Below are 72,089 nucleotides of genomic sequence, written 5' to 3'. Positions count from 1 at the left end.
CAGCGGTCGCATACAAACACACAGACAGACACACAGAGATTACTGGAATTATAGATAGATGATACTGTGTGTGCCTCGTTGTCATGTACACTGCAGGAAGGAATACACGGTTAAACTGAGAGCAGTCTGTTTATTACTGCAATCATGGGAATACCTGGACATTACACGGTCTTCAAGCCTTCCTCAAAGGTTAGAGCGGCCGGAGGCCTCGACCCCTGGAGCCCCAGAGAGATGCTACACCTGGACCGTGTTGGGGGCCTAGGCGGCTCCCAGATCCCTGGGCTTTTGGGAATGGGTCTCACTCTAAACTATAATAGAGGTTGAGAGGTCTGTATGTGAAGACTCTCACATGGGGTTTTACAAATGGCCTAGCCACGTGTGCTACCGGAGCTTGTGAAACCCATGCAGCAGGGGAGGAGGTGGGGCAGAGACATTTCCTATAAAAGGCCAGGACGATCATGTCTCAGAGCCACTCAGCAGGGACCATCGAGCAAACAGCTCTCACAATTGGTACCCCAGGAAGCCTCTAATGTGGATCTTCTTCTTTCAGCACATATAGCAGCAGGTACCATCTAATTTGGTGGGAGTGCGGCTGTGCCACTGATGGAATACCCCCTGTATATTGACGCAGGAATTTGTTCAGGGTGCCAGCAACAGCTCACCTCCTCTTCGCGAAGGGGTCTCCAAGGTCCACCAACGAGTACTGGAGACGGTGCAGCATTCAATACAACATCCATCTGATGGATGGAGCACACGTTGATGCATCGTCCTGCATGAGAAACACCGGGATGACAGGTTATAGCCGGATAGGGATTCAAACCCAGGCTGGACAGCCCAAAGGTGAGTGCTCATACCTTGAGGTCATATACCTATCCTGCCAACCTTCTCCAATATACTGTACATTATCAAGTACAACTTAATCAACAAAGTCAAGTAAAATTCGTATATATACAGTACAGTTCTCAGTTTAATAACAGGCCTGATCGACACCCTGGGGACATGTCCTTGTACTGCATCATCCTAGTCCCATAATACAAGGGAGAACTGCAAACATGAATGAGGGAATGTAGAAAGCACGAAGAATGAGTGAGCTGTAATTGAATGTCAGGTGGTGTAACCTCAGGGGCTGCGCAGACCTGGCTGGGTCTTGTGAGTGATAAATAGGTTGAAAGGTCGACAAGCCAGAATAAGTGCAACGTTTACAGCAAATTGAGAATTGTTGGAATGCAGGCGAGGGGTAAAGTTGCATCAAAATGGAAGCCAGAACAAGTGTTTTCTTAGTAAAGAACATATCCTCGAAGTAAAGCATGGACTTACTGTAGAATACCAACCCTCACCCTAACCCTAACAACCATAACCCTAACCCTAACCCTAACCCTAACCCTAACCCTACTCTAACAACTAACCCTAACCCTAACAACCATAACCCTAACCCTAACCCTACTCTAACAACTAACCCTAACCCTAACCGTTATCTGCACTGTAAATGGCTTAACACATCTTACAGCCATTGGTATATGGGCAACATTTAAATCTCATTGGACAAAAGATGATTACTTCTTTCTGACAGTAAGACAGAGGGGCCCAGAAAAGGGAAAACCTGTCTTTGGGCTCTGGGTTTAGGATCGGTCATATATGTGGTCAAAAGCATGTGCGAAAACCTGAATTTACACTTTCAATCCTAATACGTAAAGCAACAATATTTTCCATTCCATAACAGAAAATGAGCCAACAACCCACCTTGAGTTTACTTCCTGGGGATTTGTAATCATAAAGTAAGACAGAATGATGAAGCTATGATAGGGCAGAGAGGTAAGTTTTTTTTTTTAATAGCCCACCGGCCTGAAGGCAACATTGTTGAATGAGTGTGAGCGAGAATCGACATGGGATTTGGTTCATCTGTTTCACCTTGACTTTCATTGTACAGAGATCCCTGGAGGCTGAAAAATGTCCTATCAACGCCGTAGATCCAAAATATTATGATCTGAGCGATCACCTTCATTACATCAACTCTTTTGTACTCCTTGGGTCTCTCTCTGTGGAATCCTGACTTCCATGAGTGTATCCCTACTATACTCTTTCTCCATTCCTTGAAAACCGGAGCCAAAAGTTTATATATTGTTGCGAATATGGAATTTGGCCTCCATATCCGCTTGTAAATATTCCCCTATTTCCCCAATACTCCCCAACTATCCCCAATCCCCCATTCCCTAGTCCCATTGTCTGTAAACAACACTCTGTAGAACCGACCTTCCCCTTTTTCCCCCATTAAATGTCGTGCCCAGGTCCACCGCATCTCACGTAGACAACTTTCGGACATCTTGCTAGTTATTCTTAGTCTATGTCAGTTAAGGACTCCTTTCCATTAATTCTGACTCTTCGTTGCACCAGAATGTGATTATATGGCACCAGTAGTGAGTTTAGGACCTTCCCATACCTCCTTCCATCTTCTTCCCCAAACAACAACAACAACAACAACTACAGCTACAACAACAACTACAATCACGGCGCGCGGGGGGAGTGTGCGTCCTCCCACCAGCTCGGTTAGCCGCCATGACCATGCGCTCCACGGGGTTACCACGAAGGGGCTCCCTGTCAGCCCCTCGTCAAGGGCGGAGCCGGTAACCCCCCCGCATGCACCCAATGAGAAGCAACGAGCCGATTCCATCTGGGGCGGAGCTAACGAGCCGAGGGCGTGTCACTCCCCGCCGGATATACGCAGCGACTTACCGGATGTGAGGAGAGATGCGCCCCGAGCTTGAGAAGACAAGAGAGCCACCTCCGAGCGCTGAGAGACCTCCTGCATCTTTTGGGCCGCGCTATCCTGTCCCTGAGCACAAGGTGCACCTTGTGCTGGCCATCGAATACCCGCTTTCCTTGCCATCAATCCCCGTGTGAGTCAGTTTTGTCCTGTTTCTCTGTGGTCTGTCGGGTTAATATAAGATTGTGTCTAAGTGCCTATCTTCCTTTGCTGTCCCTCTTGTAGTTGTAATCTAACCTTCCGAACGAATATAATCTCCTCCGGAGGTCTTGAGAACCGTATCCCTGGTGTCGTGTCATTTTAATCCCAGCCGTGTGTCCTTTTCCTTCATTGATCTGGCGTAGCGCGATTAGTCAACGTTCGGGTATAATCGGGTAACTTGTGCAGACGTGGTCATACCAAACCGCTCGGTAAATAACATCTACGCCGCGTCTGTAACAATTGGTGTCGAGGAGTGGAATTCGGACCCGGGACTAAATTTATTAGGCCCAAATTTGTAGTAGAATCGACGATTCGGAGCGCGTTTCCCGCGCGAAATTATAACGGCGAAATTTGAATTTGTTATACGAAAATAAAAACCCGAATTTTGAAAGTCGCGCTATGGCAGACCAAGACAGCTGGGGTCCGGTAGGGGAGAGTGAGGCAGGGTCGGTCCAGGACCAAATTGAGGGACGCGAGGAGAGCGAAGCAGTGAGGGCGGCAGGGTCGCAAAATAGCGTTGTCACGCACGAGGTGGCCACGGCGTCCACGCCCGCGACCGTGGCAGCGCCCCTGGTGGATCCGAACCTTTTTATGTTGCAAATGAGGGCCCTTATGGAACAAATGGGTGAGCGATTGGAGGGCCAAATGGGGGTAATGGGAAACCAAATGGGGGTAATGAGGGACGAAGCGAGGAGTACCGGTGAGGGGTTAGACAATAATTTTAAGGGTTTAGACAAGAAATTTGGGAAGTTAGACGACAAATTTGAGGGGTTAGACAACGGGATAAAAGAGGTGAAAAAGGGGTTAATGGGGGTAGAAAATAGAATGGCTGCCCAGGAGAATCAGATAGAGGGAGTGAAAAATGGGTTAGAGGGGTTAGAAAACAGTATGGAAGGCAAATTGAGGGACATGAGGGACCAAGCGGAAAGGGAAGTTAACCAAATGGGGCAGCAGATAGAGGGGGTCAGAATGGGGGTAGAAGCCAAACTGGATGCTCACAGGGAGGAAATGGAGCAGATGAGGGTGGCATCTGGGCAGGAGATGCAAGTGATGGGAGAGGAGATCAGAAGAGGTGTGAGTGAGGAGGTCGGAGGAGTGCGCGAGGAGGTGAGGCACTGTAAGGAGCACATGGAGAAGGAGGTGAGAAAGGGGACTGTAAAGTTACAAGGGGGCATAGAGGACCTGACGCAAGAGGTGGAGCAGCTGACGGTGGGACAGACGGAGTTAGTGGAGCAGGTTCAAAGGAACACTGCGGTATTAGGAGGTTTAAAAGCGACACAGAAAGAATTAAAAGATGACTTGGTAGCGACGAAGAGGGAATGTCAGATGGTACGTGAGGGACTGACAACGAGGCTGGACGAGGTGATAGAGGTAATGGAGACGACGGACCGGCAGGTGAGGACGCACATGGAAACGGTCAAGGTAGCCTTGGAGGACGAGCTAGAGGAGACGTACCGGGGAATAAAAGAGGTGAAGCAGAAATTAGAAGAAGTGGAAGAAGGGATGAGCGAAATTAAGAAGCGACGGAGAGAGGATAAGGAAGAGATAAAAGAGGAAGTAAAAGAATTGGTCCAAAGTCTGTGTTTGGATCGTGATGATGTGCTCATTAACCGGATGAGGGATTCGCAGGTGATGGAGGAGAAGCGAAGAGGAAGAGGACCCGGTGTAAGTGGTGACCAATATGGTCGTGCGTATGATGCGCCAGGTGATTTGAGAAGCTTGGGGGTCGAGATGGACCCGGGTGTTCGTGAGAGGCCGTTGGTGAAGTGTGCGACAGGTCTGGTGTGCGAAAAAGGAGGTGTGCGAGAAAGTCCGACTCTGGGGTGTGTGAGGAAAAAGTGCGTGCCAAGGAGTGAGGGTGCTGGCGAGAGTGAGTCGGTCGTAGCGCGTGTGCGAGGGGGCACATGGAAGCGCGGTGTGGTAAGTGTTACAGAGGGTGTGACGGGAGAGTGTGCGCGAGAAAGGTGTGTGACGGACAGGTGCATGGGGAAAGAGTGCGCTGTCAAAGGCAAGGAAGAATGCACACCTGTGGTGAGTGTTACAGAGGGTGTAACGGGAGAGTGTGCGCGAGAAAGGTGTGTAACGGACAGGTGCATGGGGAAAGAGGGCGCTGTCAAGAGTAAGGGTGAGTGCGTTGTCAAGAGTGGTGGTGAGAGTAGTGAGAGTGACAAGGAGCGTGAGTTGGGTGTGACAGGTGAGCGAGGATGTACACCTGGAATGGAAGGATGCACACCTGGAATGGTAGAGCGTGAGTGGGAATGCACGCTGGAGTTGGTGGTGAGGCACGTGGTTGGGTGTGCGAATGAGGGCACACCTGTGATTGTCACAGAGGAGGTGACAGAGGAGGGGGCGCGAAGAGGTGTGTTGGTGAGGTGTGCGACCAACGAATGTGTGCCAAAGTGTTCGGTGGTCAGGTGTGTGACCAAGGCTGTGAGTGGAATGAGGGTACCTGGGTGTGTAAGGAAAGGTATGAGCAAGCAAGGGGTAGCATATGCATGTAAGAATCCAGGTGAAGCATCGACGGTAACCAGGTTAGAGGTTAGGTCGACTTTTAGCCGAAGCGGGCCCTCGGTGCGTGCCGGGCCTCGCTTTGAACGGCCGCGTCCAGGCTCCACTAGGTGGAGCGGGCAGCTGGATAGGAAGGGTCGTCATGGCGACCACGTTTTGTGGAGACGTGCCGGCAGGTCGAGATCGGGACATTGGATGGCTCCACGCCGAGGTGGTGCGTGGGATCTCGGCCCGGGTAAGCCCCCGTCCCTGCCCCGAATGCCGGACGCATCCAGCCGCCGGCACAAAACAACCAGCATTCATTGCTCGGCTTTACGAAGCCGGGCTTTGGACAGGAATTGGCGCACCGAGAGGCATTAGTGAGGAGACTGGGTGATGAGGTTAGTGTTTTGGCCCCAAAATTAGAGAAAAACAAAATTTGATGATTGGCAAAGGATTGGCAGTAGTGATTGGCAGATGATGGGCAGTGATTGGCAAATTTTTGATTTGTTGAAATTTGATGTGCAAAATTGGTAGTGAGCGATGGGCCCGGTGGGTAAGGCTGGCATCCCTGCCACCCTTCCCAAAGGGGGGCAAAGGAGCAATAGCTTATGGGGTGTATGGCAGTGAAAACTAGCCCGGGTGGGTTAGGTTATATTGTAGGGATCTAGCGAAGATGACATTAGGTAACGTTAAGTTTAGTTAGTGACTGATACCTGTAGTGGGGACGCAGGTAGATTAGTATGGATGATAATGACGAGGGAGCGCAATAGTTTAAAGGGACGACTGGGAAGCGCAAGTTTCAGAAGGGAGTAGTTAGCTGAGATGATGCCGTGTGTGTGAGGATTGAACAGGTGTGATTGCACAGGTGTGCAACTGGACAGGTGTGTGGAGCAATGTGTGAGTAGTGAGTGTGTGGATCAGCGCAAATGCGCTTGGGGAGAGAAGGGTGCAGGTGGCACCAGGTGTGAGAGCACAGGTGTGCAAGTACAGGTGTGTGGAGAGAGTTGGAGTAAGTGGTACGGAGTGGTGTGCATGGTGCGAAGGTGTGAATGGGGGAAGAGTGGACCCCCATCACGGATACCCGGGGCGGGTAGTGTAAGTGTTAGGTAGAGGGTACAGGTAAATTGTGGTTGGATATTGGCATTTGTGGTGCGGTTGCAGAATGGTGTTGTGGATGGGTGCATTAGTGTCGTGGAAATGGCTGGGCGTGTAGCCTGTTAGTGTGTGTAGTTGGTTGGGCACTCCACCACTGTGAGGATGTCGGCCAGGTGAGGCCGCAGGTGGGCTCTGGGAGCCGGTAGTTGTGAGTGGGTGCCTGAGGATCCCGGGTGTGGATCGGGTAGCCCAGTGCCAGAGAGGGCACCGAGTGGGGAGAGCGCCAGAGGGCCTTCCCCAGGTAGTTAGGTTAGGGTGAGGAGCAGGTAAGCTCGGAGGCAACTGCAGTGGTGGAGGTGTGCAGGTGGGTAGACCCACTGGGAGAGGTACACGCCACAGCCCAGAAATTGTGCGAGGGCACCGGGAGATGAATCGGGGGAGTGAGACCCCAAATTGAAAAGCACCACAGTTTGGCCAATGGGAATTGGTTTTTAGAACCCATAGTGTAAGAGGGCCAATGGTTTGGCCGGAGAAAGACCCCGGGTAGTGTAAAGTTGTTAAAGTCATTTAGGAAATAGTTAGGATTGATGAACCTGTCGCACCATACGCAGCCACTTACCTGTGGTGATGATGATGACTCCACACCTGTGTTTTCTTTGTTTTGGTGCAGGAAATGAGAATTGCTGTTGGATTTGTGAGACGCATCACGACGTGGATGAGACATTGGGGTGATTCCATCTCTCCCTCCCTAGGAGGGACTGATGATGAATTGGTAATGGCAAATTATGATGTTGAGTTGGTGATGGCAAATTATGATGTTGAGTTGGAGATGGCAAATTTTGATGAGAGTTGAAAATGGCAAATTTGATTGGTTAGGAGGGAGAGAAGACGAATTTGGTTTATGGGAGGAACGGGGAAGACAGTAGGGACGTTTGTTGATTTGTAAAGTAGATGTTTATGGGTAGTGTTGTGTTTTGTGGGTACAGTAAGGGGTAAGGGAGGGGCCATGTAGGTTACCTGGTGGGGGGGGGGGCGTACGATAGGAACGTACCTGTCTCACCTGGTTCCCATGTGCCCCCAGTGTGCATCATCTTATATTGCGTGCACTTTTGCGCCCTTACCACCTTACTCACTTGTCTTCTTCTTTTGTCTCCCACCTCCGAGGATCTGGCTTTGGGGTAGAGAGAGAGGAGAGAGAGGTGCTGGCGCCGCAGTTGTGGGCCTGCACTTTCGCTGCTTGCTGCTGGGATCGATACACCATATGGACCGCAATGTTTGTGGCCACCCACAATGGACCGCAGTTCTTTTGCGGCCAAGCACCACCCATTGATGGACCTCTGGGTCAACGTGGCACCTATGCCATACAAGGTGAACCACTTATAGTTGGCCCCCTGACGGCCACAATACAGAAATGGACGCGGTTGGCGCCTTTCTTGATTTTTTAAAGAAGTAAGAAGGCCAAGTGCACCACATGAAGGCAAGACCAGCGGCAGAACATCGGCCAGCTGCGACACCACCGGTGATTTATAGACACTTTATTGGTGCACCGGATGGTGCTGACTGTACATGATGGGGTGGTGCTTTTCGTGCTGGGAAAGGGTGCTCTGCACGTTATTAAAGGCCGTAGGCCACAGAGCACTCGTGGGTTGGTGTATCGATGCTGGCATGCGTGCGCTCTCTATGCATAACATCTGCATGTGTTCCTCCAAAAACAGGTCCTGGATCGTAGTGTAAATAGCAGCGTAGTCTTGTAAATAATGCTCCCTACCGGCTGTATGTTTAGTTTGAGGATTCTTTCCGCAATTCGGTTATCCTGTGGGTGTGTTTCTGAGAGGAGAAGGGTGCAACGTCGCAGGGGGACATATTTACTCATTTGTGAATATCTGTAAAACTGTCGCACTCAGGGTAGAGTTAATAGTAGAGGGAACTACATCTGAGTGCCACACTAAACTAGGTAAAAATTTATCGGGTCGGGATGCCCCGAGGGTAGAGAAGGGTGCAATGTTGCGAATATGGAATTTGGCCTCCATATCCGCTTGTAAATATTCCCCTATTTCCCCAATACTCCCCAACTATCCCCAATCCCCCATTCCCTAGTCCCATTGTCTGTAAACAACACTCTGTAGAACCGACCTTCCCCTTTTTCCCCCATTAAATGTCGTGCCCAGGTCCACCGCATCTCACGTAGACAACTTTCGGACATCTTGCTAGTTATTCTTAGTCTATGTCAGTTAAGGACTCCTTTCCATTAATTCTGACTCTTCGTTGCACCAGAATGTGATTATATGGCACCAGTAGTGAGTTTAGGACCTTCCCATACCTCCTTCCATCTTCTTCCCCAAACAACAACAACAACAACAACTACAGCTACAACAACAACTACAACCACGGCGCGCGGGGGGAGTGTGCGTCCTCCCACCAGCTCGGTTAGCCGCCATGACCATGCGCTCCACGGGGTTACCACGAAGGGGCTCCCTGTCAGCCCCTCGTCAAGGGCGGAGCCGGTAACCCCCCCGCATGCACCCAATGAGAAGCAACGAGCCGATTCCATCTGGGGCGGAGCTAACGAGCCGAGGGCGTGTCACTCCCCGCCGGATATACGCAGCGACTTACCGGATGTGAGGAGAGATGCGCCCCGAGCTTGAGAAGACAAGAGAGCCAACTCCGAGCGCTGAGAGACCTCCTGCATCTTTTGGGCCGCGCTATCCTGTCCCTGAGCACAAGGTGCACCTTGTGCTGGCCATCGAATACCCGCTTTCCTTGCCATCAATCCCCGTGTGAGTCAGTTTTGTCCTGTTTCTCTGTGGTCTGTCGGGTTAATATAAGATTGTGTCTAAGTGCCTATCTTCCTTTGCTGTCCCTCTTGTAGTTGTAATCTAACCTTCCGAACGAATATAATCTCCTCCGGAGGTCTTGAGAACCGTATCCCTGGTGTCGTGTCATTTTAATCCCAGCCGTGTGTCCTTTTCCTTCATTGATCTGGCGTAGCGCGATTAGTCAACGTTCGGGTATAATCGGGTAACTTGTGCAGACGTGGTCATACCAAACCGCTCGGTAAATAACATCTACGCCGCGTCTGTAACAATATATATTGTTATGGTTTTTAGAACCTTCACTTTGTAAATTTAGTATTAAATTTCCTGTGTACATTTCCCCTTTTAATTGGCTGTTAATTGAAATGAGTGCACCGTAGCTAGTCCATGTACAAGCACGTAGGCCACCATAGAACCTCTCTATAGTTATTTCTTTATTCTATGTCAGTATAAGGCTCTGTTGCCCATTAGTTGACACTGCATTGCACCGAATCGAATAAGATAGGATCCCTCCGACACCCCCATGGCCTCCTAAAAAGCGCCAGTACGGCGGCGTTCGCCACTACTGCTTTGGCTTATTGTCAGCTCCTCAGACTCCATTGAACACGAGGTCATCTCGGAGCGGAAGGTTGGAGGAGTCAGCCAAGCGCCAGGAACAAGGCGTGGCTTTGCCAACGCCTCATCAAGGGGCGGGATCGGTGAGCCCTCGCGACCAATCAAGGCCGAGGCGAGCTCACCGAGGGGCGTTTCCAAAAGGCCGGCGGCGTGATCGCCACGCGCCTCATAAAAGGAAGTTGGGAGGGACTGCTTGAGGAGATGAGTAAGGAGTCCACCGCAGCTGAATCCACCACAGCTGAATCCACTGCAGCCGAGTCCACCGCAGCTGAATCCACCGCAGCTGAGTCCACCGCAGTTGAGTTGAGCTTTGACGGCAGTTTCGACCCGCTGCTACAAAGAAACGCCGCCGTGCGAACAAGATTGAGAAGGGTCGGCAGCCGCTCACCTCGAGCCTTGTCGTTTACATGAACCGGACCCGCATCCTTCCAGCTCTGTGGACCACCTGAACCTTCCTCCCCTTCCAGCCATTCATTCCTGCCTTCATTCCCCATTCGTGTAAGTCTGATTGTCGTCTGTTTGTCTGTGTTGTCCTGGGGTTTAAGTAAGACTGTATAGATAAGTAGAATTGCACTGTGTCTTCCTCTTCTGTAAATTACTTTCGTTTTCTTTCCTTCTCCTTGGTTTCTTTGGTTTTGTACAATAGTAATTAATAATAAATCCTGTTATTTCCTACCTTCGTCTTCTTCTTCATGCTCGTCCGGTCGTCTTTGTGATTTCCCCATTGAGTACCTGTGGCACGATTTGGCCAACGTTTAGAATCGGGTTTAGTACTGCTAATGGTTCGAGCCGCGGGCTGCTAATCCGCTCGGCAAAATAACATCTTGCCCGTGGTCTCGAACAAAGTTGCCCAGCTGCCTCGTGGAGGGAGCGGGGTGGCTTCAGGATCGGAGATGGCTAGTGCAAATAGAAGGGGGATTAACCCCCCCCCCCCCCCCCCCCCCGCTAAGTGGAGTGCCGTGCTCCGTTTCCGCAACAATATATATATTGTTGAGGTTTTGAGAAGTGTAAATATAACATCTGCCCCCCATAGTTAGTCCACAAGCAACACGTAGGCCCATTAGAATTAGTTATGTCATAGTATGTGTAAGAGTAGGCCATTTCAGTCGGCCATTTCACTAGTAACATCTGCGTTGTGCAAAGAAATAATAAGCTTAGGTCCTTTCATTTTGCAGCCGCCCTTCAATTCCACCAATGCTATCTATGGGCAAACTCGATCCCGCGCCCCATTCGGCTAATCCACCTCGTTTGTTAAGCTTTGGCCACAAGCAGCGTTAGCTGCCTTTTGCTCGCTCAAACTAGTCGGGTGGCCACGAGGTAGGCCTGAAAAGTGGGAGGAGGGCGAGGTCGGTGTGTGGCCACGTCAAGCAGCACGTCAAAGGCAGTGACGGTAAGGGCACCAGCCAACCAGAACTCGGTGGGCATGGCTTGAGAGGCGTGGTAAGGGCGCATCTAGCAAGTGCTGGAAGGTTCGCTGAGCAAGGCTATATAAGCCAGTGCGAGGACTGGCCAGGAGAATTTCGTTGTAAGAGGACTTGATGAGGACGGGAGCCAAGCGCGAACCAAGGGAGAAACGCATTGAGAAGCACATTGCTTGCGTTTATTGAACCTGTACGAACTGTCCGTTTATTACGTACGCGGCTGAGCCGCGAGTGTAACTGCAAGGCCAGCCTACCATTGCCCTGCAATAATCCCATGCGTGCCAAACGATACGCGGAGAGCTCCTGCCGTCTGGTTCATCTACTTCGCGGTACGAGTTGGGGACCGGAGGAGGAGCTGCCTGGACGCATCCCTGGACCATCGACCTGGTCAACTACAAACCCCGTGTGAGTGTGTGAGTATGGTGGGCCCGTTTGTCCAGGGATAAGTTAAGACTGTATAAGGCTGCACTGTGTGTTCTTCTTCTTCTCATTGTACAAAGTGTAAATAAATCATGTTATTCCTTTTTCCCAAATTCGACCTTTTCAGTCATTTCCTTCATTGGGTAGGCGTGGCACGATTACGAACCGCACGGATCGGGATCTAGTCCTTGATAACGGCTCGGGTCACGGGTCACTACCGCTCCGCATTTCCACTAACACCCGTGATTCGGGCGGGGCTTATTTCGTCGTTTCCGGTCAGCGTTAGTACTTAGGTAATAGCGAATTCATAGTCCTAACACCCTATCTAACGCTGTCCGGGAAGGACGTCATAGGTCCCGGGTCCCGTCGGCTAGTAAAAGACAAGGGGACTAATCCCCCCTTGGTAAGGGGAAAGGCCGGCGCTGAGATCCGCAACAATTGGTGTCAGGGGAGTGGGATTTGACCCGAAGTGCGCTTAACGCACTCAAAATTACGAGCGGCCGAAATTTAGTATAACATCTAAATTAAATTCGTGCCATGGATAACCAAGACTGTCGGATGCAGGTGGGGGTAAATGAGGAGGTAGAGGAGGAGTTAGAATCGACCCAGGAACCCCGGGGAGAATTGGGAGAAATGGAGGATGCAATTGATGAGGGTGCAGCAGTAGGGGTAGCAGGGGAAGAAAATAGCGGCGCCTCGCACATGGCGGCGAGAGCCGAGCCCGCGGTGCCAACGGTTTTGGACCTGTACGCACTCATGACGCAAATGAAAGAAATGATGGGCACCCAACAGAATGAAGTAAATAAAATAAACGGTAAGATGGATGCCCAAAGTGACAAATCCACCCGAGAAATGAAAGAAATGAAAGACGGGTTAAAAGGGTTTGGAAACAACATAGGTGGCCAAATAAAAAAAATGGGGAAAGACATAAGGCGCAGGTCGGGTGGGAAAGTCGCATTGGTACGTGACGAGGTAACGCGATTTGAGAAACGCGGGGAAAGCGAGCCTGAGCAAAGCACAGTCAGAATGACTGGAGTAGAAATCGTGACACGGGGTGTGGAAAAGCCGACGGCCGCCGAATTAGAAAATTTTCTTTTATGTGCACCAGCGGTCGTCGAGCTTAATAAAGAAAAATTAATTATAATTGAAATTTGGGCTGAAGAGACGGCAGAATTAGAGATTGAGTCGAAGAAAGAAATGGAATATGTGCAAAGTCTGCATTCGCATTGTGATGTCGTGCTGCCTAACCAAAAGGGAAGTTTGCAGGTGCGGGAGGAGAAGAGAATCCCGAAGGTGAGTAGGGTTGTGTATGGCGCGAAAAGGTTTGGCGCGAAAGTGTTTGGCGCGAAAAGGTTTTTCGCGCGCTTGGGATTGCGACGTCACCCGGGCGCTCGTGGAACGTCCATGGTGCGCTGTGTGAAAGCGAATGGCGCGCGTGTGAGGATAAGGTGTGCGCCGAATCGCGAGTGTGTAACGGAAGAGTGTGAAACAGAGTGTGAAACGGAGTGTATGTGTGAGGAGTGCGATACAGAGTGTGCAATGGCCGAAGATGGTGTGCGAGAATGCACACCGGAGCGTGTTGTAGAGTGTGTGGGGATGCACACCAGAGCATGTGATTGGGTGTGCAACAGGAGATTGCACACCCGTGGGTAAGTGTGCACTGATTGGGTGTGTGCAGGAGTGCACACCCATGGGTGTTACAGAGGATGTAACAAGGGAGTGTACACGAGGGTGTGCGATGGCCAAGTGTGTAACAGAGTGTGCGAGTAGAATGAGTGTGCCAGGGTGTGTGCGAGGATGTATGATAATGGAGTGTGTGAGCGGCGTGAGTGCGCCTGAGTGGTGTGCACCGGTGTGTGCAAGAAAAGAGAATGCAAGAGGAAGTGCAGTAGTAGAATGCATGGGATGTACGAGAGGCGCTGGAGCGCCTTGGTGTGCGAGTATGGAAAGGGTCGCGTGGTGTGCTTTGTGTGCTGCGGGGGCCGGCTGTGATCGTTGCCGCGGCGGTCTCACAAGGAGCGCCATGCACGATTCGTGCCGGGCCTTGCCCTGTATGGTCGGTGCCGAGCCGTGGCGAAAGTGGCAAACGGCACGATTTGAGGGGAGGAAGGAGAGGTCGGACCTTCGCCCCCTGGCGGGCACGGTGCTCCGACCAGGGGAGGTTGGGCCATCGTGCCGGAGACCGAAAGGCTCCGCGCCGAGATGGTGCCTGGAACCTCGGCCCAAGCATGCCTCCTCCCCAGAATCCAAAATGCCGGACGGACCCAACCCACAGGAGACCAACCACCCGCATGCATTGCTCGGCTTTTCGAAGCCGAACTGTGAAAATGTATTCCAGCACCGAGAGGCTCGAGTATAGTGGACGAATGGCAGTAGTGATGGCGAATGGTAGCTTTACCAATTCACTATTGGGGCACATGAGCTTTAGATTATGGGGATGGCAGTGAAAACTAGCCGAGGGCGGGCTAGGATATTGTTAGGGATTTAGAAATGACAGTAGGGACAAGATTTAAGTAGTGACATTTGTACCGGTAGAGGGGACGTAGTCAGATTAGAAGGATGATAATGATGAGGGGGTGCTTAGTGTAAGGGAAGACTGGAAAGCGCGAGTTTTAGAGGGAAGTAGTTAGTTAGATGATGCTGTGTGTGTGTAGTAGTATGGAAAAATTGTGGGTGCGTCTTGGGCTTGAGCAAATGAGGAATTGGATGGGAACCACCGTGTGCTTGGGCTTGAGCAAATGAGGCATTGGTCGGGGATGACCAGAGATAGTGTATGAGTGGTGTATTGAAGACAAGTGTAAGGGTGTTGAGTGAATTGACTTGCATGGGGTGCAAGTGGGGAACAGTTGTGTGGAATAAATGGTGTGGAGCAAGTGGTGTGGAATGAGTGGTGTGGAGTGCATGGTGCGAAGGAGTGGATGTGGGAAGATGGACCCCTTCACGAATACCCGGGGAGGGTAGTTGAAAGTTAGGTAGAGGGTTTAGGTAAATTGTTGGATATTGACATCTGTGGTGCAGATAGTAGCAAGGTATTGCTTTGATCAGAACTCCGCTGCCCGTCTACTCACCCATTCCCGGACCCGTGACCACATCACCCCCGTCCTTTATAAGCTTCACTGGCTCCCCATCCCCCAGAGAATCCAGTACAAAATCCTCCTCTTGACCTACAAAGCCCTCCATAACCTGGCCCCATCCTACCTGACTGACCTCCTCTCCAGACACTCTCCCACCCGCAACCTCCGCTCTGCTGGTACCAACCTCCTGACCCCCCCCCCCCATCCGGACCAAATTCAGATCCTGGGGGGACAGGGCCTTCTCCAGCGCTGCTCCCACCCTCTGGAACTCACTACCTCACACCATCAGAGACTCCTCCTCACTCACCACATTCAAAACATCACTCAAGACCCACCTGTTCAACACTGCATTCAACATTTAACCCACAGCATTTAACCCCTGACTATCTCCTCTCCTTCTCCTTCCTTTTGCTTTGATTATTTACCTATTGATTTTTGTCTTTTTGCACTTGTTTTTTGTACTCTGTCAAAGCGCCTTTGGGCTTCTTGAAAAGCGCTATATAAAATAAATGTATTATTATTATTATTATTATGGGTGCATGAGTGAGTGGAAATGGCTGGGTGTGTGGGCTGTTAGTGCGTATGGTTGGTTGAGCACTCCGCCACTGGTAGGCTGTCGGCCAGGTGAGGCCGCAGGTAGGCTCTGGGAGCCAGGTTAGAGTTCAGTGGGGCCCGAGGATCCAAGTGAAGGATCCGGGTTGCCCGATGCCAAGGAGGGCATCAGAGATGTGAGAGAGCCAGGATGGGCCTTCCCCGAGTTAAGGTAGTCGCAAGGAGCATGGTAAGCTTGGGTGGCGACTTCAGTGGCAGAGGTGCACAGGTAGGTAGACCTGCTGGTAGAGCCACACGACCCAGCCCCAAAATTGTGCGAAGGCACAGTATTGAAGAAATGGGGAGTGACACCCAATTTGGAAGAGCACCACAGAGTGGGTCAAATGGAATTGGTTTTTAGAACCGCATAGTGTAAAGAGGCCAACTGGATTGGCAGGGCAAGACCCCGGGTAGTGTAACTGTGTTAATGTTATTAGAGTATAATTAGGATAGGAAGTCTCTTCGCACCATCCGCATCCACTCACCAAGGGAGACAGAACTCCACACCGGATTTTTCAAATGATTTGGATGGGAAGACGCATCATGACGTGAGTTTGACATTGTGTGATATTCCATCTCTTCCTTCTTGGGAGGGATTGGATGACGAATTAGGAGTAGAGGGGGGATAGAAAAGACAAGACATAGCGACTAATTTGTAAAGGAAGTGTAAATACAGGGAAGGGCAAGGGTAGTGTAGGCTGACATGGGGGGGTTACGTACGGCTAGGGACGAGCTTTCTCCGCTCGCTCTCCCATGCTCCTCATGTTGCATTGCCTTGTGTTGACGTGTACCCTTGCGCCCTTTCCTCCACTAAACTCTCTGCTTTGTCTTTCCTCCCCACCCATGGACCCATATTTGTTGAGGGGAGTGTGCAGGAACCCTGAGCGGTGCGGCTGCACTTTTGCGCTGCACTCTACTACCTCTGGCTGCACCAGTACACCTATGGACCACACGTTCTGTGGCCTGGCACCTTTGTTGGAGCAGACCTTTGCTGCAAACATTACCTTGCCCTGCGGACCACTGTTTCTAAGTGGCGTCAAAGTCACGCAGATGGACCATAAGATGGCCCTGCAAATAAAAAACGGACACGGGTTGTGCCTTTTTATTATTAAGGTGTGCCAGGAAAGAAGATCTCAAGTTTAATTATGGCACACCGAAGACGAAGCAGGAAGACGCAAGACGCCGCAGCCAGCAGCAGCCAAGCAGCAAAAGCTGACATTTTATTATGAAATGGTTTTTGTGCATTTTTGTGCATTTTTTGTGCATTCTGGTGTATTGGTGCAGTGCATTCTGTGTTTCTCTCCTCAAATTCATTCCCACAAAAATAACAGGTCCTGGGTTGTAGAACTGTAAATAATTAGTTAGTCTTGTAAATAACATGCTCCCCACCGGCTTTATGTATAGTTTGAGAATTCTTTCCGTAATTCGGTTAGCCGTGGGTGTGAATCTGTTAGTTAGTACACAACGCAGTAGGTGGGACATATTTAGTGTTGGAAAACTGTCGCACACAGGGTGTTAGATTAAATGTAGAGGGTAACCACACCTAAGTGTCACACGTAAGTTAAAAAGTAGTCCTGACCCTTGCTCAAAACCGGTCGTTCTCACTTGTGTGGGTTCGGCTCGGAGACGAGCCTGGCGAAGGAGGGGGGCAGTGTTGAGGTTTTGAGAAGTGTAAATATAACATCATTAAAGGTTAAAAGTTTGCCCCCCATAGTTAGTCCACAAGCAACACGTAGGCCCATTAGAATTAGTTATGTCATAGCATGTGTAAGAGTAGGCCATTTCACTCGTAACATCTGCGTTGTGTAAAGAAATAATAAGCTTAGGTCCTTTCATTTTGCAGCCGCCCTTCAATTCCACCAATGCTATCTGTGGGCAAACTCCATCCCCCGCCCCATTCGGCTAATCCACCTCGATTGTTACGCTTTGGCCGCCAGCAGCATTAGCTGCCTTTTGCTCGCTCGAACTAGTCGGGTGGCCACGAGGTAGGCCTGAAAAGGGGGAGGAGCGCGAGGTTGGGGTGTGGCCGCGTCAAGCAGCACGTCAAAGGCGGTGACGGTGAGGGAACCAGCCAACCAGAGCTCGGTGGGCATGGCTTGAGAGGCATGGTAAGGGCGCTTCTAGCAAGTGCTGGAAGGTTCGCTGAGCAAGGCTATATAAGCCAGCACGCAAAGCCCTTGACAGGACTCACGCAACAGCACTCGTATGAGGAGGACTGGCCAGGTGAACTTCGTTGTAAGAGGACTTGATGAGGACGGGAGCAAAGCGCGAACCAAGGGAGAAACGCATTGAGAAGCGCATTGCTCACGTTTATTGAACCTGTACGAACTGTCCGTTTATTACGTGCGCGGCTGAGCCGCGAGTGTAACCGCAAAGCCAGCCTACCATTGCCCTGCAATAATCCCGTGCATGCCAAATGACACGCGGAGAGCTCCTGCCGTCTGGTTCATCCACTTCGCGGTACGAGTTGGGGACCGGAGGAGGAGCTGCCTGGACGCATCCCTGGACCATCGACCTGGTCAACTACAAACCCCATGTGAGTGTGTCTGAGTGTGGCGGGCCCGTTTGTCCAGGGATAAGTTAAGACTGTATATGGCTGCACTGTGTGTTCTGCTTCTTCTCATTGTACAAAGTGTAAATAAATCGTGTTATTCCTTTCTTCCAGATTCGACCGTTTCAGTCATTTCCTTCATTGGGTAAGCGTGGCACGATTACGAACCACACGGATCGGGATCTAGTCCTTGATAACGACTCGGGTCACGGGTTCGCTACCGCTCGGCATTTCCACCAACACCCGTGATTCGGACGGGGCTTATTTCCTCGTTTCCGGTCAGCGCGAGTAATTAGGTAATAGTGATTAGTCCTACGACCCTACTTCGTGCTATCCGGGAAGGACGTCATCGTTCCCGGGTCCCGTCGGCTAGTCAAAGACAAGGGGACTAATCCCCCCTTGGTAAGGGGAAAAGGCCGGCGCTGAGATCCGCAACAATATATTTTTCATATATATAAACAGGAATCAAATTCCTGAGAGGAGCTAAGTGTGAAAAATGCTGACTCAATACGGGACTCGATGTATTGCATGTATATTTTATATATACATGCAATTATATGTATGTATATAGAAAATATATTCATGCATATAATAAAGCAACATAGCAATGATATACATAAGATATATAATGCAATGCAATATAGAAAGCATGCCTTGCAGTGGCATAGAAAATGAAGGACATTCTTGGGAAAAATGCCAGGGGAATAGAAAAGGCCCCTTTTTAAGGTATGTGCCATGTGGCAAAGTATAGAAAAGAAGGGACTGGCTTCCACGGCTTTTCCATTCCATGGCTTGTATAAAATGCCAAACTGTAGAAACAAAGGGACATTCCGTGGCTTGTATAAAATGCCAAACTGTAAAAACAAAGGGACATTCCGCGGCTTGTAGAAAATGCCAAACTGTAGAAACAAAGGGACATTCCGCGGCTTGTAGAAAATGTCAAACTGTAGAAACAAAGGGACATTCCATGGCTTGTAGAAAATGACAAACTGCAGAAACGAAGGGACATTCCGTGGCTTGTAGAAAATGCCAAACTGCAGAAACAAATGGACATTCCGTAGCTTGTAGAAAATGCCAAACTGCAGAAACAAAGGGACATTCCGTGGCTTGTAGAAAATGCCAAACTGCAGAAACAAAGGGACATTCCATGGCTTGGAGAAAATGCCAAACTGTAGGAACAAAGGGACATTCCATGGCTTGTATAAAATGCCAAACTGTCGAAACAAAGGGACATTCCATGGCTTGTAGAAAATGCCAAAAATCTAGGAACAAAGGGACATTCCGTGGCTTGTAGAAAATGCCAAGCTGCAGAAACAAAGGGACATTCCGTGGCTTGTAGAAAATGCCAAACTGCAGAAACAAAGGGACATTCCGTGGGTTGTAGAAAATGCCAAACTGCAGAAACAAAGGGACATTCCATGGCTTGTAGAAAATGCCAAGCTGCAGAAACAAAGGGACATTCCGTGGCTTGTAGAAAATGCCAAACTGCAGAAACAAAGGGACATTCCATGGCTTGTAGAAAATGCCAAGCTGCAGAAACAAAGGGACATTCCGTGGCTTGTAGAAAATGCCAAACTGCAGAAACAAAGGGACATTCCATGGCTTGTAGAAAATGCCAAACTGCAGAAACAACGGAACATTCCATGGCTTGTTGAAAATGCCAAACTGCAGAAACAAAGGGACATTCCATGGCTTGTAGAAAATGCCAAACTGCAGAAACAAAGGGACATTCCATGGCTTGTAGAAAATGCCAAACTGCAGAAACAACGGAACATTCCATGGCTTGTTGAAAATGCCAAACTGTAGAAACAAAGGGACATTCCGTGGCTTGTAGAAAATGCCAAAATGTAGAAACAAAGGGACATTCCGTGGCTTGTAGAAAATGCCAAAATGTAGAAACAAAGGGACATTCCGTGGCTTGTAGAAAATGCCAAACTGTAGAAACAAAGGGACATTCCGTGGATTGTAGAAAATGCCAAAATGTGGAAACAAAGGGACATTCCGTGGCTTGTAGAAAATGCGAAACTGTAAAAACAAAGGGACATTCCGTGGATTGTAGAAAATGCCAAACTCCAGAAACAAAGGGACATTCCATGGCTTGTAGAAAATGCGAAACTGTAAAAACAAAGGGACATTCCGTGGATTGTAGAAAATGCCAAAATGTAGAAACAAAGGGACATTCCGTGGCTTGTAGAAAATGCCAAACTGCAGAAACAAAGGGACATTCCGTGGCTTGTAGAAAATGCGAAACTGTAAAAACAAAGGGACATTCCGTGGATTGTAGAAAATGCCAAAATGTAGAAACAAAGGGACATTCCGTGGCTTGTAGAAAATGCCAAACTGCAGAAACAAAGGGACATTCCATGGCTTGTAGAAAATGCGAAACTGTAAAAACAAAGGGACATTCCGTGGATTGTAGAAAATGCCAAAATGTAGAAACAAAGGGACATTCCGTGGCTTGTAGAAAATGCGAAACTGTAAAAACAAAGGGACATTCCGTGGATTGTAGAAAATGCCAAAATGTAGAAACAAAGGGACATTCCGTGGCTTGTAGAAAATGCCAAATTGTAGAAACAAAGGGACATTCCATGGCTTGTAGAAAATGCCAAAATGTAGAAACAAAGGGACATTCCGTGGCTTGCAGAAAATGCCAAACTGCAGAAACAAAGGGACATTCCGTGGCTTGTAGAAAATGCCAAACTGCAGAAACAAAGGGACATTCCATGGCTTGTAGAAAATGCCAAACTGCAGAAACAAAGGGACATTCCATGGCTTGTAGAAAATGCCAAACTGCAGAAACAAAGGGACATTCCATGGCTTGTAGAAAATGCCAAACTGCAGAAACAAAGGGACATTCCATGGCTTGTAGAAAATGCCAAAAATCTAGGAACAAAGGGACATTCCGTGGCTTGTAGAAAATGCCAAGCTGCAGAAACAAAGGGACATTCCATGGCTTGTAGAAAATGCCAAAAATCTAGGAACAAAGGGACATTCCATGGCTTGTAGAAAATGCCAAACTGTAGAAACAAAGGGACATTCCGTGGCTTGTAGAAAATGCCAAACTGCAGAAACAAAGGGACATTCCATGGCTTGTAGAAAATGCCAAACTGCAGAAACAAAGGGACATTCCGTGGCTTGTAGAAAATGCCAAACTGCAGAAACAAAGGGACATTCCGTGGCTTGTAGAAAATGCCAAACTGTAAAAACAAAGGGACATTCCATGGCTTGTAGAAAATGCCAAACTGCAGAAACAAATGGACATTCCGTAGCTTGTAGAAAATGCCAAACTGCAGAAACAAAGGGACATTCCATGGCTTGGAGAAAATGCCAAACTGTAGGAACAAAGGGACATTCCATGGCTTGTAGAAAATGCCAAGCTGCAGAAACAAAGGGACATTCCATGGCTTGTAGAAAATGCCAAAAATCTAGGAACAAAGGGACATTCCATGGCTTGTAGAAAATGCCAAACTGTAGGAACAAAGGGACATTCCGTGGCTTGTAGAAAATGCCAAGCTGCAGAAACAAAGGGACATTCCATGGCTTGTAGAAAATGCCAAAAATCTAGGAACAAAGGGACATTCCATGGCTTGTAGAAAATGCCAAACTGTAGAAACAAAGGGACATTCCGTGGCTTGTAGAAAATGCCAAACTGCAGAAACAAAGGGACATTCCATGGCTTGTAGAAAATGCCAAACTGTAGGAACAAAGGGACATTCCATGGCTTGTAGAAAATGCCAAACTGCAGAAACAAAGGGACATTCCATGGCTTGTAGAAAATGCCAAACTGCAGAAACAAAGGGACATTCCATGGCTTGGAGAAAATGCCAAACTGTAGGAACAAAGGGACATTCCGTGGCTTGTAGAAAATGCCAAGCTGCAGAAACAAAGGGACATTCCATGGCTTGTAGAAAATGCCAAAAATCTAGGAACAAAGGGACATTCCATGGCTTGTAGAAAATGCCAAACTGTAGAAACAAAGGGACATTCCGTGGCTTGTAGAAAATGCCAAACTGCAGAAACAAATGGACATTCCGTAGCTTGTAGAAAATGCCAAACTGCAGAAACAAAGGGACATTCCATGGCTTGTAGAAAATGCCAAGCTGCAGAAACAAAGGGACATTCCGTGGCTTGTAGAAAATGCCAAAATGTAGAAACAAAGGGACATTCCGTGGCTTGTAGAAAATGCGAAACTGTAAAAACAAAGGGACATTCCGTGGATTGTAGAAAATGTCAAAATGTAGAAACAAAGGGACATTCCATGGCTTGTAGAAAATGCGAAACTGTAAAAACAAAGGGACATTCCGTGGCTTGTAGAAAATGCCAAAATGTAGAAACAAAGGGACATTCCATGGCTTGTAGAAAATGCGAAACTGTAAAAACAAAGGGACATTCCGTGGCGTGTAGAAAATGCCAAACTGCAGAAACAAAGGGACATTCCGTGGCGTGTAGAAAATGCCAAGCTGCAGAAACAAAGGGACATTCCATGGCTTGTAGAAAATGCCAAACTGCAGAAACAAAGGGACATTCCATGGCTTGTAGAAAATGCCAAGCTGCAGAAACAAAGGGACATTCCGTGGCTTGTAGAAAATGCGAAACTGTAAAAACAAAGGGACATTCCGTGGCTTGTAGAAAATGCCAAACTGCAGAAACAAAGGGACATTCCGTGGCGTGTAGAAAATGCCAAGCTGCAGAAACAAAGGGACATTCCATGGCTTGTAGAAAATGCCAAGCTGCAGAAACAAAGGGACATTCCATGGCTTGTAGAAAATGCCAAACTGCAGAAACAAAGGGACATTCCATGGCTTGTAGAAAATGCCAAACTGCAGAAACAAAGGGACATTCCGTGGCGTGTAGAAAATGCCAAACTGCAGAAACAAAGGGACATTCCATGGCTTGTAGAAAATGCCAAACTGCAGAAACAAAGGGACATTCCGTGGCTTGTAGAAAATGCCAAACTGCAGAAACAAAGGGACATTCCATGGCTTGTAGAAAATGCCAAACTGCAGAAACAAAGGGACATTCCGTGGCTTGTAGAAAATGCCAAAATGTAGAAACAAAGGGACATTCCGTGGATTGTAGAAAATGTCAAAATGTAGAAACAAAGGGACATTCCGTGGCTTGTAGAAAATGCGAAACTGTAAAAACAAAGGGACATTCCGTGGATTGTAGAAAATGTCAAAATGTAGAAACAAAGGGACATTCCATGGCTTGTAGAAAATGTCAAAATGTAGAAACAAAGGGACATTCCGTGGATTGTAGAAAATGCCAAACTGCAGAAACAAAGGGACATTCCGTGGCTTGTAGGAAATGCCAAGCTGCAGAAACAAAGGGACATTCCATGGCTTGTAGGAAATGCCAAGCTGCAGAAACAAAGGGACATTCCGTGGCTTGTAGGAAATGCCAAGCTGCAGAAACAAAGGGACATTCCGTGGCTTGTAGAAAATGCCAAAATGTAGAAACAAAGGGACATTCCGTGGCTTGTAGAAAATGCCAAAATGTAGAAACAAAGGGACATTCCATGGCTTGTAGGAAATGCCAAACTGCAGAAACAAAGGGACATTCCGTGGCTTGTAGGAAATGCCAAGCTGCAGAAACAAAGGGACATTCCGTGGCTTGTAGGAAATGCCAAGCTGCAGAAACAAAGGGACATTCCGTGGCTTGTAGAAAATGCCAAAATGTAGAAACAAAGGGACATTCCGTGGCTTGTAGAAAATGCCAAACTGTAGAAACAAAGGGACATTCCGTGGCTTGTAGAAAATGCGAAACTGTAAAAACAAAGGGACATTCCGTGGCTTGTAGAAAATGCCAAAATGTAGAAACAAAGGGACATTCCGTGGCTTGTAGAAAATGCGAAACTGTAAAAACAAAGGGACATTCCGTGGCGTGTAGAAAATGCCAAACTGCAGAAACAAAGGGACATTCCATGGCTTGTAGAAAATGTCAAACTGTAGAAACAAAGGGACATTCCGTGGCGTGTAGAAAATGCCAAACTGCAGAAACAAAGGGACATTCCATGGCTTGTAGAAAATGCCAAGCTGCAGAAACAAAGGGACATTCCGTGGCGTGTAGAAAATGCCAAAATGTAGAAACAAAGGGACATTCCATGGCTTGTAGAAAATGCCAAGCTGCAGAAACAAAGGGACATTCCGTGGCGTGTAGAAAATGCCAAAATGTAGAAACAAAGGGACATTCCATGGCTTGTAGAAAATGCCAAGCTGCAGAAACAAAGGGACATTCCGTGGCTTGTAGAAAATGCCAAGCTGCAGAAACAAAGGGACATTCCGTGGCTTGTAGAAAATGCCAAACTGCAGAAACAAAGGGACATTCCATGGCTTGTAGAAAATGCCAAGCTGCAGAAACAAAGGGACATTCCGTGGCTTGTAGAAAATGCCAAAATGTAGAAACAAAGGGACATTCCGTGGCTTGTAGAAAATGCGAAACTGTAAAAACAAAGGGACATTCCGTGGCTTGTAGAAAATGCCAAACTGCAGAAACAAAGGGACATTCCATGGCTTGTAGAAAATGCCAAGCTGCAGAAACAAAGGGACATTCCGTGGCTTGTAGAAAATGCCAAAATGTAGAAACAAAGGGACATTCCGTGGCTTGTAGAAAATGCGAAACTGTAAAAACAAAGGGACATTCCATGGCTTGTAGAAAATGCCAAACTGCAGAAACAAAGGGACATTCCGTGGCTTGTAGAAAATGCCAAACTGCAGAAACAAAGGGACATTCCATGGCTTGTAGAAAATGCCAAGCTGCAGAAACAAAGGGACATTCCGTGGCTTGTAGAAAATGCCAAACTGCAGAAACAAAGGGACATTCCGTGGCTTGTAGAAAATGCCAAACTGTAGAAACAAAGGGACATTCCATGGCTTGTAGAAAATGCCAAACTGTAGAAACAAAGGGACATTCCGTGGCTTGTAGAAAATGCCAAACTGCAGAAACAAAGGGACATTCCATGGCTTGTAGAAAATGCCAAACTGCAGAAACAAAGGGACATTCCGTGGCTTGTAGAAAATGCCAAACTGCAGAAACAAAGGGACATTCCATGGCTTGTAGAAAATGCCAAGCTGCAGAAACAAAGGGACATTCCGTGGCTTGTAGAAAATGCCAAAATGTAGAAACAAAGGGACATTCCGTGGCTTGTAGAAAATGCCAAGCTGCAGAAACAAAGGGACATTCCGTGGCTTGTAGAAAATGCCAAAATGTAGAAACAAAGGGACATTCCGTGGCTTGTAGAAAATGCGAAACTGTAAAAACAAAGGGACATTCCGTGGCTTGTAGAAAATGCGAAACTGTAAAAACAAAGGGACATTCCATGGCTTGTAGAAAATGCCAAACTGTAGAAACAAAGGGACATTCCGTGGCTTGTAGAAAATGCCAAGCTGCAGAAACAAAGGGACATTCCGTGGCTTGTAGAAAATGCCAAAATGTAGAAACAAAGGGACATTCCGTGGCTTGTAGAAAATGCGAAACTGTAAAAACAAAGGGACATTCCGTGGCTTGTAGAAAATGCGAAACTGTAAAAACAAAGGGACATTCCGTGGCTTGTAGAAAATGTCAAAATGTAGAAACAAAGGGACATTCCGTGGCTTGTAGAAAATGTCAAAATGTAGAAACAAAGGGACATTCCGTGGCTTGTAGAAAATGCGAAACTGTAAAAACAAAGGGACATTCCGTGGATTGTAGAAAATGTCAAAATGTAGAAACAAAGGGACATTCCGTGGCTTGTAGAAAATGCCAAACTGTAGAAACAAAGGGACATTCCGTGGCTTGTAGAAAATGTCAAAATGTAGAAACAAAGGGACATTCCGTGGCTTGGAGAAAATGCCAAACTGCAGAAACAAAGGGACATTCCGTGGCTTGTAGAAAATGCCAAAATGTAGAAACAAAGGGACATTCCATGGCTTGTAGAAAATGCGAAACTGTAAAAACAAAGGGACATTCCGTGGCTTGTAGAAAATGCCAAACTGCAGAAACAAAGGGACATTCCATGGCTTGTAGAAAATGTCAAAATGTAGAAACAAAGGGACATTCCGTGGCTTGTAGAAAATGCGAAACTGTAAAAACAAAGGGACATTCCGTGGATTGTAGAAAATGTCAAAATGTAGAAACAAAGGGACATTCCGTGGCTTGTAGAAAATGCCAAGCTGCAGAAACAAAGGGACATTCCGTGGCTTGTAGAAAATGCCAAACTGCAGAAACAAAGGGACATTCCGTGGATTGTAGAAAATGCCAAACTGCAGAAACAAAGGGACATTCCGTGGCTTGTAGAAAATGCCAAACTGCAGAAACAAAGGGACATTCCGTGGCTTGTAGAAAATGCCAAGCTGCAGAAACAAAGGGACATTCCGTGGCTTGTAGAAAATGCCAAGCTGCAGAAACAAAGGGACATTCCGTGGCTTGTAGAAAATGCCAAACTGCAGAAACAAAGGGACATTCCATGGCTTGTAGGAAATGCCAAGCTGCAGAAACAAAGGGACATTCCGTGGCTTGTAGAAAATGCCAAACTGCAGAAACAAAGGGACATTCCGTGGATTGTAGAAAATGCCAAACTGCAGAAACAAAGGGACATTCCGTGGCTTGTAGAAAATGCCAAACTGTAGAAACAAAGGGACATTCCGTGGATTGTAGAAAATGCCAAACTGCAGAAACAAAGGGACATTCCGTGGCTTGTAGAAAATGCGAAACTGTAAAAACAAAGGGACATTCCGTGGATTGTAGAAAATGCCAAACTGCAGAAACAAAGGGACATTCCGTGGCTTGTAGAAAATGCCAAACTGCAGAAACAAAGGGACATTCCGTGGATTGTAGAAAATGCCAAACTGCAGAAACAAAGGGACATTCCGTGGATTGTAGAAAATGCCAAACTGCAGAAACAAAGGGACATTCCGTGGCTTGTAGAAAATGCCAAACTGTAGAAACAAAGGGACATTCCGTGGCTTGTAGAAAATGCCAAACTGCAGAAACAAAGGGACATTCCATGGCTTGTAGAAAATGCCAAATTGTAGAAACAAAGGGACATTCCATGGCTTGTAGAAAATTCCAAAATGTAGAAACAAAGGGACATTCCGTGGCTTGCAGAAAATGCCAAACTGCAGAAACAAAGGGACATTCCGTGGCTTGTAGAAAATGCCAAGCTGCAGAAACAAAGAGACATTCCGTGGCTTGTAGAAAATGCCAAACTGCAGAAACAAAGGGACATTCCGTGGCTTGCAGAAAATGCCAAACTGTAAAAACAAAGGGACATTCCGTGGCTTGTAGAAAATGCCAAGCTGCAGAAACAAAGAGACATTCCGTGGCTTGTAGAAAATGCCAAACTGCAGAAACAAAGGGACATTCCGTGGCTTGTAGAAAATGCCAAACTGCAGAAACAAAGGGACATTCCGTGGGTTGTAGAAAATGCCAAACTGCAGAAACAAAGGGACATTCTGTGGGTTGAAGAAAATGCCAAACTGCAGAAACAAAGGGACATTCCGTGGGTTGTAGAAAATGCCAAACTGTAGAAACAAAGGGACATTCCGTGGGTTGAAGAAAATGCCAAACTGTAGAAACAAAGGGACATTCCGTGGGTTGAAGAAAATGCCAAACTGTAGAAACAAAGGGACATTCCGTGGCTTGTAGAAAATGCCAAACTGCAGAAACAAAGGGACATTCCATGGCTTGGAGAAAATGCCAAATTGTAGAAACAAAGGGACATTCCATGGCTTGTAGAAAATGCCAAAATGTAGAAACAAAGGGACATTCCGTGGCTTGCAGAAAATGCCAAACTGGAGAAACAAAGGGACATTCCGTGGCTTGTAGAAAATGCCAAACTGCAGAAACAAAGGGACATTCCATGGCTTGGAGAAAATGCCAAATTGTAGAAACAAAGGGACATTCCATGGCTTGTAGAAAATGCCAAAATGTAGAAACAAAGGGACATTCCATGGCTTGTAGAAAATGCCAAACTGCAGAAACAAAGGGACATTCCATGGCTTGTAGAAAATGCCAAATTGTAGAAACAAAGGGACATTCCGTGGCTTGTAGAAAATGCAAAACTGCAGAAACAAAGGGACATTCCGTGGCTTGTAGAAAATGCCAAACTGTAGAAACAAAGGGACATTCCGTGGCTTGTAGAAAATGCCAAACTGTAGAAACAAAGGGACATTCCGTGGCTTGTAGAAAATGCCAAACTGTAGAAACAAAGGGACATTCCATGGCTTGTAGAAAATGCCAAACTCTAGGAACAAAGGGACATTCCGTGGCTTGTTGAAAATGTCAAACTGTAGAAACAAAGGGACATTCCGTGGCTTGTAGAAAATGCCAAACTGTAGAAACAAAGGGACATTCCGTGGCTTGTAGAAAATGCCAAACTGTAGAAACAAAGGGACATTCCGTGGCTTGTAGAAAATGCCAAACTGCAGAAACAAAGGGACATTCAGTGGGTTGTAGAAAATGCCAAACTGCAGAAACAAAGGGACATTCAGTGGGTTGTAGAAAATGCCAAACTGTAGAAACAAAGGGACATTCCGTGGCTTGTAGAAAATGCCAAACTGCAGAAACAAAGGGACATTCAGTGGGTTGTAGAAAATGCCAAACTGTAGAAACAAAGGGACATTCCGTGGCTTGTAGAAAATGCCAAACTGCAGAAACAAAGGGACATTCAGTGGGTTGTAGAAAATGCCAAACTGTAGAAACAAAGGGACATTCCGTGGCTTGTAGAAAATGCCAAACTGCAGAAACAAAGGGACATTCCGTGGCTTGTAGAAAATGCCAAACTGCAGAAACAAAGGGACATTCCGTGGCTTGTAGAAAATGCCAAACTGCAGAAACAAAGGGACATTCCGTGGCTGGTAGAAAATGCCAAACTGTAGAAACAAAGGGACATTCCGTGGGTTGTAGAAAATGCCAAACTGCAGAAACAAAGGGACATTCCGTGGGTTGTAGAAAATGCCAAACTGTAGAAACAAAGGGACATTCCGTGGGTTGTAGAAAATGCCAAACTGTAGAAACAAAGGGACATTCCGTGGCTTGTAGAAAATGCCAAACTGTAGAAACAAAGGGACATTCCGTGGGTTGTAGAAAATGCCAAACTGCAGAAACAAAGGGACATTCCGTGGCTTGTAGAAAATGCCAAACTGCAGAAACAAAGGGACATTCCGTGGCTGGTAGAAAATGCCAAACTGTAGAAACAAAGGGACATTCCGTGGCTGGTCGAAAATGCCAAACTGTAGAAACAAAGGGACATTCCATGGCTTGTAGAAAATGCGAAACTGTAGAAACAAAGGGACATTCCGTGGCTTGTAGAAAATGCCAAACTGTAGAAACAAAGGGACATTCCGTGGCTGGTCGAAAATGCCAAACTGTAGAAACAAAGGGACATTCCATGGCTTGTAGAAAATGCGAAACTGTAGAAACAAAGGGACATTCCGTGGCTGGTCGAAAATGCCAAACTGTAGAAACAAAGGGACATTCAGTGGCTTGTAGAAAATGCCAAACTGTAGAAACAAAGGGACATTCCGTGGCTTGTAGAAAATGCCAAACTGTAGAAACAAAGGGACATTCCGTGGCTTGTAGAAAATGCCAAACTGTAGAAACAAAGGGACATTCAGTGGGTTGTAGAAAATGCCAAACTGTAGAAACAAAGGGACATTCCGTGGCTTGTAGAAAATGCCAAAATGTGGAAACAAAGGGACATTCCGTGGCTTGTAGAAAATGCCAAACTGTAGAAACAAAGGGACATTCAGTGGGTTGTAGAAAATGCCAAACTGCAGAAACAAAGGGACATTCCGTGGCTTGTAGAAAATGCCAAACTGTAGAAACAAAGGGACATTCCGTGGCTTGTAGAAAATGCCAAACTGTAGAAACAAAGGGACATTCAGTGGGTTGTAGAAAATGCCAAACTGCAGAAACAAAGGGACATTCCGTGGCTTGTAGAAAATGCCAAACTGTAGAAACAAAGGGACATTCCGTGGGTTGTAGAAAATGCCAAACTGTAGAAACAAAGGGACATTCCGTGGCTTGTAGAAAATGCCAAACTGTAGAAACAAAGGGACATTCCATGGCTTGTAGAAAATGCCAAACTCTAGGAACAAAGGGACATTCCGTGGCTTGTAGAAAATGCCAAACTGTAGAAACAAAGGGACATTCCGTGGCTTGTAGAAAATGCCAAGCTGTAGAAACAAAGGGACATTCCGTGGCTTGTAGAAAATGCCAAACTGTAGAAACAAAGGGACATTCCGTGGCTTGTAGAAAATGCCAAGCTGTAGAAACAAAGGGACATTCCGTGGCTTGGAGAAAATGCCAAATTGTAGAAACAAAGGGACATTCCATGGCTTGTAGAAAATGCCAAAATGTAGAAACAAAGGGACATTCCGTGGCTTGCAGAAAATGCCAAACTGGAGAAACAAAGGGACATTCCGTGGCTTGTAGAAAATGCCAAACTGTAGAAACGAAGGGACATTCCGTGGCTTGTAGAAAATGCCAAACTGCAGAAACGAAGGGACATTCCGTGGCTTGTAGAAAATGCCAAACTGTAGAAACGAAGGGACATTCCGTGGCTTGTAGAAAATGCCAAACTGCAGAAACAAAGGGACATTCCATGGCTTGTAGAAAATGCCAAAATGTAGAAACAAAGGGACATTCCGTGGCTTGCAGAAAATGCCAAACTGGAGAAACAAAGAGACATTCCGTGGCTTGTAGAAAATGCCAAACTGTAGAAACGAAGGGACATTCCGTGGCTTGTAGAAAATGCCAAACTGCAGAAACGAAGGGACATTCCGTGGCTTGTAGAAAATGCCAAACTGTAGAAACAAAGGGACATTCCATGGCTTGTAGAAAATGCCAAACTGCAGAAACGAAGGGACATTCCGTGGCTTGTAGAAAATGCCAAAATGTAGAAAGAAAGGGGCATTCCGTGGCTTGTAGAAAATGCCAAACTGCAGAAATGAAGGGACATTCCGTGGCTTGTAGAAAATGCCAAACTGTAGAAAGAAAGGGGCATTCCGTGGCTTGTAGAAAATGCCAAAATGTGGAAACAAAGGGGCATTCCGTGGCTTGTAGAAAATACCAAACTGTAGAAACAAAGGGGCATTCCATGGCTTGTAGAAAATGCCAAACTGCAGAAACGAAGGGACATTCCGTGGCTTGTAGAAAATGCCAAAATGTAGAAAGAAAGGGGCATTCCATGGCTTGTAGAAAATGCCAAACTGCAGAAACGAAGGGACATTCCGTGGCTTGTAGAAAATGCCAAAATGTAGAAAGAAAGGGGCATTCCATGGCTTGTAGAAAATGCCAAAATGTGGAAACAAAGGGACATTCCGTGGCTTGTAGAAAATGTCAAACTGTAGAAACGAAGGGACATTCCGTGGCTTGTAGAAAATGCCAAACTGCAGAAACAAAGGGACATTCCATGGCTTGTAGAAAATGCCAAATTGTAGAAACAAAGGGACATTCCGTGGCTTGTAGAAAATGCCAAACTGTAGAAACAAAGGGACATTCAGTGGGTTGTAGAAAATGCAAAACTGCAGAAACAAAGGGACATTCCGTGGCTTGTAGAAAATGCCAAACTGTAGAAACAAAGGGACATTCCGTGGCTTGTAGAAAATGCCAAACTGTAGAAACAAAGGGACATTCCGTGGCTTGTAGAAAATGCCAAACTGTAGAAACAAAGGGACATTCCATGGCTTGTAGAAAATGCCAAACTCTAGGAACAAAGGGACATTCCGTGGCTTGTAGAAAATGCCAAACTGTAGAAACAAAGGGACATTCCGTGGCTTGTAGAAAATGCCAAACTGCAGAAACAAAGGGACATTCCGTGGCTTGTAGAAAATGCCAAACTGTAGAAACAAAGGGACATTCAGTGGCTTGTAGAAAATGCCAAACTGTAGAAACAAAGGGACATTCAGTGGCTTGTAGAAAATGCCAAACTGTAGAAACAAAGGGACATTCCGTGGCTTGTAGAAAATGCCAAACTGCAGAAACAAAGGGACATTCCGTGGCTTGTAGAAAATGCCAAACTGTAGAAACAAAGGGACATTCAGTGGCTTGTAGAAAATGCCAAACTGTAGAAACAAAGGGACATTCCGTGGCTTGTAGAAAATGCCAAACTGTAGAAACAAAGGGACATTCCGTGGCTTGTAGAAAATGCCAAACTGCAGAAACAAAGGGACATTTAGTGCGTTGTAGAAAATGCCAAACTGTAGAAACAAAGGGACATTCCGTGGCTTGTAGAAAATGCCAAACTGTAGAAACAAAGGGACATTCCGTGGCTTGTAGAAAATGCCAAACTGTAGAAACAAAGGGACATTCCGTGGCTTGTAGAAAATGCCAAACTGCAGAAACAAAGGGACATTTAGTGCGTTGTAGAAAATGCCAAACTGTAGAAACAAAGGGACATTCAGTGGGTTGTAGAAAATGGCAAACTGTAGAAACAAAGGGACATTCCGTGGCTTGTAGAAAATGCCAAACTGTAGAAACAAAGGGACATTCCATGGCTTGTAGAAAATGCCAAACTGCAGAAACAAAGGGACATTCCGTGGCTGGTAGAAAATGCCAAACTGTAGAAACAAAGGGACATTCCGTGGGTTGTAGAAAATGCCAAACTGCAGAAACAAAGGGACATTCCGTGGCTGGTAGAAAATGCCAAACTGTAGAAACAAAGGGACATTCCGTGGCTGGTCGAAAATGCCAAACTGTAGAAACAAAGGGACATTCCATGGCTTGTAGAAAATGCGAAACTGTAGAAACAAAGGGACATTCCGTGGGTTGTAGAAAATGCCAAACTGTAGAAACAAAGGGACATTCCATGGCTTGTAGAAAATGCGAAACTGTAGAAACAAAGGGACATTCCGTGGGTTGTAGAAAATGCCAAACTGTAGAAACAAAGGGACATTCCGTGGCTTGTAGAAAATGCCAAACTCTAGGAACAAAGGGACATTCCGTGGCTTGTAGAAAATGCCAAACTGTAGAAACAAAGGGACATTCCGTGGCTTGTAGAAAATGCCAAACTGTAGAAACAAAGGGACATTCCGTGGCTTGTAGAAAATGCCAAACTGCAGAAACAAAGCGACATTCCGTGGCTTGTAGAAAATGCCAAACTGTAGAAACAAAGGGACATTCCGTGGCTTGTAGAAAATGCCAAACTGCAGAAACAAAGGGACATTCAGTGGGTTGTAGAAAATGCCAAACTGTAGAAACAAAGGGACATTCCGTGGGTTGTAGAAAATGCCAAACTGTAGAAACGAAGGGACATTCCGTGGCTTGTAGAAAATGCCAAACTGCAGAAACGAAGGGACATTCCGTGGCTTGTAGAAAATGCCAAACTGCAGAAACAAAGGGACATTCCGTGGCTTGTAGAAAATGTCAAACTGTAGAAACAAAGGGACATTCCGTGGCTTGTAGAAAATGCCAAACTGCAGAAACAAAGGGACATTCCGTGGCTTGTAGAAAATGTCAAACTGTAGAAACGAAAGGACATTCCGTGGCTTGTAGAAAATGCCAAACTGCAGAAACAAAGGGACATTCCGTGGCTTGTAGAAAATGTCAAACTGTAGAAACGAAAGGACATTCCGTGGCTTGTAGAAAATGCCAAACTGCAGAAACAAAGGGACATTCCGTGGCTTGTAGAAAATGTCAAACTGTAGAAACGAAAGGACATTCCGTGGCTTGTAGAAAATGCCAAACTGCAGAAACAAAGGGACATTCCGTGGCTTGTAGAAAATGTCAAACTGTAGAAACGAAAGGACATTCCATGGCTTGTAGAAAATGCCAAACTGTAGAAACGAAAGGACATTCCGTGGCTTGTAGAAAATGCCAAACTGCAGAAACAAAGGGACATTCCGTGGCTTGTAGAAAATGCCAAACTGCAGAAACAAAGGGACATTCCATGGCTTGTAGAAAATGCCAAATTGTAGAAACAAAGGGACATTCCGTGGCTTGTAGAAAATGCCAAACTGTAGAAACGAAAGGACATTCCGTGGCTTGTAGAAAATGCCAAACTGCAGAAACAAAGGGACATTCCGTGGCTTGTATAAAATGCCAAACTGTAGAAACAAAGGGACATTCAGTGGGTTGTAGAAAATGCCAAACTGCAGAAACAAAGGGACATTCCGTGGCTTGTAGAAAATGCCAAACTGTAGAAACAAAGGGACATTCCGTGGCTTGTAGAAAATGCCAAACTGTAGAAACAAAGGGACATTCCGTGGCTTGTAGAAAATGCCAAACTGTAGAAACAAAGGGACATTCCGTGGCTTGTAGAAAATGCCAAAATGTGGAAACAAAGGGACATTCCGTGGCTTGTAGAAAATGCCAAACTCTAGGAACAAAGGGACATTCCGTGGCTTGTAGAAAATGCCAAACTGTAGAAACAAAGGGACATTCCGTGGCTTGTAGAAAATGCCAAACTGCAGAAACAAAGGGACATTCAGTGGGTTGTAGAAAATGCCAAACTCTAGGAACAAAGGGACATTCCGTGGCTTGTAGAAAATGCCAAACTCTAGGAACAAAGGGACATTCCGTGGCTTGTAGAAAATGCCAAACTGTAGAAACAAAGGGACATTCCGTGGCTTGTAGAAAATGCCAAACTCTAGGAACAAAGGGACATTCCGTGGCTTGTAGAAAATGCCAAACTGTAGAAACAAAGGGACATTCCATGGCTTGTAGAAAATGCCAAACTGCAGAAACAAAGGGACATTCCGTGGCTTGTAGAAAATGCCAAACTCTAGGAACAAAGGGACATTCCGTGGCTTGTAGAAAATGCCAAACTGTAGAAACAAAGGGACATTCCGTGGCTTGTAGAAAATGCCAAACTGTAGAAACAAAGGGACATTCAGTGGGTTGTAGAAAATGCCAAACTGCAGAAACAAAGGGACATTCCGTGGGTTGTAGAAAATGCCAAAATGTGGAAACAAAGGGACATTCCGTGGCTTGTAGAAAATGCCAAACTGTAGAAACAAAGGGACATTCAGTGGGTTGTAGAAAATGCCAAACTGCAGAAACAAAGGGACATTCCGTGGCTTGTAGAAAATGCCAAACTGCAGAAACAAAGGGACATTCCGTGGCTTGTAGAAAATGCCAAACTGCAGAAACAAAGGGACATTCAGTGGGTTGTAGAAAATGCCAAACTGCAGAAACAAAGGGACATTCCGTGGCTTGTAGAAAATGCCAAACTGCAGAAACAAAGGGACATTCCGTGGCTTGTAGAAAATGCCAAACTGCAGAAACAAAGGGACATTCCATGGCTTGTAGAAAATGCCAAACTGCAGAAACAAAGGGACATTCAGTGGGTTGTAGAAAATGCCAAACTGCAGAAACAAAGGGACATTCCGTGGCTTGTAGAAAATGCCAAACTGCAGAAACAAAGGGACATTCCATGGCTTGTAGAAAATGCCAAAATGTGGAAACAAAGGGACATTCCGTGGCTTGTAGAAAATGCCAAACTGTAGAAACAAAGGGACATTCAGTGGCTTGTAGAAAATGCCAAACTGCAGAAACAAAGGGACATTCCGTGGCTTGTAGAAAATGCCAAACTCTAGGAACAAAGGGACATTCCGTGGCTTGTAGAAAATGCCAAACTGTAGAAACAAAGGGACATTCCGTGGCTTGTAGAAAATGCCAAACTGCAGAAACAAAGGGACATTCAGTGGGTTGTAGAAAATGCCAAACTCTAGGAACAAAGGGACATTCCGTGGCTTGTAGAAAATGCCAAACTCTAGGAACAAAGGGACATTCCGTGGCTTGTAGAAAATGCCAAACTGTAGAAACAAAGGGACATTCCGTGGCTTGTAGAAAATGCCAAACTCTAGGAACAAAGGGACATTCCGTGGCTTGTAGAAAATGCCAAACTGTAGAAACAAAGGGACATTCCATGGCTTGTAGAAAATGCCAAACTGCAGAAACAAAGGGACATTCCGTGGCTTGTAGAAAATGCCAAACTCTAGGAACAAAGGGACATTCCGTGGCTTGTAGAAAATGCCAAACTGTAGAAACAAAGGGACATTCAGTGGGTTGTAGAAAATGCCAAACTGCAGAAACAAAGGGACATTCCGTGGGTTGTAGAAAATGCCAAAATGTGGAAACAAAGGGACATTCCGTGGCTTGTAGAAAATGCCAAACTGTAGAAACAAAGGGACATTCAGTGGGTTGTAGAAAATGCCAAACTGCAGAAACAAAGGGACATTCCGTGGCTTGTAGAAAATGCCAAACTGCAGAAACAAAGGGACATTCCGTGGCTTGTAGAAAATGCCAAACTGCAGAAACAAAGGGACATTCAGTGGGTTGTAGAAAATGCCAAACTGCAGAAACAAAGGGACATTCCGTGGCTTGTAGAAAATGCCAAACTGCAGAAACAAAGGGACATTCCGTGGCTTGTAGAAAATGCCAAACTGCAGAAACAAAGGGACATTCCATGGCTTGTAGAAAATGCCAAACTGCAGAAACAAAGGGACATTCAGTGGGTTGTAGAAAATGCCAAACTGTAGAAACAAAGGGACATTCCGTGGCTTGTAGAAAATGCCAAACTGTAGAAACAAAGGGACATTCCGTGGCTTGTAGAAAATGCCAAACTGCAGAAACAAAGGGACATTCCGTGGCTTGTAGAAAATGCCAAACTGCAGAAACAAAGGGACATTCCATGGCTTGTAGAAAATGCCAAAATGTGGAAACAAAGGGACATTCCGTGGCTTGTAGAAAATGCCAAACTGTAGAAACAAAGGGACATTCAGTGGCTTGTAGAAAATGCCAAACTGTAGAAACAAAGGGACATTCCGTGGCTTGTAGAAAATGCCAAACTCTAGGAACAAAGGGACATTCCGTGGCTTGTAGAAAATGCCAAACTGTAGAAACAAAGGGACATTCCGTGGCTTGTAGAAAATGCCAAACTCTAGGAACAAAGGGACATTCCGTGGCTTGTAGAAAATGCCAAACTGCAGAAACAAAGGGACATTCCGTGGCTTGTAGAAAATGCCAAACTCTAGGAACAAAGGGACATTCCGTGGCTTGTAGAAAATGCCAAACTGTAGAAACAAAGGGACATTCCGTGGCTTGTAGAAAATGCCAAACTGTAGAAACAAAGGGACATTCAGTGGGTTGTAGAAAATGCCAAACTGCAGAAACAAAGGGACATTCCGTGGCTTGTAGAAAATGCCAAACTGTAGAAACAAAGGGACATTCCGTGGGTTGTAGAAAATGCCAAACTGTAGAAACAAAGGGACATTCCGTGGCTTGTAGAAAATGCCAAACTGTAGAAACAAAGGGACATTCCATGGCTTGTAGAAAATGCCAAACTCTAGGAACAAAGGGACATTCCGTGGCTTGTAGAAAATGCCAAACTGTAGAAACAAAGGGACATTCCGTGGCTTGTAGAAAATGCCAAACTGTAGAAACAAAGGGACATTCCGTGGCTTGTAGAAAATGCCAAACTGCAGAAACAAAGGGACATTCAGTGGGTTGTAGAAAATGCCAAACTGTAGAAACAAAGGGACATTCAGTGGGTTGTAGAAAATGCCAAAATGTGGAAACAAAGGGACATTCCGTGGCTTGTAGAAAATGCCAAACTGTAGAAACAAAGGGACATTCCGTGGCTTGTAGAAAATGCCAAACTGCAGAAACAAAGGGACATTCAGTGGGTTGTAGAAAATGCCAAACTGCAGAAACAAAGGGACATTCAGTGGGTTGTAGAAAATGCCAAACTGTAGAAACAAAGGGACATTCCGTGGCTTGTAGAAAATGCGAAACTGTAGAAACAAAGGGACTTTCCATGGCTTGTAGAAAATCCCAATCTGTAGAAACAAAGGGACTTTCCATGGCTTGTAGAAAATCCCAATCTGTAGAAACAAAGGGACATTCCATGGCTTGTAGAAAATCCCAATCTGTAGAAACAAAGGGACATTCCGTGGCCTGTAGAAAATGCCAAGCTGCAGAAACAAAGGGACTTTCCGTGGCCTGTAGAAAATGCCAAACTGCAGAAACAAAGGGACTTTCCATGGCTTGTAGAAAATACCAAAATGTAGAAACAAAGGGACATTCCATGGCTTGTAGAAAATCCCAATCTGTAGAAACAAAGGGACATTCCATGGCTTGTAGAAAATCCCAATCTGTAGAAACAAAGGGACATTCCGTGGCCTGTAGAAAATGCCAAGCTGCAGAAACAAAGGGACTTTCCATGGCTTGTAGAAAATACCAAACTGTAGAAACAAAGGGACATTCCGTGGCGTGTAGAAAATGCCAAGCTGCAGAAACAAAGGGACTTTCCATGGCTTGTAGAAAATCCCAATCTGTAGAAACAAAGGGACTTTCCGTGGCCTGTAGAAAATGCCAAGCTGCAGAAACAAAGGGACTTTCCATGGCTTGTAGAAAATACCAAAATGTAGAAACAAAGGGACATTCCGTGGCTTGTAGAAAATGCCAAACTGTAGAAACAAAGGGACATTCCGTGGCGTGTAGAAAATGCCAAACTGTAGAAACAAAGGGACATTCCATGGCTTGTATAAAATGCCAAACTGTAGAAACAAAGGGACATTCCGTGGCTTGTATAAAATGCCAAACTGTAGAAACAAAGGGACATTCAGTGGGTTGTAGAAAATGCCAAACTGTAGAAACAAAGGGACATTCCGTGGCTTGTAGAAAATGCCAAACTGTAGAAACAAAGGGCATTCCATGGCTTGTAGAAAATGCCAAACTGTAGAAACAAAGGGACATTCCGTGGCTTGTAGAAAATGCCAAACTGTAGAAACAAAGGGCATTCCATGGCTTGTATAAAATGCCAAACTGTAGAAACAAAGGGACATTCCGTGGCTTGTAGAAAATGGCAAACTGTAGAAACAAAGGGACATTCCGTGGCTTGTAGAAAATGCCAAACTGTAGAAACAAAGGGACATTCCGTGGCTTGTAGAAAATGCCAAACTGTAGAAACAAAGGGACATTCCATGGCTTGTAGAAAATGCCAAACTGTAGAAACAAAGGGATATTCCGTGGCTTGTAGAAAATGCCAAACTGTAGAAACAAAGGGACATTCCATGGCTTGTAGAAAATGCCAAAATGTAGAAACAAAGGGACATTCCGTGGCTTGTAGAAAATGCCAAACTGCAGAAACAAAGCGACATTCCGTGGCTTGTAGAAAATGGCAATCTGTAGAAACAAAGGGACATTCCGTGGCTTGTAGAAAATGCCAAACTGCAGAAACAAAGGGACATTCCGTGGCTTGTAGAAAATGCCAAACTGTAGAAACAAAGGGACATTCCGTGGCTTGTAGAAAATGCCAAACTGTAGAAACAAAGGGACATTCCATGGCTTGTTTTAAATGCCAAACTGTAGAAACAAAGGGACATTCCATGGCTTGTAGAAAATGCCAAACTGTAGAAACAAAGGGACATTCCGTGGCTTGTAGAAAATGCCAAACTGTAGAAACAAAGGGACATTCCGTGGCTTGTAGAAAATGCCAAAATGTAGAAACAAAGGGACATTCCATGGCTTGTAGAAAATGCCAAACTGTAGAAACAAAGGGACATTCCGTGGCTTGTAGAAAATGCCAAACTGTAGAAACAAAGGGACATTCCGTGGCTTGTAGAAAATGCCAAAATGTAGAAACAAAGGGGCATTCCGTGGCTTGTAGAAAATGCCAAACTGTAGAAACAAAGGGACATTCCGTGGCTTGTAGAAAATGCCAAACTGTAGGAACAAAGGGACATTCCATGGCTTGTATAAAATGCCAAACTGTCGAAACAAAGGGACATTCCATGGCTTGTATAAAATGCCAAACTGTAGAAACAAAGGGACATTCCGTGGCTTGTAGAAAATGCCAGATGATAGGAAAGAATGGACATTCAAAAAATCTCATGTGCATGCTGTCCTACCCTTATGGTCTTAATGTGCAGTCACACTATAACGTATAGCAATAACTTATGCCGACGTATGTGAATTTTCACCAACACGCTGGTGTATGTTGACATAAGTTAGGGGTAGGTTTGGTATAGGTTGTATACGTTAAAAGCACGCTGGTATAAGCTGGCATACGTTGTTGTACGCAGAGGCCGAAATAAATTTTTGTGCATGCACAAAAATTTTGGGCGTATGCCGACGTCCTCTTCTTAGGTTAGGCATACGTTAGGCATACGCTAGACATACGCTAGACATACGTTAAATACGTTAGAGGTAGGTTACTCATACGTCGAGATACGTTGGCATGAAGGTGTACTGTACAGCTAACTTATTGATAACCTATGAGTAACTTACTTCTAACCTATATCTAACCTATATCTGACGTATCTGCAACGCATATTGACGTATTCAGACGTATTAGACGTATTAGACGTCGAGCAGGACGTATGTCTGACGATGGAGTAACTTATTGAACGTGTTTCTACCGTACAACTAGCGTATTATTGGCGTTTTGCCAGCGTTTTGCGGTCACTGTATATATGGGGGCCTGGGAGAAGCTCACCATCACTTCTCCACCCGTCATCAGAGAAGATGGAGGATCCTGAGATGCTTCGACAAGAATACCAACTAGTCGTTCTCCAACATCAGTATGAGATCATCGAATTGGCACTTCACCAGCCCTCCTCTTCTTCTTGGTCTTGTCATCAGACTGGCGGGAGGAGGTGGAGGCAACTGATGCAGCATCCGAGTCAACAGAAGAGGCACGGGAGGCACGGGAACCATCACCGGAATGAGGAGATGGAGAGCGTGGTGACTGCGAGCAGCCGGCTTGGGGCACAGCAGCGAGATCATGAGCAGGTGGATCGGCGGCTTTGAACGATGATGGTGAGGATGATGGTGTAGATGTGTTCTTCTTGCCTCTACCTCAGCCCCTGGCAGACGTCTCGGTTGCTGTCTTCTTCGTTTTCTTGGGTGCCATGTTGATGTTGATAGCTCGCGGTGCCATGTTGATGTTGATAGCTCGCGGTACTGGAGAGATCGGCGCCGTATTTATGCAGAACGTCACGTGATCGTCGGCAACACGCCGAGCGCGCTGTGCATAGGTTTCTCATAAGTTACTCATACGTTGGGCATAAGTCGAGAACGCTGGACATATGCTGGCCATATGCTGTGATACGCTGTCATAAGTTATATATAAGTTAGTGATAGGTTACTAATAGGTTAGACATACGCGATGTATACGTTCAATACGTTATGCATATGCCCAATTTATTCATGCTGTAGAATTTTCGATGCTTTTTTGGGCGTATGCCGACGTGTTGACATTATTTTATGATTTTTCATACGCTAGATATAAGTTTCTCTAAAACGTCATAGTGTGACTGCACCTTTAGGAGGAACCAAGTAATGCCTTAGAAAAGTTCATATAAAGGGGCGCCTTACATACGGAGGTTAAGACCCCTCAGTAAATAAAAAAATTTGAACTATATGAATCAATTTGGCATGTTGTTCTTTTTTGAATCAAATTGTTTTTCAAATCAAATCAAATCTTTTTTTAAAAATCAAATTGCCATGCACGTTCAATAAATGGTGGAGGACACGTTTAAGTAACAGAATGGCCATCAGCCAGCCATCTTGGATCTGATTTCTAAAGAAAATGAAGTGCATATGTAAGCTATCATTCGTTATCTGTGTTCCAAGTTTGAACAAGATCGGTAAATACACGTCCTAATAAACGGTTGAGGACGTGTTCAACATCGGATTTTTTACAACTAAAATGGCCACCAGCCGGCCATCTTTGATCGCATCGTGAAACAAAGTTTCTAACATTCTGTTGTGAACAATCGACCAGCGTTTTTCATCTTCACTACGAACAACGCCATTTTCATCTGAATCGCTCACATAAGGTTCAAAACGATTGGGATCTACAATATTTCCGAAAGCATTTCTATCACAAATTTTGTCCTCAAATTTTTCTCCAAAATCCCATTGATCAATTTCAACATGCTGAGAACGTCCAGAGTCGCTAATGACAAAGGTATCAGTATCGGAACACGAGCTCGAAATGCACTGGTTCTCCATGTAAATCCACCATTTGGATGAAGGCGAGTTCATAATGTGACGTCACTGGCAAAATTCAAAATCGACATTCAACGGCTATTTTCGATACTTTCTGATTGGCAAAGGAATTTCAAAACAAACCACCCTTTAAATAATACCGTCATTAATGAGTTTCAATGGTTTTCAGATGAAAATATTTTTTTCGTTTGGATTCCCCTTTGTACATGAAAACGATTCACATTGAAAAGCTTGGATCACAATTAATATTTGCATACGTACTAAATAGACAGCCTGGATCAAATTTGCTCGATGAGCCGCCATAAGACGTCACACATGGAAGGATTCTTTTGAACATTTCATTTGGCGACGAAAGACGAATCAATTGTTTTTGGGGACGATGCGATGACGACACCAGGTAAACTCCCCGCTGGTCTAAGTGACCAATTGCCGAGAGTAATTGACCGTAAAGGTCAGTAATTAAGTTATGCAAATGGCGTCTAATGGCGCTTCATCTTAATCCAGGCCTGGACGGCTGACAGAATACACTGGCAGCACAACCAACAACCTAATAAACACCTCCATATGGTGTTGGACACCTGGTATTGAGCGATAAACAGGACAAGTCCACAACCAAGCCATCACGGTGCTTCCCGTCGATGAATGACGTCACAAAACATAACTATTACGTAGATTTTTTTTTTAAAGCTTTCCTTACCTCCGTCAATCATTCAAGTCATTTAAATAGGGAATAAACTTTTCTGTTCCAATGACGTCACGATCGATACTCGATGTTCGATCGACCACTGAATATATTAATTTCATCGATGCACAACTTTCCTGCAACGTTTGTGGAATGATCAAAGTTCTCTTCGTTTGAACCACCACGTGACACAATTAGACGTTAATGAGTGGAAACGTTTGTTCAGTCTCCGGGTGGGTTTTACTGCCTGTAGTGTTCAAAAAGTTCTCGTAACAAGGTACAAAAGGCCAAGAAGCGCCAACGTTTTTGTATTTTCAATATACAGGTAAATACAATGAATAGCAGGAAGGTGATGGATGATGGGAGAGAGGTGGTGGATGATGGGAGAGAGGTGGTGGATGATGGGAGAGAGGTCGTGGATGATGGGAGAGAGGTCGTGGATGATGGGAGAGAGGTGGTGGATGATGGGAGAGAGGTGGTGGATGATGTGAGAGAGGTGATGGATGATGGGAGAGAGGTGATGGATGATGGGAGAGAGGTGATGGATGATGGGAGAGAGGTAATGGATGATGGGAGAGAGGTGATGGATGATGGGAGAGAGGTGATGGATAATGGGAGAGAGGTGGTGGATGATGGGAGAGAGGTGGTGGATGATGGGAGAGAGGTGATGGATGATGGGAGAGAGGTGATGGATGATGGGAGAGAGGTGATGGATGATGGGAGAGAGGTAATGGATGACGGGAGAGAGGTAATGGATGATGGGAGAGAGGTGATGGATGATGGGAGAGAGGTGATGGATAATGGGAGAGAGGTGGTGGATGATGGGAGAGAGGTGGTGGATGATGGGAGAGAGGTGGTGGATGATGGGAGAGAGGTGATGGATGATGGGAGAGAGGTGATGGATGATGGGAGAGAGGTGATGGATGATGGGAGAGAGGTGATGGATGATGGGAGAGAGGTAATGGATGACGGGAGAGAGGTAATGGATGATGGGAGAGAGGTGATGGATAATGGGAGAGAGGTGATGGATAATGGGAGAGAGGTGGTGGATGATGGGAGAGAGGTGGTGGATGATGGGAGAGAGGTGATGGATTTTTTTTTTTTTTTTTTTTTTTTTTTTGTATACTGAATCGAGGCTCGTGAAAGAGCTGACATTTACTTCACAAACAAATCAACCAGACAAACAAAATATATAAAAAGAGGGAGCGGAAGACAAGAGAATGGGAAGCACACAAACACTTGAGAGCACACAACATTTGAGAGCAGGGAGATGTGTGGGAGGGAGAGGGCTCGGGGGGAGGAGGCGTGGGAAGGGGTGGGGGGGTGGGGGGTGGGAGAAGTATAAAACACAAGGACACCAAGGACTTCCAGGTCAGAAGTTGGTATTTCAAAAAGTGGAATTGGGGTGAAATTATCGGGGATAGAAAAGATCAAGGTTTTGGATGGGGGAAGATAAGAGATGGTGGTGAACAGCTGTTTTAAAGACCTGGAGGGTGGAGTGGGATTGAAGAGAGTGAGGGAGTTTGTCCCAGAGGCGGGAGAAAAGAGGAATGAAGGAGCGAAGGTGAGCAGAGAGTCTTGATTTTGGCAGTTTAACCATAAGAGGGTTGCAGGCAGATCTTGTGCGACCTGTAGGAATATTTGCGGGACAGAGCCCAGAGAGAGCTGGGGGGGGCAAGGCCAGAGAGGAGTCGGTAGAAGACGGAAAGACCACCAACCTGCCTGCGGTGAGTGAGTGAAAGGCCCTTGGAGTTAGCTTCATCGCGGGAGATTCCAATGATTCTGAATGCTTTGCTTTCAACAGCGTGAAGACGAGCTAGGTGTGAGGCAGGAGCACCAGCCCAGAGGGGAGAGCAGTATTCCATTGAGCTGCGGTTGAAAGCCTTGTACGTGGTGAGGAGCTCAGGTGTGCCAAGGAAGGACTTCGCACGACGGAGGATGCCCAGTCGGCGACTGGCTTTGGAGGCCAGATTTGAAATGTGGTTTTCCCAGGAAAGATCATGGCAGATAGTGAGACCCAAAAGTTTGAGTGACAGAACTTTTTGGAGAGGATTATTCAGAAAGTAGATGGGAGGGTTGTCCAGTCGGTCTTTTCGGAGAGACATTGTAAGAGTGTGAGATTTGTCAGGATTGAAAGACATGTTCCACTTGTTTGCCCAGTCTGTGATTTTGTCCAGGTCTGCAGAGAGTGAGGAGGCTGCAGACTGTCCATCTGAGGGATTAAGAATGGAGCGACAGAGAGTAGAGTCATCAGCAAAGAGATAGAGAGGATTTTCAAGAGAGTCGGGGAGATCATTGATGAAGACCAGAAAAAGCACAGGGCCCAGAACACTGCCTTGGGGAACTCCAGCCTGAACAGGAAGAGGAGATGAGAGAAACCCATTCAGCGCCACACGTTGACTACAACTAGAGAGGAAGTCCGCCAGCCATGCGTGGAGATTTCCATGGATACCAACAGAGGAGAATTTGGTGAGCAGGGCGGGGTGCCAGACCGTATCGAAGGCACGTGATATGTCAAGGGAGACAGCTCGAATTTCCTGTTTGGCATTGAGGACCTCCATCCATTGCTGAGAAAGCAGAAGCAGCATGTCCAGAGTAGACTGACCAGGTCTGAAACCAAATTGATGATCAGAGATCAAGCCATTGGAGAAGAGGAAAGATTTCATATCTGAAGCAATGATGGATTCCATGACTTTACTGATAATTGAGAGAAGGCTGATTGGTCTGTAGTTGCTAGGATCTGTTTTTGCACCTTTTTTGTGCAAAGCGGTGATGTTGGCAGATTTCCAAGCAGATGGCAGATGACCTTGAGCAAAAGAGAGTGTGAAGAGAACAGAGAGAGGGAGTGAAAGAGCGGAAGAACAAGATTTTAGGACCCGTGGGCTGATGCCGTCAGGTCCAGTTGCAGAATCAGAGTCGAGGGTTGACAGAAACTTTTCCACCTTGTCAGGAGGAAAGGACACAGAGTCCAGGAGCAGCTGGGTACGACTGGGTACGGTGGGTACAGAGAGGGATGGGTTTGGGACACAAGATTTAGAGGCAAACACAGAGTTGAGGCATTCAGCTTTTTCACGCGCGGAGTCAGCCGTGTGGCCGTTTGAGGTGAGGGAGGGGATGGAGGGGGAACAAACACCAGAAACAGATTTGACCAGACGCCACCAGGATTTGGAAGAGGGAGACAGATAAGAGAGTTCTGTCCTGAGAACGGATAGATATTGTTTCCTGGCTCTCCTGAGGGTGGACACCCACTTGTTTCGGGCTTTGTGAAAGGAAATGAGATTTCCTTCCGTTGGATTTGCTTTCCAGGAGACGAAAGCAAGTTGTTTCTGGGCAATAGCCTCACCACAAGATTCCGTGTACCATGGACGGGAGGAAGGGTATGACAACTGAAGACGAGATGGGATAAATCTGTGCATGAGAGAGAGCAGTTTACTTTGGAAGAATTCCCAGGATGAGTTGATGTCAGAGGCGGTAGAGATGGGAGACCAGTCCAGATGATTGATGGCTGCTTGAAGACCATGCCAGTTGGCCTGAGTGAAATGCCAGACTCGTCGATGCTGAGGAGGCTCTCTGAGAATGGTCAGAGAGATGTTGTAGCGGCTACCGCTGGGTTTTCACAATCGCCTTGCACCTATCAAGGACGCGGAGCGATCACCATGCCGGGCTCGTCCAGGACGCCCGGGCAGGCCTGCGCTCAACTTGCCAGGCCTCGGTCGGGACGCCTGGGCATGCCCGGGCAGGCTCGCCCTCAACTTGCCAGGCCGCAGCCAGGACGCTGGGCCACGCCCCCTCTCGCCTTTCCTGGGCAAACGCTCCGGGATAATATGTATATATATTGCTGCCCGATAAACGGGCTTTTCAGAGTGCCTGAGTGTTTGGTTTGATTAAAGCAACTCGGATGAATTCCAGCTTTTTGTCGCGTCCATTCTTCCGATCGACGTGGGAGCCCCAGCTCCTTCATTGGTGACCTACCGACATGGACACGGCAGTCGCCCTTAAACTGCCTACCTTCTGGGAGGCTCACGCGGCGGTTTGGTTCGCACAGGCGGATTCCCTGTTCGCCCTGCGAGGCATCACGGCCGACGACACCCGCTTCCACCATGTGGTAGCAGCGCTCGGTTCGGCCACCGCGGCCCGCGCCCTGAGCCTCCTCGAGAGCCCGCCAGCCGCTGACAAATACGGCGCGATTAAGAAGCTTCTCCTCGACGCTTTCGCCCTCCCATCGGCGGAACGCGCACGGCGCCTGCTCGACCTGCCCGAGCTCGGCGACACGCGCCCTTCCGAGCGAATGGACTACATGCTTTCACTGCTCGGCGAGCACTCTCCGGCATTCCTGTTCCGGGAGCTGTTCCTCCGTCAGCTGCCTAACCTGGTATGCCTCGCCCTGGCAAGCACGACGATCACAGATCCCCGGGCCCTTGCCAGAGAAGCCGACAAGATCTCCGCCGCAGGACAGCGCATCGCAGCGGCAACATGGGACCCACCGCCGTCCGCCGCAACACCCATGGTGCCCGAGCACCCGGCACGGTCGACGACCGAACTGCTGACGCAATTGGCGGCCACTACACCGAGCCGACCACCTCCAGCACGACGACCGGGGCCTCCACCTGACCAAGCGTGGTGTTACTATCATGCCAGGTTCGGACAGAAGGCCCGGACATGCCGACCCCCGTGCACCTTCGGCAGGCCGGGAAACGGCCGGGCCGGCGTTCATTACCAGCCATGAGCGCCGACCACACGGGCAACTTACTGTTCATCACGGATAAAGCGTCCGGACGGCGCTTCCTGTGTGACACCGGCGCCCAACTGAGCGTCATACCCGCCTCTGACCAGGACAGGCAATCCGCGGTTTGCGGCCCCTCCTTGGTTGCGGCCAACGGATCGACCATCCGCACCTTCGGCCCACGCAATGTCACCCTCTGCTTCGGCGGCCAACGCTTTGCTTGGACGTTTGTAACTGCAAACGTGCCCATGGCTCTGCTAGGCGCCGACTTCCTCTGCGCACACGGACTGCTGGTGGACGTCCAACGCGTCGTTTAATCAACGCCGAAACCTTCAGCTCCCTGGTATGCACATTGAGCAGCTCCGCGCCGACCGAGCTGGCATGCGCCGTCCCGGCGGCGAACGAGTTTGCTCGCCTGCTCACGGAGTTCCCGGCCCTCACGCGGCCGACGTTTTCGGCCGTCGCAGTACGGCATGGGATCGAGCACCACATACCAACCACGGGCCCGCCGGTCTACGCCAGGGCCCGCCGCCTCGACCCAGCCAAGCTCGCCGTGGCGAAGGCCGAATTCGACGCGTTGGAGCACCTCGGCATCGTGCGGCGCTCCGATAGCGCGTGGGCCTCGCCACTGCACATCGTGCCAAAGCCAGGGGGTGGATGGCGCCCGTGTGGCGACTACCGCCGTCTCAATGACGCTACCACCCCCGACAGGTACCCGATCCCGCATATCCAAGACTTCTCCGCCCGTCTGGTGGGACGGGTCATTTTTTCGAAAATTGATCTCATACGGGGATATCACCAGGTACCTGTCAGGGTGGCCGACGTTTCTAAAACGGCAGTCATCACGCCGTTCGGCTTATTCGAATTCTTGCGGATGCCGTTTGGTCTCAAGAACGCGGCTCAGGCGTTCCAGCGCTTGATGGACGGCATGCTGCGTGACCTGCCGTTCCTTTTCGTTTACCTGGACGACATCCTCGTCGCCAGCACGTCCCGGGCCGAGCACCTCCTCCACCTCCGAACACTGTTCGGGCGCCTCAGCGAGCACGGCCTCATCGTCAACCCGGCCAAATGCCACTTCGGCACGACGGCCGATGATTTTTTGGGCCATCACATCACCAAGAACGGGGCCGTGCCGCTGCCAACCAAGGTCGAGGCCATCACCACGTTCCCGCGTCCCCGCACCATGACCACCCGGGCCGGAAAGCTTCCCAGAAGCTGGTGTCGGCGCGATTCGTCTGGCACGGCCTTCGTCGGGACGTCCGCGATTGGACCAGCACCTGCACGGCCTGCCAACGGGCCAAGGTCCACCGACACACCCAGGCCCCGCTGGCACCTTTCACCGTGCCCGAACGACGTTTCGACCACGTCAACGTGGATCTGGTGGGCCCCCTCCCCCCGTCACGGGGGTTCACACACCTGCTCACCATGGTGGACAGGACCACCAGGTGGCCGGAGGCCGTTCCCCTCGTCTCCACCACCACCGCCGACGTGGCGCAGGCTTTCATCGCCACGTGGGTCGCCCGCTTCGGCGCACCGGCGGACATCTCGTCAGACCGCGGACCACAGTTCACCTCCGAGCTGTGGGGCGCGGTCGCCCGCAACCTGGGGGTCAAGCTCCACCGTACTATGGCCTACCACCCCCAAGCAAACGGGTTGTGCGAGCGATTCCACCGCTCCATGAAGGCGGCGCTCATGGCCGGCCTTCAAGACGGCGGTTGGGCCGACCGGCTGCCGTGGGTCCTTTTGGGCCTCCGCACGGCCCCCAAGGAGGACCTCCAGGCATCCACCGCCGAGCTTGTCTATGGCCAGGCGCTACGCGTCCCGGGCGAATTCGTGCCCGACGCTACCAGTCCCTGGTCCGCAGCTCACCAGCGCTCGGACCTCCAGGAGGCCGCCCGACGGTTTGCCCCCGTGCCAACATCCCACCACGGTGACCCCCAGTCCTACGTCCCCACAGCACTTCGCACAGCGGAGTATGTTTTTGTGCGTCACGACGCACATCGGGGGCCACTCCGGCCGCCGTACGACGGGCCCTTCCGGGTGCTGCGACGGGACGACAAGTCGTTCGTCATCGACATCGGCGGCAGGTCCGACCGGATTGCGGTGGACCGCCTCAAGCCGGCGCACGTGGACGTCGACGACCCACCACGGGTGGCCCTTCTGCCGCGGCGAGGCCGCCCCCCGTCCACGGTGCCCCCCACTCGACCGCCCACCACCACACCGGACCCCCTCCTACGACCCGCCAGCGGTCGCTTCGGCCGGGTCATCAGGACCCCCCTCAAATTGACCCTGCCGGTGCAAGTCGATTCTGGGGGGACGTGTGTAGCGGCTACCGCTGGGTTTTCACAATCGCCTTGCACCTATCAAGGACGCGGAGCGATCACCATGCCGGGCTCGTCCAGGACGCCCGGGCAGGCTCGCCCTCAACTTGCCAGGCCGCAGCCAGGACGCTGGGCCACGCCCCCTCTCGCCTTTCCTGGGCAAACGCTCCGGAATAATATGTATATATATTGCTGCCCGATAAACGGGCTTTTCAGAGTGCCTGAGTGTTTGGTTTGATTAAAGCAACTCGGATGAATTCCAGCTTTTTGTCGCGTCCATTCTTCCGATCGACGTGGGAGCCCCAGCTCCTTCATTGTCCACTTTAACAAGCACAGGATCAGAAGAGCCGATTGGAGCAGAAGAAGAGCAGCAGACATTTTCAGGGAAGTTAGTCATAACCAAGTCCAGAAGAGAAGATGCTCCATTGATTGAGATCCGGGTCGGGAAATTGACAGATTGTGTCAGTCCCAGTGAGTCACAGAAGTCCTTTGCTGAAGAGCCATGGCTGGTGAGAGAGGTACCCACACCCAGCCAACTGGCATGGTGACAATTGAAATCACCACATATGAGGAAGAGAGAGTTGGGATGGGTAGATAGAAGTTGGTCCATGTTATCAGACAGCGAGATGTAGATGGAGTCATCACTGTTTGGTGGACGGTACAACACACATATGAACAAAAGGTGGGAGCGAGGGGGAAGCCGTAGCCAAAGGTATTCCTGGGGTTGAGGTGGAGAGAGGGCAGTGCAGGCCGAGTGAGGAAGAGAGTTTTTTATAAAGATAGCATGCATGATGGGAGAGAGGTGATGGATGATGGGAGAGAGGTGGTGGATGATGGGAGAGAGGTGCTGGATGATGGGAGAGAGGTGATGGATGATGGGAGAGAGGTGGTGGATGATGGGAGAGAGGTGATCGATGATGGGAAAGATGTGATGGATTATGGGAGAGAGGTGATGGATTATGGGAGAGAGGTGATCGATGATGGGAGAGAGGTGGTGAATGATGGGAGAGAGGTGATGGATGATGGGAGAGAGGTGGTGGATGATGGGAAAGAGGTGGTGGATGATGGGAGAGAGGTGGTGGATGATGGGAGAGAGGTGATGGATGAGGGGAGAGAGGTGATCGAAGATGGGAGAGAGGTGGTGGATGATGGGAGAGAGGTGATGGATGATGGGAGAGAGGTGGTGGATGATGGGAGAGAGGTGGTGGATGATGGGAGAGAGGTGATCGATGATGGGAGAGATGTGATGGATTATGGGAGAGAGGTGATGGATTATGGGAGAGATGTGATGGATTATGGGAGAGAGGTGGTGGATGATGGGAGAGAGGTGATCGATGATGGGAGAGATGTGATGGATTATGGGAGAGAGGTGATGGATTATGGGAGAGAGGTGGTGGATGATGGGAGAGAGGTGATTGATGATGGGAGAGAGGTAAGGGATGATGGGAGAGAGGTGATGGATGATGGGAGAGAGGTGATGGATGATGGGAGAGAGGTAATGGATGATGGGAGAGAGGTGATGGATGATGGGAGAGAGGTGATGGATGATGGGAGAGAGGTGATGGATGATGGGAGAGAGGTGATGGATGATGGGAGAGAGGTGATGGATGAAGGGAGAGAGGTAATTGATGATGGGAGAGAGGTAATGGATGATGGGAGAGAGGTGATGGATGATGGGAGAGAGGTGATGGATGATGGGAGAGAGGTGATGAATGATGGGAGAGAGGTGCTTGATGATGGGAGAGAGGTAAGGGATGATGGGAGAGAGGTGATGGATGATGGGAGAGAGGTGATGGATGATGAGAGAGAGGTGATAGATGCTGGGAGAGAGGTGATGGATTATGGGAGAGAGGTGATGGATGACGGGAGAGAGGTGATGGATGATGGGAGAGAGGTGATGGATGATGGGAGAGAGGTGATGGATGACGGGAGAGAGGTAATGGATGATGGGAGAGAGGTAATGGATGATGGGAGAGAGGTGATGGATGATGGGAGAGAGGTGGTGGATGATGGGAGAGAGGTGATCGATGATGGGAGAGATGTGATGGGTTATGGGAGAGAGGTGATGGATTATGGGAGAGAGGTGATCGATGATGGGAGAGAGGTGGTGGATGATGGGAGAGAGGTGATGGATGATGGGAGAGAGGTGGTGGATGATGGGAAAGAGGTGGTGGATGATGGGAGAGAGGTGGTGGATGATGGGAGAGAGGTGATGGATGAGGGGAGAGAGGTGATCGATGATGGGAGAGAGGTGGTGGATGATGGGAGAGAGGTGATGGATGATGGGAGAGAGGTGGTGGATGATGGGAGAGAGGTGGTGGATGATGGGAGAGAGGTGATCGATGATGGGAGAGATGTGATGGATTATGGGAGAGAGGTGATGGATTATGGGAGAGATGTGATGGATTATGGGAGAGAGGTGGTGGATGATGGGAGAGAGGTGATCGATGATGGGAGAGATGTGATGGATTATGGGAGAGAGGTGATGGATTATGGGAGAGAGGTGGTGGATGATGGGAGAGAGGTGATTGATGATGGGAGAGAGGTAAGGGATGATGGGAGAGAGGTGATGGATGATGGGAGAGAGGTGATGGATGATGGGAGAGAGGTAATGGATGATGGGAGAGAGGTGATGGATGATGGGAGAGAGGTGATGGATGATGGGAGAGAGGTGATGGATGATGGGAGAGAGGTGATGGATGATGGGAGAGAGGTGATGGATGAAGGGAGAGAGGTAATTGATGATGGGAGAGAGGTAATGGATGATGGGAGAGAGGTGATGGATGATGGGAGAGAGGTGATGGATGATGGGAGAGAGGTGATGAATGATGGGAGAGAGGTGCTTGATGATGGGAGAGAGGTAAGGGATGATGGGAGAGAGGTGATGGATGATGGGAGAGAGGTGATGGATGATGAGAGAGAGGTGATAGATGCTGGGAGAGAGGTAATGGATTATGGGAGAGAGGTGATGGATGACGGGAGAGAGGTGATGGATGATGGGAGAGAGGTGATGGATGATGGGAGAGAGGTGATGGATGACGGGAGAGAGGTAATGGATGATGGGAGAGAGGTAATGGATGATGGGAGAGAGGTGATGGATGATGGGAGAGAGGTGATGGATGATGGGAGAGAGGTGATCGATGATGGGAGAGATGTGATGGATTATGGGAGAGAGGTGATGGATTATGGGAGAGAGGTGATCGATGATGGGAGCGAGGTGGTGGATGATGGGAGAGAGGTGATGGATGATGGGAGAGAGGGGATGGATGATGGGAGAGAGGTGATGGATGATGGGAGAGAGGTGGTGGATGATGGGAGAGAGGTGATGGATGATGGGAGAGAGGTGATGGATGATGGGAGAGAGGTGGTGGATGATGGCAGAGAGGTGGTGGATGATGGGAGAGAGGTGATCGATGATGGGAGAGATGTGATGGATTTTGGGAGAGGTGATGGATGATGCGAGAGAGGTGATGGATGATGGGAGAGAGGTGATGGATGATGGGAGAGAGGTAATGGATGATGGGAGAGAGGTGATGGATGATGGGAGAGAGGTGATGGATGTTGGGATAGAGGTGATGGATGATGGGAGAGAGGTGGTGGATGATGGGAGAGAGGTGGTGGATGATGGGAGAGAGGTGATCGATGATGGGAGAGATGTGATGGATTATGGGAGAGAGGTGATGGATGATGGGAGAGAGGTGATGGATGATGGGAGAGAGGTGGTGGATGATGGGAGAAAGGTGATGGATTATGGGAGAGAGGTGATGGATGATGGGAGAGAGGTGATGGATGATGGGAGAGAGGTGATGGATGATGGGAGAGAGGTGATGGATGATGAGAGAGAGGTAATGGATAATGGGAGAGAGGTGATGGATGATGGGAGAGAGGGGATGGATGATGGGAGAGAGGTGATGGATGATGGGAGAGAGGTGATGAATGATGGGAGAGAGGTGATGGATGATGGGAGAGAGGTGATGGATGATGGGAGAGAGATGATGGATGATGGGAGAGAGGTGACGGATGATGGGAGAGAGATAATGGATGATGGGAGATAGTTGATGGATGATGGGAGAGCGGTGGTGGATGATGGGAGCGAGGTGATGGATGATGGGAGAGAGGGGATGGATTATGGGAGGGAGGTGATGGATGATGGGAGAGAGGTGGTGGATGATGGGAGAGAGGTGGTGGATGATGGGAGAGAGGTGGTGGATGATGGGAGAGAGGTGATGGATGATGGGAGAGAGGTGATGGATGATGGGAGAGAGGTGGTGGATGATGGGAGAGAGGTGGTGGATGATGGGAGAGAGGTGATGGATGATGGGAGAGAGGTGATGGATGATGGGAGAGAGGTGGTGGATGATGGGAGAGAGGTGATGGATGATGGGTGAGAGGTAATGGATGATGGGAGAGAGGTGATGGATGATGGGAGAGAGGTGATGGATGATGGGAGAGAGGTAATGGATGATGGGAGATAGGTGATGGATGATGGGAGAGAGGTGGTGGATGATGGGAGCGAGGTGATGGATGATGAGAGAGAGAGGTGATGGATTATGGGAGGGAGGTGATGGATGATGGGAGAGAGGTGGTGGATGATGGGAGAGAGGTGGTGGATGATGGGAGAGAGGTGGTGGATGATGGGAGAGAGGTGATGGATGATGGGAGGGAGGTGATGGATGATGGGAGAGAGGTGGTGGATGATGGGAGAGAGGTGGTGGATGATGGGAGAGAGGTGATGGATGATGGGAGAGAGGTAATGGATGATGGGAGAGAGGTGATGGATGATGGGAGAGAGGTGATGGTTGATGGGAGAGAGGTGATGGATGATGGGAGAGAGGTGATGGATGATGGGAGAGAGGTGATGGATGATGGGAGAGAGGTGATGGATGAAGGGAGAGAGGTAATTGATGATGGGAGAGAGGTAATGGATGATGGGAGAGAGGTGATGGATGATGGGAGAGAGGTGATGGATGATGGGAGAGAGGTGATGAATGATGGGAGAGAGGTGATGGATGATGGGAGAGAGGTGGTGGATGATGGGACAGAGGTGGTGGATGATGGGAGAGAGGTGATGGATGATGGGAGAGAGGTAATGGATGATAGGAGAGAGGTGATGGATGATGGGAGAGAGGTGATGGATGATGGGAGAGAGGTGATGGATGATGTGAGAGAGGTGATGGATGATGGGAGAGAGGTGATGGATGATGGGAGAGAGGTGATGGATGAAGGGAGAGAGGTAATTGATGATGGGAGAGAGGTAATGGATGATGGGAGAGAGGTGATGGATGATGGGAGAGAGGTGATGGATGATGGGAGAGAGGTGATGAATGATGGGAGAGAGGTGATTGATGATGGGAGAGAGGTAAGGGATGATGGGAGAGAGGTGATGGATGATGGGAGAGAGGTGATGGATGATGAGAGAGAGGTGATAGATGCTGGGAGAGAGGTAATGGATTATGGGAGAGAGGTGATGGATGACGGGAGAGAGGTGATGGATGATGGGAGAGAGGTGATGGATGATGGGAGAGAGGTGATGGATGACGGGAGAGAGGTAATGGATGATGGGAGAGAGGTAATGGATGATGGGAGAGAGGTGATGGATGATGGGAGAGAGGTGGTGGATGATGGGAGAGAGGTGGTGGATGATGGGAGAGAGGTGATCGATGATGGGAGAGATGTGATGGATTATGGGAGAGAGGTGATGGATTATGGGAGAGAGGTGATCGATGATGGGAGAGAGGTGGTGGATGATGGGAGAGAGGTGATGGATGATGGGAGAGAGGTGGTGGATGATTGGAGAGAGGTGGTGGATGATGGGAGAGAGGTGGTGGATGATGGGAGAGAGGTGATGGATTAAGGGAGAGAGGTGATCGATGATGGGAGAGAGGTGGTGGATGATGGGAGAGAGGTGATGGATGATGGGAGAGAGGTGGTGGATGATGGGAGAGAGGTGATCGATGATGGGAGAGATGTGATGGATTATGGGAGAGAGGTGATGGATTATGGGAGAGATGTGATGGATTATGGGAGAGAGGTGGTGGATGATGGGAGAGAAGTGGTGGATGATGGGAGAGAGGTAGTGGATGATGGGAGAGAGGTGATGGATGATGGGGGAGAGGTGATGGATGATGTGAGAGAGGTGATGGATGATGGGAGAGAGGTGATGGATGATGGGAGAGAGGTGATGGATGAAGGGAGAGAGGTAATTGATGATGGGAGAGAGGTAATGGATGATGGGAGAGAGGTGATGGATGATGGGAGAGAGGTGATGGATGATGGGAGAGAGGTGATGAATGATGGGAGAGAGGTGATTGATGATGGGAGAGAGGTAAGGGATGATGGGAGAGAGGTGATGGATGATGGGAGAGAGGTGATGGATGATGAGAGAGAGGTGAAAGATGCTGGGAGAGAGGTAATGGATTATGGGAGAGAGGTGATGGATGACGGGAGAGAGGTGATGGATGATGGGAGAGAGGTGATGGATGATGGGAGAGAGGTGATGGATGACGGGAGAGAGGTAATGGATGATGGGAGAGAGGTAATGGATGATGGGAGAGAGGTGATGGATGATGGGAGAGAGGTGGTGGATGATGGGAGAGAGGTGGTGGATGATGGGAGAGAGGTGATCGATGATGGGAGAGATGTGATGGATTATGGGAGAGAGGTGATGGATTATGGGAGAGAGGTGATCGTTGATGGGAGAGAGGTGGTGGATGATGGGAGAGAGGTGATGGATGATGGGAGAGAGGTGGTGGATGATTGGAGAGAGGTGGTGGATGATGGGAGAGAGGTGGTGGATGATGGGAGAGAGGTGATGGATTAAGGGAGAGAGGTGATCGATGATGGGAGAGAGGTGGTGGATGATGGGAGAGAGGTGATGGATGATGGGAGAGAGGTGGTGGATGATGGGAGAGAGGTGATCGATGATGGGAGAGATGTGATGGATTATGGGAGAGAGGTGATGGATTATGGGAGAGATGTGATGGATTATGGGAGAGAGGTGGTGGATGATGGGAGAGAAGTGGTGGATGATGGGAGAGAGGTAGTGGATGATGGGAGAGAGGTGATGGATGATGGGGGAGAGGTGATGGATGATGGGAGAGAGGTGATGGATGATGGGAGAGAGGTGATGGATGATGGGAGAGCGGTGGTGGATGATGGGAGAGAGGTGATGGATGATGGGAGAGAGGTAATGGATGATGGGAGAGAGGTAATGGATGATGGGAGAGAGGTGATGGATGATGGGAGAGAGGTGATGGATGATGGGAGAGAGGTGATGGATGATGGGAGAGAGGTGATGGATGATGGGAGAGAGGTGATGGATGATGGGAGAGAGGTGATGGATGATGGGAGAGAGGTGATGGATGATGGGAGAGAGGTGATGGATTATGGGAGAGAGGTGATTGATGATGGGAGAGAGGTGATGGATGATGGGAGAGAGGTGATGGATGATGGGAGAGAGGTAATGGATGATGGGAGAGAGGTAATGGATGATGGGAGATAGGTGATGGATGATGGGAGAGAGGTGGTGGATGATGGGAGCGAGGTGCTGGATGATGGGAGAGAGGTGATGGATTATGGGAGGGAGGTGATGGATGATGGGAGAGGTGATGGATGATGGGAGAGAGGTGATGGATGATGGGAGAGAGGTGATGGATGATAGGAGAGAGGTGATGGATGATGGGAGAGAGGTGATGGATGATGGGAGAGAGGTGATGGATGATGGGAGAGAGGTGATGGATGATGGGAGAGAGGTAATGGATGATGGGAGAGAGGTAATGGATGATGGGAGAGAGGTTGTAGGAGCTGTGCTCCAACGTAAATCGGAAGAATGGACGCGACAAAAAGCTGGAATTCGTCCGAGTTTCTTTATTGTGTCAAATCAACTCAGGTACTCTGAAAAGCCCGTTTATCGGGCAGCAATATATATACACATTATCCCGGAGCGTTTGCCCGGGAAAGGCGAGACCGGGCGTGCCCGGGCGTCCTGGGCGAACCCTGGAAAGGCGAGTCTGGACATGCCCGGGCGTCCTGGACGAGGCCTGGCAAGTCGAGAGCGGGCATGCCCGGGCGTCCTGGACGAGCCCTGGAAAGGCGAGGCTGGGCGTGCCCGGGCGTTCTGGGCGAACCCTGGAAAGGCGAGTCTGGACATGCCTGGGCGTCCTGGACGAGGCCTGGCAAGTCGAGAGCGGGCATGCCCGGGCGTCCTGGACGAGCCCTGGAAAGGCGAGGCTGGGCGTGCCCGGGCGTCCTGGGTGAGCCCGGCATGGTGATCGCTCCGCGTCCTCGGTAGGTGCAAGGCGATTGTGTATACCCAGCGGTAGCCGCTACACACGTCCCCCCAGAATCGACTTGCACCGGCAGGGTCAATTTAAGGGGGGTCCTGATGACCCGGCCGAAGCGACCCTTGGCGGGTCATGGGGGGGGGGTCCGGTGTGGTGGTGGGCGGTCGAGTGGGGGGCACCGTGGACGGGGGGCGGCCTCGCCATGGCGGAAGGGCCAACCGTGGCGTTTGGTCGATGTCCACGTGCGCCGGCTTGAGGCGGTCCACCGCAATCCGGTCCGACCTGCCGCCGATGTCGATGACGAACGACTAGTCGTCCCGTCGCAGGACCCGGAAGGGCCCGTCGTACAGCGGCCGGAGTGGCCCCCGATGTGCGTCATGACGCACAAAAACGTACTCCGCTGTGCGAAGCGCTGGGGGGATGTAGGACTGGGGGTCACCATGGTGGGACGTTGGCACGGGGGCAAACCGTCGGGCGGTCTCCTGGAGGTCCGAGCGCTGGTGAGCTGCGGACCAGGGACTGGTAGCATCGGGCACGAATTCGCCCGGGACGCGTAGCGCCTGGCCGTAGACAAGCTCGGCGGTGGACGCCTGGAGGTGCTCCTTGGGGGCCGTGTGGAGGCCCAAAAGGACCGACGGCAGCCAGTCGGCCCAACCGCCGTCCTGAAGGCCGGCCATGAGTGCGGCCCTCATGGAACGGTGGAACCGCTCGCACAACCCGTTGGCTTGGGGGTGGTAGGCCGTAGTATGGTGGAGCTTAACCCCCAGGTTGCGGGCGACCGCGCCCCACAGCTCGGAGGTGAACTGCGGTCCGCGGTCCGACGAGATGTCCGCCGGTGCGCCGAAGCGGGCGACCCAGGTGGCGATGAAAGCCTGCGCCACGTCGGTGGTGGTGGTGGAGACGAGGGGAATGGCCTCCGGCCACCTGGTGGTCCTGTCCACCATGGTGAGCAGGTGTGTGAAACCCCGTGATGGGGGGAGGGGGCCCACCAGGTCCACGTTGACGTGGTCGAAACGTCGTTCGGGCACGGTGAAAGGTGTCAGCGGGGGCCTGGGTGTGTCGGTGGACCTTGGCCTGTTGGCAGGCCGTGCAGGTGTTGGTCCAATTGTGGACGTCCCGTCGAAGGCCGTGCCAGACGAATCGCGCCGACACCAGCTTCTGGGAAGCTTTCCGGCCCGGGTGGGAAAGGCCGTGGAGGGAGGCGAAGATGCGGCGTTGCCAGGTAATGGGCAAGATGGGGCGAGGCTGGCCTTGGGAGACGTCGCAGAGCAGGACAGTGTCCGCACAGGGGATGTCGGCCAGGCGGAGGCCCGTGTCCGCTGCCCGGAGGGCTTGCACCATGGTGTTGGTGGTTTGGTCCGCCGCCATAAGCGCGAAGTCCACGCCGAGGTGGACCGCGTTCGAGCTGGCCCGAGAAAGACAGTCGGCAACGGCGTTGTCCTTGCCGGCGACGTGCCGGATGTCCGTGTTAAACTCCGACACGGCGGAGAGGTGGCGCTGTTGGCGGGCCGACCACGGCTCCGTGACCTTGGCCATTGCGTAAACCAACGGCTTGTGGTCGACGAACGCCTTGAAGGGTCGGCCCTCCAGGAGGTGGCCGAAATGGCGAACGGCCAGGTGTAGACCGAGGAGCTCACGGTCAAACGTGCTATATTTGAGCTCGTTCGGCCGAAGTTGCCGGCTGAAAAAAGCGAGTGGCTGCCAAACCCCATTCACCCATTGCTCATGTACGGCGCCCACCGCGTAGTCGGAGGCATCCGTGGTGAGGGCGATGGGAGCGTTGAGCACCGGGTGAGCGAGCAGTGTTGCGTCGGCGAGGGCCCGCTTTGAGTTTTTAAAGGCCGCGTCCATTGCTGCGGACCAGACGACGTCGTGCTTGGCCGGCTTGCCCCGGAGGGCTTCGTAGAGGGGCCGCATGAGTTGAGCAGCGCGGGGCACGAAGCGGTCATAGAAATTCACCATTCCGAGGAATTCCTGCAGGGCCTTTATGGAGCGGGGATGCGGAAACGTGGTGATGGCCTCGACCTTGGTTGGCAGCGGCACGGCCCCGTTCTTGGTGATGTGGTGGCCCAAAAAATCAACGGCCGTCGTGCCGAAGTGGCATTTGGCCGGGTTGACGATGAGGCCGTGCTCGCTGAGGCGCCCGAACAGTGTTCGGAGGTGGAGGAGGTGCTCGGCCCAGGACGTGCTGGCGACGAGGATGTCGTCCAGGTAAACGAAGAGGAACGGCAGGTCGCGCAGCACGCCGTCCATCACGCGCTGGAACGCCTGAGCCGCGTTCTTGAGGCCAAACGGCATTCGCAGTGTAGGGGAAGTGGTGGGGGAGACTCAAGACGCCAATGGTCGGAAACAGGTTTTACAAAAGGTCTGGTTTATTAACTGGTTATTCACTTCATTCCATTACCAAATAATACCGTTTAACTCAATGGACCAGGTTAACTCTATTCGCATGGTCCTTCTCGTTCGGCCGATGTTCCTCCGCCATTCCCGTCGGGCCGAGGTTCTGAGTATGAGTGCTCTCTCTCAGCGCTGTTCACAGGGTTCCGTTCCGTTCCGTAGGTCAGAGCTTCTGGTGACAAGTCTCCTGACTCATCGTTTGCTCTGGTTTTTATGGGCCTTGTCGCGCTAATCCTTTCTCCGCTAATGCCCCGAGGTCATGCATGCACCGAGTCCTGGCACCAGCTCGCTCCCCTCCTGCTGCGAGTTCCGTTTACCAAACGATAGGGGGGTGCTCCAGCCTGGGGCTGTGACCAGGTGGACAAGAGATTACCATGTTCGTGCACATTCTTGGCATCCATTTACGAAATCGTTACCAGTCTTTAATCAATGAGTTACCAGTGCCAATCAATAAGTTACACTGAGTTACACTTCCACAATTCCCTCATCTTTTTGTTTTTGTTTATATTAACCATTAATCTAAACATCAATATAAGTAAACAGTCAATCACTACAAGTAAACATCATTACAAGTATAAGTAAATAATCAATCACTGCAAGTAAACATCATTACAAGTATAAGTAAATAATCAATCACTGCAAGTAAACATCATTACAAGTATAAGTAAATAATCAATCACTGCGGTAATCAAATTCCCTTAGGCATACACCGTCATCCTGCAAGAATCACAAAACATTTCGTTGGTCATTGACTCCTTCCATATTGTTCAATCTATTGCATTTGCATCACAAATATATTTTCAAAACAACACTTCACCATCACCAAGATACAACAATTTCACTTCATTTTCAAGTTTTGTAAAGCATCTGCACCATCTGGCAAAAACGTTTGCCTCCACACAAATGTTGACTTTGTTTGAAAGGAAGGGCTGATCACTTGTGTTTGAATCCAGGTATGAAACATTTTCTCCTAATGTCTTCATAGCTCCTGCACTACTTCGTGTAGGATTTCGCTGTTGTGGTAACATTGCGGAGTCATAGCCTGACCCTGCTCTCCTTGTAGCATTCTTGCCACTTTTTGCTGTAAACCATTGTAATTCCTGAACAAGGCCTTCACCCAGTTGTAGTCGACTTGCCTCCTCCCTCATTGTGAGTGGGCAGCAAGTATTGGTGTGACGTTGATTGGCCAGCAAGATGTGGAACAGGGATGCCGGATGCATCCACAATGATGTTGGGACCATGGTGTTCAGGTCATCCATGGTCCATACCAGGAGTGGCCCGCAGAATCGCGCACAGCTGTTGTGAAAAGGCACAGCCATTGGTTTGCAGCTCCATGCTGGCTCCCCGGAAGTTGGTGAAGTAATAACATATGTCCCCGCATTTCACAGAGGTTGCGGGTAAAATGTCGTTGTCCTGCAACTTCTGATGTGATGAATGTTCGAAGCCTTCGAACAAGAGTAAGTGATCGCCTTTCTTTCATATGTTGCAGTGTGATCCAGGCAAATGGTCACATAAATTTCCTTGGTGAAGGTAAGCATTCATCTCCAAGTTACACGGGAGAATGTCTTCATCATTCTTTGAGAAAGAGGGTGTATGCCATGATTAACTTCATTTTTTAGCCACAAATTTTCTTTCTCGAACTTCTTCCCAATTCCGTTAGCACTCCCTTCAAAATGTGATCTCGTCTTATCCTTATGCTCAGTCACATCTGAATCTGCTTTCCGCACACACTGAATCAGATAGGGTACATCTTACCATGAAATCAGCATAATCATGTATATCTTCCGACAGTTTCACATTCAACAATTTGTTGTTTTTCCTTAACACAAAAAGTTATATTCATTTATATGCGTCACACAAATAATATTCAATCAGGTATGTATTTTATTACTAAACTAAGAATAGCATCCACAATTGCTTTCAGGTTAATATAGTTAAAAAATTAACTCATGCAGGTATTTTAGCACTACTCTAAGAAAATAAATTGTATATGATTACAATCACAAACGGGAATACCTAATTCCCAACAACAATTTTCCCAAACCAACAAATTAAGCATAATGTATTATTACCATAATTCCTCTCCACTTTTTTTTCTTTTCCCTCTTTTTTTTTTCCTAACAGTGTGTCACTCGTGGTGATATGAGTTCACTGATATTGTAATTGACACAACTCATAACATTGTCGTTATGCCATTATCTTAATTCTACTGTATTCATTTGCAACATCACTTGATTTAATCTTTTAATCTCAGTAATTATGTCGCCATAAAAGTCTTCCTTTTCTGGTTCCACATTTCTTTCCTCATTTGTCACTTCATGCGTTATCATCGTGTTGTTGGTTACCTTATTCAAACACACCGTCACTAAGGCTTTCAAGCAAGCCACCACTAAAACAATTGCCAATATAACTACTAAACCAACAAACAGGTCTGCTACTCCTTGTATATATTCATACCTATGACATAATTATATGTTGATGACATTCAACATTATATACCAAACTAACAAGCTTCCTAAAAGGTAAATAAAGAAAATCCCTTAATATGTAACATAAATCAGATTATTTGTCTTACCCTGATCCCCCTATCTCCCGGGGTTGAACTCAATCCCCTGATCATGAGTGTAGTTGTGATACATTTTTTACTCATGTTGTATTAATATCAGCAGGTAATTGTATGTCATGTAGGCAAATAAATGTCACTATCCCAAGTAGGAATATCACATGTTGAAAATGTAATGTTTATCAATACAAGGGGTGTTAAAATGTAATTCAAATGACTGTAAATCACGACTATCATTTATCTGCCACTGAATGTTCTGCTGGGCTGCTAGGTGCAGCCTCATTTTCTGTGGGATCGTCCACCTTAGCCCCATGTGCTTGTTTGCATTGAGGGGCATGAATCCAACTTTCTATTTTGGGTCCATATTTTTTCCTATTCTTATCAATCTCCTATGGTTTGTCATTTCGTTCCAAGATACCGCAACCAAAGGTTTTAACCAAAGCTCTACCAAACTATTTCCAATTTGAACAAAAAATGCCAGTGAAACAATGATTCGAAGAATTAACTTCAAGGGGTCAATAAATTTATTCTATAGCCAGATCTAATTTTCCCATCCAATAGTTTGCCTTGCCACATGTCATATTATAACACTTTAATAAACCTTCGAAAAATGTTTCCCATCTCAACAAATTTCCTTTTTTACAAATAGCCATGTGTAACTTACGTATTTAACTACAATTTCCTCTCAATTTGTTTTGCCTAACTGGCCGCAAAAGTGGCTGCCAGCATGCAGTACCGTTTTTTATCTACCAAGGAAGTGTTCGTCCACACAAGACCTCTACCAAAATGTTGTTTGTAAAAACAAATCTGGGATTTCTGATTACATGGATGCACACTCTCAGGACATTTTCAGGCTGCTGTTAACAATCCACTACGATAAATTAATTCCTTTACCCACAATCAAATAATTAGTACAAATTGAGGATATTATCCCTATCACATTCTTTTATAGATTCATGATGTTGGATCTAATTTTTTCCAATAATTTTCCACTGCTGTAAGGAAGAACAATAGCTCTCATAAGTCTTAGTAATATCGTACTTAATTTACCCAGCATCGAATAATTTATTTACTATCCTTTCTCATCTGTTAACCAGTGACTTTGTTTGAACTCCAGAACTGAAAAACTCATAATAGTTCAAACCAGCAAAATTTTCTTTACTATTTTCCCATATCATCTATGCCTAAAACACATCCATACATACAGCACAATTTATATGCTGATAAAATTCAAGTTTATATATATAAAAATCCATGAGCAGAGCACTCTGGGAAGTCAGTGTAAGACCTCTCCAAAATTTGGCTAATTTTGTACTCCCACATTTTTATGAAGCTCATATCCATAAATAGCTTTGATTCTCATATAAATTCGATCACAATGGAATCCCAAGATTACTCCCAATTTTTACTATTAATGAATAGCTGCTCATAACTCAGCAAATCAAATCTTTATTCTCCATCTCCCTTGACAAAAGTGATAATTTTCATAACCAAATTATATTTCTATTTTTTTTATTTTACGAATTCTCTCGATATGCGATCCCATCCCCATGGAACTATCTATTTTTTTTTTCTCAGACAAGGCACACTGTCGGTGTCAACAATCTTGTAAGATTGATACACAAAAACAAAAACAACAAACACAAACATTGATACACAAAACACACACACACGCATGCATTATGCATATTTGTTTGCGTTGGAACCATTATTTACAGATCAGGTTGGGTGTCAGTTTTATTTCATTTTCATAAAATTTGTCCTTCAATTTTATAAATGCTAATACGCAAATGGACCAAAAAGTTTTTATTTTTTATTTTAGAAAACCCCTATGATGTCACATTGAAATTACCCTTTCAGTTCCCACCATAATTTATCCAAATTTGACTACACACCCATTTGCATGTCAGTCGACCACTGACCTATCAATCATGCGGAACACTAGTCCAAAATTCCCACCTGATCATCATGTGACTCTTGTCACTTGGTTTCAAAAATTTGCAAAGCAATTGTTCCAACTTTGTAAATTTAAAATTGTGTGCCCAACATAAAAGATCCAATTTCGGCATTTGATCAATTAATTACTAATTTGCTTACAAGCAAAAGAAAAAATGAATAATTCTTGCTCCGAAAACTTTTCAGACCCAAGAATCATCGACAGTTATTCATGTTTGTCCAGTAATCTAATTTGTTGAGGCCAATCGTCATTTGGGATTTGTCGCAATGAAGGCCTAATCATTGTCTGAGGTATCGGTCAGCACTGGTACCCTTGATCTTGGTTTACCCTATTAACTTGTCTTCCTTTTGGTATACGGACATCCTCTTTTCCAATGTCCCATCCGTCCACACTTGAAACACCGGTTTCTGTCGTTGCCTGGGCTGTGCACCTGTGCACTTGTATTGCTGGGCTGCATCTCTACATCCCTGAGTTGCCACTGCAATCTCTCGTTATCTCCTGAAACACGAAAAAATTCTCTGTACCGTCCTTTTTGGGGAGACAACTGGAAATCAGATGGGACAACTGTCACTTTCATTCCTAATTTCGAGGGCAGTTGTGCATTTGTCTCCTCCACTGTATCCTGTATCCTTTTTATTTTAAGTTCTAGATCCGTTATCCATTCTTGCTGTTCCCGTTGTCTGGATTCACCATCCCAAAGATGGAATGCAAGCCAGTCTACCGTTAGATTCTGTCTCTTCCTGGCTTTCAATCTTTGTTCCAATCTTTCCAATCGACTTCGCTCAAATGTACCATCTCTTGGAAACTCCTCATCATGTCCCTTTGTCCACAAATACCAATTTTCGACCTGCCTTATAGCTTCGGCACCATAACGGTCGTACATATGATGTGTACAAGTACCTTTTTGTGGAATCTCTGGTTGTCCTTGTGTATTCTTGCAGGCTCCATTTCCCATTCTGCCTTTTATCAAAGTAGCGTTGGATGTGTTGTAGTTTGTTCCTCTAAAGCTTCACTCGTACCTCCAGGAAAGATCTCTCCACCTGTTCAAACGGTGATTTCCAGAGAATCTCCCTCACCTGTGGCTTTTGCACAATCCAATCTCACAGATCAGTATTTGCAGATGAGCCAGAGGGTCAGTATGAAATGGGTGAATCCTCAGGTGTCCGCTCTGTTGACGGGGAAATCACACAATGGTAACCGCACATATATATCTGTATATAAACTCACCACCTTGCTCAATTTTCCAAGGTTGTCTTCACATTGATAAATATCTCACAAAGATATCAAAGCTTCTTTCTTGAGACCGCATTTTCATCAATCAAACAATCAATATATTCAATTCAATTTATTCAGTTCAATTTATTCAGTTAAATTTATTCAATTAAATTTATTCAATTAAATTCAATCAATTAGATTCAATCAATCAACAATTCAATCAATTATTCAATTTCAATTAATTCATCAATATTCATCAATAAATCAAATTAATCATTTTGGATGACTCCTTGCATAAGCCCTTTCCCCAATGATGTCAGGACAGGTCCATCCATTGACTGAGATCGAATCTCATCGGTCGTCACCTCTGGTTCATACCTCATGTCAATTGATGAATCACCGTCCTGTCCTAGGGTCATATCTGACATATTTCCCCATTTTGCCTGGTCTCCACAAATTTTCTTTGCAACTACTAAAGGCAACTCATCCTTCATTCGTGAGACAGCCAAAATGGATGGCAGATATTAAAGTTCTTTGGGAAAAATATCTCATCATTTTTCTTTTAATAGTACCCAAATCTCTTGGCAATATAAATTTCGTAAAACTCCTGAAATAAGACTGTAAAATTCCTTCAATCATGCTAAATTTTGAAACTCCATCGCTTGTAACACCCAATTTATCCCATAGGGCTTGAAAGTTCTTTCCCAAGTTCATGCAATCATTCTGCATTTGAACCCTATGATATCATTCATAATAATCATCATGATTTTATAGTCATGGTCCTATCATAATCATCTATTTAAAACGAACATTTCCTTTATCACCACAGCTATGTGGTATAATCAACAATAGAATAAAACTGTACATAGCAACAGGCTACCTCATGGCCACTTAGTATACCTATTGACAATAAGTCATAACAATATCGAATAATCATTGAACAATTCAAAAATTGCTTCCACTGCTCCAGCCGCAGCATTCGTCATTTTGTCTGCTCATCCGCGTGACCAAAACGAATTAAAGGGAGCTCAACCATTACACAGCGCTTTTAATGGCGCATGCCATAGGAACTCAACGCAATTTCGACTCGGCCAGAAAACGAGCAAATTTTGCAGGATGTTAACTGGAATTAGCCGTGAAAATATATCCAAAATACACAAAAATACCCACCCACAAAAATAAACAACAAAACCCAAACAAACCCAAGGTCGACCATATTACACAATTAAATTACTCATTAAATTACTCATTAAATTACTCATTAAATTACTCATTAAATTACTCATTGAATTACTCATTTCAGCATCGTATTGATTGCTGAACTGTTCATGGGTTTATACACACCTTAAAAGAGGTATGCTTTGTGGTGTTGCCCACCTACCACGTTTAATTAAATTAATTGATTGCTGAACTGTTCATGGGTTTATACACACCTTAAAAGAGGTATGCTTTGTGGTGTTGCCCACCTACCACGTTTAATTAAATTACACCATTTCAGCATCGTATTGATTGCTGAAATGTTCATGGGTTTATACACACCTTAAAAGAGGTATGCTTTGTGGTGTTGCCCACCTACCACGTTGAATTAAATTACATCATTTCAGCATCGTATTGATTGCTGAAATGTTCATGGGTTTGAACACACCTTAAAATAGGTATGCTTTGCGGTGTTGCCCACCTACCACGTTGAATTAAATTACATCATTTCAATTAAGAAAAACATCGCTTCTACTGCTCCAGCCGCAGCATTCGTCACTTTGTCTGCTCATCCGCATGACCAAAACGAAATAAAGGGAGCTCAACCATTACACAGCGCTTTTAATGGCGCATGCCATAGGAACTCAACGCAATTTCGACTCGGCCAGAAAACGAGCAAATTTTGCAGGATGTTAACTGGAATTAGTCGTGAAAATATATCCAAAATACACAAAAATACACACCCACAAAAAATAAACAACATTTATTCCGTTCAACAGAACAAACATTTCCTATATCATGACATGCATGTCTTCAAAATTATATGACCAAGAGAAAAAGTAAAACTAATTAAAAAACTGCGGGCAGTGATGATCCGGGGACCATACCGCTCCATCCTGATTGGACGAGTGCATGCTAGAGTCGTTAACAACGACAGTCCAGATCCGATTGTTCAAAATTTCAACTCAATCGATCGAAAAATGAACGCAGGGATGCATTTTAAAGGTGCAGTGGCACTAACTGAGTTGCCACGAATATGGCCACGAAATTGCCAATATGGCCATCACACAATATTTTCCTTAATCAATTGGCTCATAGCATAACCAATCTGCAAGTATCTCATCCGAAGATGTATCTCTGAGGAATTTTAATTAAATAAGTCAATTATAAATCAACGAGTTAATTTATTAAATGATTAATCAATAAATCAAAATTTTTCTTGACAGCCACATCACTTGGTCAGTGTCATGTCCAAATATCAGCTTCCTTACTCAAAAGGTGCCTGAGTTAATGTAATGTAATTACTGTAATAAGATTACTGCAATTACTGTAATGATTACTGTAATTACTGTAATTACCGGAACTGTAATTACTGTAATTACCTCAGGTAATTACTGTAATGTAATTACTGTAATGTAATACGAAATGTAATTAATTAAATAAGTACTTCCTTAATCGCTAATAATTAAATAACTCGTGAATTCTTATCCGATTTACTTAACATTTGAGTGTCCCCAAAACGTTGGAGCAAAACGTTGCAACAACGAAAGTGAAACGTTGTAGCGACATTGTGGAGACGTTAGAAAAACCCAACATTTGAATGTTCCCAAAACGTTGGAGCAAAACGTTGCAACAACGAAAGTGAAACGTTGTAGCGACGTTGTGGAAACGTTAGCAAAACCCAACATTTGAATGTTCCCAAAACGTTGGAGCAAAACGTTGCAACAACGAAAGTGAAACGTTGTAGCGACGTTGTGGAAACGTTAGCAAAACCCAACATTTGAATGTTCCCAAAACGTTGGAGCAAAACGTTGCAACAACGAAAGTGAAACGTTGTAGCAACGTTGTGGAAACGGTAGCAAAACCCAACATTTGAATGTTCCCAAAACGTTGGAGCAAAACGTTGCAACAACGAAAGTGAAACGTTGTCGCGACGTTGTGGAAACGTTAGCAAAACCCAACATTTGAATGTTCCCAAAACGTTGGAGCAAAACGTTGCAACAACGAAAGTGAAACGTTGTAGCGACGTTGTGGAAACGTTAGCAAAACCCAACATTTGAATGTTCCCAAAACGTTGGAGCAAAACGTTGCAACAACGAAAGTGAAACGTTGTAGCGACGTTGTGGAAACGTCAGCAAACCACAACATTTGAATGTTCCCAAAACGTTCCAACAACAAATGATCACAAGTAATTATCACATTGCAATGACCTCTAAACATTCCTAAACCAATAAGGTAGTCTGGCGATGCCAAATACCTCACACGTCTGTCATCTTAGAAGTCGCTGTTTGCTTTAGACAAATACTTATCAAAGCCTTCAGACAAACTATTAGCAATATTATTCCTAGGATTAAAATTATTAGGATTATTATCAAATATTTATCAAAATATTAGGATTATCATCAAACCAATGAATGACTCAATTTTTTTTTTTTTTTTTAATGACTGCACATCCAAACCTAGATATTTTGAGTTCCGTAACTTTAATACTTCAAATTTTCCATTCCTTCCCTTCCTGATCCTTAGATGTAGGGATGGGTTCTTTTTAGGATCATGTTGCATCGAGCATTATTTTCCAAAACAGTGTGAACATTAAACTACACCATTACCTCTGACATCCCACAATTAACATTAGCTTTCCCATGATGTCGCGATATGACCTTATAATCCCATAAAACTCTTTAATACTTCAAATTTTCCATTCCTTCCCTTCCTGATCCTTAGATGTAGGGATGGGTTCTTTTTAGGATCATGTTGCATCGAGCATTATTTTCCAAAACAGTGTGAACATTAAACTACACCATTACCTCTGGCATCCCACAATTAACATTAGCTTTCCCATGATGTCGCGATATGACCTTATAATCCCATAAAACTCTTTAATACTTCAAATTTTCCATTCCTTCCCTTCCTGATCCTTAGGTGTAGGGATGGGTTCTTTTTAGGATCATGTTGCATCGAGCATTATTTTCCAAAACAGTGTGAACATTAAACTACACCATTACCTCTGGCATCCCACAATTAACATTAGCTTTCCCATGATGTCGCGATATGACCTTATAATCCCATAAAACTCTTTAATACTTCAAATTTTCCATTCCTTCCCTTCCTGATCCTTAGATGTAGGGATGGGTTCTTTTTAGGATCATGTTGCATCGAGCATTATTTTCCAAAACAGTGTGAACATTAAACTACACCATTACCTCTGACATCCCACAATTAACATTAGCTTTCCCATGATGTCGCGATATGACCTTATAATCCCATAAAACTCTTTAATACTTCAAATTTTCCATTCCTTCCCTTCCTGATCCTTAGATGTAGGGATGGGTTCTTTTTAGGATCATGTTGCATCGAGCATTATTTTCCAAAACAGTGTGAACATTAAACTACACCATTACCTCTGGCATCCCACAATTAACATTAGCTTTCCCATGATGTCGCGATATGACCTTATAATCCCATAAAACTCTTTAATACTTCAAATTTTCCATTCCTTCCCTTCCTGATCCTTAGATGTAGGGATGGGTTCTTTTTAGGATCATGTTGCATCGAGCATTATTTTCCAAAACAGTGTGAACATTAAACTACACCATTACCTCTGACATCCCACAATTAACATTAGCTTTCCCATGATGTCGCGATATGACCTTATAATCCCATAAAACTCTTTAATACTTCAAATTTTCCATTCCTTCCCTTCCTGATCCTTAGATGTAGGGATGGGTTCTTTTTAGGATCATGTTGCATCGAGCATTATTTTCCAAAACAGTGTGAACATTAAACTACACCATTACCTCTGGCATCCCACAATTAACATTAGCTTTCCCATGATGTCGCGATATGACCTTATAATCCTATAAAACTCTTTAATACTTCAAATTTTCCATTCCTTCCCTTCCTGATCCTTAGATGTAGGGATGGGTTCTTTTTAGGATCATGTTGCATCGAGCATTATTTTCCAAAACAGTGTGAACATTAAACTACACCATTACCTCTGACATCCAACAATTAACATTAGCTTTCCCATGATGTCGCGATATGACCTTATAATCCCATAAAACTCTTTAATACTTCAAATTTTCCATTCCTTCCCTTCCTGATCCTTAGATGTAGGGATGGGTTCTTTTTAGGATCATGTTGCATCGAGCATTATTTTCCAAAACAGTGTGAACATTAAATTACACCATTACCTCTGGCATCCCACAATTAACATTAGCTTTCCCATGATGTCGCGATATGACCTTATAATCCCATAAAACTCTTCGTTGCTTTAACATCCAATATTAAAATTCTCATTTAATAGCAATTCTAATAATTCCGAGCATAATTGAAATAAACAACGTCAGAACATCAACAAAGATATGCAACATCTTGGTTGGTCAACGTCTTTATACCCATTTTGCTTGTCTGTCTACTTTTGTTTCCTGGTAACACCTGAATACTTTTGTTTCCTAGTAACACCTAGTTTCCTTGTTACCTCTACCTATGATTTAATAACACTTTCCACAGTTAGACCCATCAAAATTTTTCTAATAATCCTATGGTGTCACCTTCATCCGTTTTTCAACAAAACTACATGTGAAAAATGGAGATTTCATCAGTACTTGAAGGTGTAAAAATTTGACTTTGAAATTTTAAATCAACAAGCATTCTGATATGTGCCTAAACTATCAACAACTATTCTGCCATATTTTGCCTAAATTAAGTCCGTAAGTCTTCAGATATATTTTTTCTAGGTAATTAGTATCACACCAACACCGAAAATATAATTTCATCTCAT

The sequence above is a fragment of the Myxine glutinosa genome, chromosome 13 (assembly GCF_964187855.1).
Source record: "Myxine glutinosa chromosome 13, kmMyxGlut1.1, whole genome shotgun sequence".
NCBI lineage: Eukaryota > Metazoa > Chordata > Myxini > Myxiniformes > Myxinidae > Myxine > Myxine glutinosa.
Note: the sequence above shows the minus strand (reverse complement) of the source record.